This window comes from Balaenoptera borealis (genome assembly GCF_965194805.1).
Source record: "Balaenoptera borealis genome assembly, chromosome: 17".
In the NCBI taxonomy this organism is placed as follows: domain Eukaryota; kingdom Metazoa; phylum Chordata; class Mammalia; order Artiodactyla; family Balaenopteridae; genus Balaenoptera; species Balaenoptera borealis.
In genome coordinates this window covers 22,070,559-22,142,647 of record NC_138876.1, presented here as the reverse complement: position 1 = coordinate 22,142,647, position 72,089 = coordinate 22,070,559, and the positions used below count along the sequence as shown (strand labels likewise).

Below are 72,089 nucleotides of genomic sequence, written 5' to 3'. Positions count from 1 at the left end.
TCAAACTATACCACAAAGCTACAGTAATCAAGACAGTATGGTACTGGCACAAAAACAGAAATACAGATCAATGGTACAGGATAGAAAGCCCAGAGATAAACCCATGCACACATGGGCACCTAATTTATGACAAAGGAGGCAAGAACATACAATGGAGAAAAGACAGCCTCTTCAATAAGTGGTGCTGGGAAAACTGGACAGCTACATGTAAAAGAATGAAATTAGAACACTCCCTAACACCATACACAAAAATAAACTCCAAATGGATTAAAGACTTAAATGTAAGACCGGACATTATAAAACTCTTAGAGGAAAACCTAGGAAAAACACTCTTTGACATAAGCCACAGCAAGATCTTTTTTGACCTACCTCCTAGAGTAATGGAATTAAAAACAAAAATAAACAAATGGGACTTAAAAGCTTTTGCACAGCAAAGGAAACCATAAACAAGACAAAAAGACAACCCTTAGAATGGGAGAAAATATTTGCAAATGAAACAACGAAGGATTAATCTCTAAAATATACAAACAGCTCATGGAGCTCAATATCAAAAAAAACAAACAATCCAGTTAAAAAATGGGCAGAAGACCTAAATAGACATTTCACCAAAGAAGACATACAGATGGCCAAGAGGGACATGAAAAGATGATCAACATCACTAATTACTAGAGAAATGCAAATCAAAACTACAGTGAGGTACGCCTCACACCGGTCAGAATGGCCATTAACAAAAAATCTAGAAACAATAAATGCTGGAGAGGGTGTGGTGAAAAGGGAACCCTCCTGCACTGTTGGTAGGAATGTAAATTGATACAACCACTATGGAAAACAGTATGGAGGTCCCTTAAAAAACTAAAAATAGAACTACCATATGACCCAGCAATCCCACTACTCGGCATATACCCTGAGAAAACCATAATTCAAAAAGAGACATGTACCACAATGTTCATTGCAGCACTATTTACAATAGCCAGGACACGGAACCAACCTAAATGTCCTTTGACAGATGAATGGATAAAGAAGATGTGGCACATATATACAATGGAATATTACTCAGCCATAAAAAGAAACAAAATTGAGTTATTTGTTTTGAGGTGGATGGACCTAGAGTCTGTCATACAGAGTGAAGTAAGTCAGAAAGAGAAAAACAAATACTGTATGCTAACACATATATATGGAATCAAAAAAAAAATGATACTGATGAAACTAGTTGCAGGGCAGGAATAAAGAGGTAGACATAGAGAATGGACTTGAGGACATGGGGTGGGAGGGCGAAGCTGGGCGAAGTGAGAGTAGCATCGACATATATACACTACTGAATGTAAAGTCGTTGGCTGGTAGGAAGCAGCAGCATAGCACAGGGAGATCAGCTTGGTGCTTTGCGATGACCTAGTCGGGTGGGATAGGGAGGGTGGGAAGGAGGCTCAAAAGGGAAGGGATATGGGGACATGTGTATGCATAAGGCTGATTCACTGTGTTGTGCAACAGAAACTAACACAGTATTGTGAAGCAATTATACTCCAATAAAGATCTATTAAAAATAAAAATCTATGGGAATTCTCTGTACTTTCTTTTCAATTTTTTTGTAAACCTAAAACTGCTCTAAAAATTAAAGTCTGTTACATTTTTTTAAATCTACCATTAGATTGACATAGTATTTATGAATATCCTAAACTGTATCTTGAAATTTTATCTAATATGAATTGCTTAATTTTATGTGTATAGACATGCTGCTCTTGAATCAAAATTTGCCAGGAAAAATTATTTGCAAAAGCTGGCAGCCATTTAAATAAAGTAGGTCTTTACTGGGTTGACAAGTGCTATAGAACTACATGAATGGAAACAAAAGGGGAAGGGAAATTCTTATTTATTTCATTCCCAGGCATATGGAACGAGGAAGAAAGCACTCTTATACATGAGAGCACTATTAAACTGAGAAGGCTGTCAGAAAACAGAAAGGTCAGACACATGATACAATTCCTTTAAGGCTTCTGGAAATTCTGGCCAAAAAATGATTCAATGAGTGGTGACCTGGAAAAGTTTGAAGTATCAGTATAAAGCACACATAAATAATAGTAGCAGGAAGCTGGGAGATGATTATCCCTGGAGAGACTTTGAGATATAAGTTGAGGAAAAGATAAGTAATATAGTATTTATTTTTTCATTCACCTGCCAAATGTTTACTAAGCACCCGTTGTTTAGGGCTGTGGTCCTCAAACTTTGCCACACATTAGAATCGCCTGGGGAGTTTTAAAAAATTCTGATGGCCTGCTCACATCCCATACCAATTAACTCAGAGTGCCTGGGGGTGGGGGCCAGGCTTAGGACTTTCTAAAGATCATTGGGTAACTCCAATGTGCAGCCAAGGTTGAAGACACTTATCCATCCAAGAAAAGTCAATTGTGCATGTTTTTTTCTCTCAAGGAACTTGAAATCTAGGTAAGGAGATTAGTCATGTAGACAAGCAAATAGAAAGCAGAATTCAACAACACATGCTTTAAACGTACCATCTCATTTTGAGGTTGGCTCAACGCTCTATCATTTCTCCAACCAAGCAGCTCTGGGACTGCAGAGAGCTCTGCGGAGAATATATTTGTAGTGATGCAGTCATTTTGGGAGCCTCAGTTCCAGAGAGGCAGACAAACTGGAAAGGTTTCAAAGAAGAGTAACAAAATGATTACAGGCCTGGGGGAGGGGGGTTGGACTTACGGGGAAAGACGAAAAGAACTAAATATGTAAAACCTGGCTAAGTGACGATTAAAGGGGGGTCGTGATAACAGTTCACTAATACCTGAAGGGTGCGAACATCAAGGAAAGAAGTGAATTACTTTGGATAACGCAGAGGGTGTTAGCTACAGGTAGCAGGATGGCATTACGAAAGAGGACATGAAGGCACAGCATCGGGTACTCCTTGCTGACTGAGCAAGCTGCTGGGCCTCGGAGCTGGCTCCCAAAGGAGGGGCAGCAGCCTCATCGTCTGAGTTCCCATAAAACAAGTTGGGACAAAGACTTAGGAAACAGAAGAGCAATTCTGTATGACCTGGACCGTGGCAGGCGGTGGGGACAATTGAAGGGAAGAGACAGAATAACTCAAAGATTTTTCGACTCTAATACCAAAATGATATTATTAAAATTTCAGAGAAAAACAGAAACTGGGAAGAATCTTTCCCTTTAAATGTCATTACAAATGAGGTTGCTCCATTAGGTCTTATTAATGTATTCATTATATACTCAGAAATTACATCCTGAGCCACATGCTGCATATGCTTTATGTGATACCTTGTCAGCTTTTTCATTCATTTTACTTTAAATATAGTCGTTACAGTATGAAATGCTGCTTCAAAGACATTTAAGTATAGAAATTTCTGCTATAGTTTTATGACGTTCCTAAACTGGGACATCTTGTTCCCTTAAACCAAGGACAGAACACTTTGTTTTTTACGCAGTGCTCCTAAATGTTACAAAATTGAGGATGATAATTATAGCTAATATTTTTGGAGCATTTTCTATGTGCCAGACACTGTTACAATAATTTCTACCCATTATTTAATCTAAATTAGTGATCACCACAACTCTGTGGGTAAGCACTGATTTTTTTCCCATTATTTACATGAAGGAAACAATTTTTAAGGAGGTTAGGTCAAGGTCACACAGCTAGTGAGTGATGGTGTCAGAAGAAATGAGAACCCAATCCTGCGTGGCTCCAGAGCCCACACCCTCTCTCTCTTATTTTTATGAAGTGTTTTTAAATAACATAAAACTGGAAACCAAACAAAAATTGCCAACTTACAAATTCCCCTCATAAACCTTATCAGAATATTAATACCTAATTTATAGGATTATTGTGATGAGTAAATAACATAATTTTTAAAAATAACTATCAGAAACTGGCACATAGTAAGTTCTTAAGAAAAGATAATTTAAAAGAAATAAAACAAATTAAAACCTAAAACACACAAATCATCCATTTTTGACACCAATTTCTTCTCATATCATTTATATAAATCTAGCCATCATTCTTTTCTCTGCCTCCTATTCCCTGGGTTTGTATTATTCTCATACAACCAGGAGGAAAACAGACTGATAAATTAATTTTTAGTAGGCTTTCATGTCTTAAGAGTTGTGCCTTGATGTTTAAAAGAAGAATCATGAACTCATAGAAAAAGAGGAGATTGGTGGTTGCCAGGGGCTGGTGGGTGGGGGACATGGGGAGATGGTAGTCAAAGGTTACAAACTTCTAGTTATAAGATGAAAGAGTTCTGGGGATCATGTACAGCATGACTACAGTTAATAATGTTGCATTATATACTCGAAAGTTGCTAAGAAGTAAATCTTACGTGTTCTCACCACACACACACAAAAAATGGTAATTATGTGAGGTGGTGGATGTGTTAACCAACCTCATTGTGGTAATCACTTCACTGTATATACCTATATCAAAGCATCATGTTGTATATCTTAAACTTAATGTTAAATGTCAATCATATCTCAATAGAGCTGAAAAGAAGAAGAATCATAAGAAAAGACATGGTCTGTCTAAATAATTCATTTATCCAGGAAATACTCCCCAAGGCAGGTGACTGCCAGACCTCCTGGAGTTTACAGTCATGCAGAAAACACACCATAAACAATGAACTAACAGTGACTGGACAACCAACCATCAATACAATATTATAATATAAATAACTTGATGTTACATATGGTGTGGAGGGGGGAGAGGGAGCCTGTGGCTAGAGAGGGTGACAGGGAAGTCCTCTTTAAAGAGATGATTGTTCAGCCCACACCTAAGGGACAAGAAGAAATTCAGATGTACACAAAATCTAGAAAAAAACTTTCACATAGAAGTTACCAGCAACTGCCGAGTTCCTGAGGAACTGAGTTTAGAATATTCTAGAAACTCAAAAAAGCTGTGAAGCATAGTGAGTGAGGGTGAAGATGGCATGAAATGAAGTCAGAAAGCTAGAGTGTCGTCATATCCTGCAGGAATTCCAGCCCATGGTCAGGAAGTAGGCTTCATTCTGAGCATGTCTGAAATCTCACAACTCCAAAGACTTTTAAGGAAGGGAGTGATATGCTCTGCTTAATATTTTTAAAAGTTTACTCTGGCATGTGACTGGATAATAGATTATTCCTATGCTGCAGGACAGTGATGGTGGGGGACTGAGAAAAATGGAAAAATAGAAAAGTAGAGTACAGTATGTATAGTTTACAGCTTTTACATTTACTTGTTGATTTTTTTGGTTCTTTAATGAATTGTGGGGTTTTTTTGGTTGTCTGTTGTGTCTTCTCCATATTGAGATCAGATAAGTATTGATTTAGACTAGCATGGTAGCAGTGGCTATGAGGAGAGGTGTATAAATATAAGACATATTGTAGAGCTAGAACTGAAAGAAGTGGCAGATGGATTGAACATGGGAATCAAGGGGAAAAAAAGGTGCTGTCCAAGTTTCTAGCTTTATTTCTGGAGGTAGTATTTACTGAGATGGTGAAGACTGGGAGGGCCAGGTTTAGAGATAGATTGGTACTTCATTTTAGGCAGGTTAATTCTGAAATGCCCTAAGGCATCTAAGTGATGACGCCAAGTAGCAGCTGGATAGATGAATATGCACGAAAGGGAGGTCTGGGCAGCAGATCCCAATGTGGGGGATTGTGTACATTAACTGTGTTTTCTTATTTTCTGTATTCTTGACGCGCTGCCATCTGAGGCCTCAGTGACCAGGGAAAGACTGCCCTCCCAGGGCTAGGTAATTCCTACAGACAGCAAATGTCTCCCCTGTGAGCACGCCTTTCATATGCAAACCAACTAATCCTGAGCTCACAACCCCAACTACCTCCTTTACCAGGCTCTCATGCATCAAACCACTATCCTCTGCTCTAATCTCCCACAGTCAGGTACCAGACAACTAGAGACCACTCCTATAGCCCAGAGCCCACCTAAATTATTCAAACTATCCAATCTTAAGCCCGCTCAACTTACTTACCCTGCCTTGTCCAGTCCTTCCTATGAAAACCACAATAAAGCCCACTGCCCATGCTTTCCCTTGCTCCTTCTGCCTCCTGCTGACCTGGTGCTTCCTCTGTAACATGACATGCCACTTCTCCTGGGAACTATGAGTGACAAACTATTTTCCAATGGCCATCATCTCCTGATCTATTTGCCTGACCATATATGTAATAAAAACAAAATACTGGGTACATTTTAAAACAGGTTGTCAGCATAACTATGTTATTTAAAGCCTTCAGAATGATGGAGATGTCTTAAGGGGAGAGTGTAGATAGAGAAGAGGAGACAAGAGGGACCCCCAGGGAGTCGAAAAGAATAAACATACATGTTTTTGGGTTTCACGCTGTGTAGCAACTGAGTGGAAGAATTATTTCCAAGCTTTCTCAGCATCCCACAAATCATGCCACATCAGCCGCTGCCTACTCCATGTAAGTGTAAGGCTGCTCCTGTTTCACAATGAGTAATCTTCACTAAGCCCACAGGCACAGCTGAGTTATCTGCCCAGAGAAACAACATGAAGCTAAAAGTCACCTACAGGAGTCCATACCCATGAGGCAAAACTCTTGAGATAGAAAGCAACCATCCCTACGTGCTGATAAAAAGGGAAAAACACATAATCTAAACTCCTACACTGACACGCACCTGTGATCTGTATTGTCAAAATATCAGGCATCCAGACAAAAGCTGAGCTACATCCCAAAATCAGGTCTCAGACAGGCTCAGATAGAAGACAGTGTTCTCACAGGTCTGGTGTGAAATGAGAAAAATAGGCAGTGTGTTTTCTACAAAGCTGAATGGATACATTTAAAAGAACTCTCTTTTAATCTGAGAGATGATCCTCTTTTTGGTATATACACATCCTCTCATTTATAAAATGGCTCCAAAAGTAAGCAGAGTTTGTTCCTTTTCTTAACTGACAAAAGTAAAAGTAGGCAGTCCTACAGAAGCCACCCACATTTTTTTACTCATTTATTTTTACTGGACCATGAATTTGAGAATTGGGGGACTACTAATCTAAGAGATGTCAATATCCAGATATTTGAAAAAAGTCTCATCATTTATAATCATCCAGATTTTCACTTTCCATTTGCATCTTCACTGGAGTCACAGGGAAGCAACTTCAGTGAGATTTCCCAATCCCAATGTTTCCATTCTGCCAGGTTGGCCGTGAATAAGGAAACTCTTATCACAGTGATGGAGAGAATGAGGAGACATCATGAGCTGAAGTGCATATTTTCTCAGATACTGACAAGTAAGGACAAAGGTTCAACAGTGACTAATGAATAAAATGTTAAGGTGGAGACAGCACTTAATTGTTTAAAAGCAGTCACAGGAGTCATGTAGCTGCATTTACTTTGAAACCAAATCAAGCTACTGATGATGTGGCAAGGAAATATTTATTTATTTGTTCATTTAAACAAAAAAAAGCTTAATGCTTAATCAAAGGCCACTCACTGCTTCTACCTTGAACAGCTGCTGCAAGAGGGTGTAGGATAAACAAGTTTGATAATTCTTGGAGTAATTACAGCATCAAATTTCTGGGCATGTTCTTCAATAAATAGGTCAGACTCAAAAATGTTTGGAAGGAGAAGCTAGTCCTGAGGAGGTTGCTAGGAGGGGGAAGAGGGAGACAGAGCCAAAAGCACAAATAAATGATGAGGTTATGCAATAATCAAGCCATTCCTTCCTCTTCCTATTGGGGTTAGGAGATTAAAATACTAATCTCGCACTAGGCATTTTATCAGATGAGAAGCAGTGAGAAAGGAAACTTCCACTGTTTTCTATGGAGGAAGTGATGCAAAGTTTGAGAAATTGACTCCAGGATTCCCTACTGTTGCTTCCACACTCACCTAAAGTGATCACCCTGAACCAAGACTATCAGAATAAAAGGGAAGCCATTTGTCATTGGGATCTAGATAGACCTCTGACCTCCCTAATGTCCTTATGGACCAGAATGGAGGCTGCAGGCAGAGCTAGCAGAGGGTCTGCTCATTCTGTGTAAAGAAAGACATCATTCCCTGACCCTGTTGGGGTTTTCATTCAGTTGTAGCTGCAAAATACGGACATCACACCAAAGAAAAAAAGTCACATATTTCAAGTAAATATAAGCATATTTGTAAAGGCATGTATAAATGATGTTTACATAGATATGTGTGCATGTGTGTGTATACATTTTTAGAGGGGGCATGGGAAGAAAAAAAAAAACTAATCTCATTAGAAATCTGAAGTAAGAATTATTCTTTTCACTTACAAAAAATAAAAGGCTCATACTAAGATTGGTTCATAAACTAAATGGTACTTCAGCCTAAAGACAGCAGTTAACCATTTAATTCCTAAGATAACTTGCTTGCTTACAATAAAATTTGGATGAGAAATATTTAATTCTTAAGGCTATAAAATCATGTCATTTGATCTCATCATATATTTTTTTGCCTTCAAATCTGTTGTTGATTCTATTTATTTTTATTTTATTTTACTTTTATATAATTTTTAAAGGTTACTTTCCACTTACAGTCATTACAAAATATTGGCTATATTCCCTGTGTTGTACAATACATCCTTGAGCCTATTTTATACCCAATAGTTTGTGCCTCCCACCCCCCGACCCCTGTACTGCCCCTCCCCCACCCCACTGGTAACCCCATTTGTTCTCTACATCTGTGAGTCTGCTTCTCTTTTGTTATACTCTTTAGTTTGCTGTATTTTTTAAGATTCCAAATAGAAAACAGTATGGAGGTTTCCTGAAAAACTAAAAATAGAACTACCATAACCCAGCAATTCCACTCTTGGGTATACATCCGAAGAAAACCCCCCAAAAAACCCCAGTAATTCAAAAAGATACATGCACCTCAATGTTCATAGTGGCATTATTTACAATCGTCAAGATATGGAAGCAACCTAAGTGTCCATCAACAGATGACTGGATAAAGAAGATGTGGTACACACACACACACACACACACACAATGGAATACTGCTCAGCCATAAAAAAAGAACAAAATTTTGCCATTTGTAGCAACATGGATGGACTTGGAGGGCATCATCATCATATATTTTAAACAGAATTATACAAAAAGGAGAAACTTGATTTTGCCCAAAAAATCTTAATCCTGACTGAATCCTTTTTTAGTTTTGAATCATCTCTCTTTTCTTTCAGTCTTCCTCTCTCTTCCTCTGACCCATCTCTTATACAATTTCAAGTGCCACACTCAGAAGACCCAGAAAGAAGAAGTCACGGTTGGTTTACACTACCACCCAGAGATGAACTGAAGCTCTGGTAGTGGAATGTGGATCTGCTAAAGAAAAAAAGTTGTCCCACTCTTTGAGGAGGAGGTGGAGAAGGAGTAATGAAGGTGCAGAATTCAAATTAAAACTAAAATCTCCATCAGGCACATGCTAATTCAGAAGTCCAAATAAGCAGAACACCAGCAAATGAAAGAACAAAACAAGAGTAACTGCTATCTCTTCTGGCAAACTACTGAGAGCTCACAGGATTTATTATGAGCAATTAAGGGTGTGGTGGCCTGGGAGAACAGAAGCTGTAGTCTTTGCTACGTGGACATGGAATGGAACATAACAAAACACCTCATGTTTAGAGCTCTTATTTGCCCCCAGAAAAAACAGTTTGTGCATGCATCTAAGCATGTACCTGAATATCCAAAAGCCTTCCAACCTCTCATCTCAGAATTAGAAATAAAAATTTCTTTATAAAGGGGGGGCTAGGATAAAGCAGGAACTAATTATGATTAACACTTAGAAAATAAAAACATTAATGCAATCTTAGTTCCCAAAGAGATAAAAGTCATTATTCCCAGTTAACTGTGACAAGATAAGTTTTACAGAAGTAATTGAGAAGTCCAGAGGGATCTTAAAAGAGCTGTCAGGCATTGAAACAAGTTTCAATAAAAAATCATTTCAAGAATGCTCCTGCTGTGTAGAATCTTTGAAAACTAGACCCATCCCACCTCATTTGTCAGCTTAAATCTGCCTAAATTAATCTAAACTAGATAGATCAGAATCACTCTGGAGTCCTAAGGGTTTACTCTGTTCTTGCATCTTTAGGAAACGTGTGATTCTCTTCTCCCACCTCTGAAAAATTTGAAGGTTCCACCAACACCCCCCACTGAAGCATGTACAGTTTCTGTCTCACGCCCAGGTTTCCCCAAGCACTTAGCCACTGATGTTCCATAGACCAGTCAGACAAAGGACCCCGCTGTTTATGAGTATCCACTCCTAGCACTGGGTGCTGGCTAGCTGACAAGTGATCAGTAGGGAGCAATGAAGAGGGATTCCCTTATCCCCTGAAAAAATCAGAAACCTACAGGCAAAATGCGCTGACTCATTCAGAGACATTGGCAAGTGGACAGAAAAGTAAATGCCTCCTAATTTTAAAAAATGCATGTCTAAAAAATAAACCTTATATCATCTTAATAATAGCAACACAAAAGCACACCCAACAATATGACAGATACCACGGGAAGCATTTTGTTAGTATCATCTAATTGAATCCTCAAAATCCACCTAAGAAAATTGAAGATTCAAATATGATAATGAACACAAGCATTTGAGCCTAACACCTAGATTCAAACCCTAGTTAGCCAGATCCAAGTTGTTTAGAGGAGTTACCTTATTTCTCAGTTGTAACTCATTCACCCCTCAATAAGACAATCTTATAAGCATTCATTCTGCCTCCAAAACCTAAATATCTCCACTTTTCTCCATCTTCACAGCCACCATCTAAGTCAAAGAGACAAACTCAGGTTTTATGGGGCTCGAGGCTTATCCAATTTGGCAAGCCATATTTAAAGAAAAGGCATACAGAGCTATTAATACAAAATTAGGGGGAAAACAAACATATATTTAGAATGAGCAAATAAATCTCATATGAAAAAATTTTAATGCTGAAAAATACTACAAACTTTATAAAAACCCAGAAAATGACATATTATTTTTACTAATTAATATGTTCACGCACCTCTACAATTTTCCTACATGTTTTTAGCTGCATGCTCTTTGATCACCTCTTCATATGACAACAGTTTTGTAAACTACTTTTTGATAAAAACAATAGATAATTCAATCTTTCTTCCATCAAGTTGAGGATTGTTACTGAGAGCTTAAAACTTTTATTTCAACATCACTACACTTTATTGTAGTACTACGTAAATGTTTAAGACTTTCGTCAAACTTGGAAAGACTACTTTCTACTTTCTTCTGTAGGTGAGCTATAAGATTTCAGAGCATTTCAAGTTTTTATATGTAGTGACTAATCTTCAACACTCTTTGAATCAGCAAAACTCACTAAGCAGTTTGTTGTTGATGCTCTAATTGAGAATGGTGTAGTATGAGTTTTATGTTATCTTCACCTTGTCAAAACAGCAAGAAATTTAAATCTTTTACTAATATGTTCATATGACTCATTCCTCTTCATTAATTGGGTTATCAAACAATCAACAAACTCTCAATTCTACTCAAAATTTGTCTTTTCTTCTTAATGAATTCATGAAATTTGAAAATGTGAGGGTTATACAATTCACTTCTGGATGTCAGAAAAATTTCTAGTGAATTTATTGTTAACCTTTATCACTTCTGTCTCATATCTCATTAGTTTTTAATCTGTATTTCTTTAGTTCTCCAATAAGTGTAAAGATTGTGAAAGTAGTATGCTTCATTTGTGTAATGGAACCATTGCAAATTGTAGTTTAAATGATGTACACCCACATCAGCTTCCCCCAATAGATCCTAAAAATGCCCATAGCCAGTCCAATATATCACTCCATCCAAGTGGAAATATGGTAGAAGGAAGGCCGGAGTGGAAAGAAACAGCTGTCGTAACAGTTAACAGTTAAAATATCTTATTTTTGCAAATATCACAAAGACATATGATATCACGAATGCATTTGCACAGGCTCTTTCCCAGCTGAAAAGGGGGCTACTGTGAGCAAGGGACACTGAAGCTTAAGCTTCATTAGCTTCAAGGTGAATCCACCCCCAGGCCACCACCACCTATCAGCCAAGCAACTTTAGTAACTCTCTGACCGGTCTTTGTGCATTCACCCTATCCTCCTAGAATCCATTTCCATGTGGCAGCCTAGGAAACTTTTAAAAATGTAAATGAATTCATGTCACTCTCTTGTTTAAAACCTTTCAGATGTTTCCCTTTGCATGTATGATAAAGGCCAAACTCCTTATCACCAAATACTTGCCCTATGATCTACATGCCGTTCAGCTCACAGACTCAACTCATACCTCCCCTGACCATTACTCACATGCTGTTGTTACCCTGGCCTTGTTCCCACAGTGAGCTGCCCCACGATCCCAGTGGAAATTATGCAACAGTGTTTCATAAACTCAAAGCACCATATCCATGTTAACTATAACTATTAGCAGAGTCAGGGGTAGAAGGCATGTGATTAGGATGGTTGAGGAAGAAAATTTGCAGATTTTGATTCTTGCCAAAGCCATTCCTGCTCTTCTCTTTCTTACTCCTATAAACACTGTTCTGAACCTCCACAAATGGAACTGCTACAAATACAGATCCAAGTTTTACAGCCACATAGCGAGTCACCATATGTGTGCATATGGTACACACGTATACATACAATATGTATAAGCAAATGGCAAGAGTATTTAGCTATACTAGCTTGCCTACATTACAGATATTTTATCAAATTACTGTCTACATTTAGAAACCTAGCTAGTAATTAAAACACAACTTATGGCACAGTGTTGCTTAAATTAAAATGGCAATGGAAAGTTTTAAGATTTTAGTCAATGATTTCTAACAATCCTCCTTTATCAGAAAGAGTCACTGTTTTTTTAACATTATCTAGCGGTAATGTGGCTGCTCTCCTCAGGTCAGAGATGAAAAGACTGAGGAATAAAGAGCTGATTCAGGTCATGTGTAATCAATAGAGCAGCCAAAAAAATAAAGGTCTTGTTATTCCAGGTCTTGAGAGTGTTTGTTCCCTCACCACACTGGATTTATTTCCTGCGTACAGCAACATCAAGCATTTTTCAGCAACATAAAACAACTCAAAGACACACATAAAAATTTGGTGACCAGATGAATATAAAGAGAATTGATAAAAAGAAGAGGAAAAAAAAAACATTGCAGAAGACAATACAGGCAGGAGATCATTATAACTGTCCGGTTATCTGCCTGAAGATGAAGGCTATGGGGTTCACAGGATACAACCAACATGAAGTTTGAAAACATCTGTAACATCTGTCATTTCATATATCATACGTGACAGGCTTATCACCTTTCAAATGTGTCTACAACATTAAACTGCTTTGTATTGTCTGATGATTATTTCTTTAGATGATTCACCATTTGTACAGCACCGGATTTTGCACAAGTTCTGGTTTCCCTCTCTCAATTTTGAGGCTCATCTCGTATTTATAGTCAAGGACTTCCATAGTCTCATCCAAATTTAGGTGCTGCCTGACTCACACTTCCCCTACATACATTTATAAATCAAATAAGTTTCATCATGGCCCCCTTTATAGGTCATGATAATCCTTTTTCTTATTGCCCAAATGTCCACTGAAACACCCTTCTACTACCTCTCTGTTAATTCAAAATCCACTCTTCTTCCAAGATGAGCCCAAATCCTTTTCCTCCATGGGTTGTCCCCAAACAGCTTGTTCCAAAATGTCATTGCCTAGAAATTCCTAAATCTCTGAAGCATAATTTTGCTCTATAATATATACATTTCTCATGTGCCTAAGACTTTTTATTCCCACAAGACTGTAAATACCACAAGAATGGAGCCTTTTAAAATTCTCTCTGTCATCACCATATGATCCAGCAGTCCCACTCTGGGGCATATACCCGGACAAAACTATAATTCAAAAAGATACATGCACCCCTGTGTTCACAGCAGCACTATTCACAATAGCCAAAACGTGGAAACAAACTAAATGTCCATTGACAGATGAATGGATAAAGAAGATTTAGTACATATATACAATGGAATACTACTCAGCCGTAGAAAGAGCAAAATAATGCCATTTGCAGCAACATGGATGCAACCAGAGATTATCATACTAAGTGAAGTAAGTCAGAATGAGAAAGACAAATACAATATGATATCAGTTTTATGTGGAATCTAAAACACAGCACAAATGAACCTATCTACAAAACAGAAACAGACACACAGACATAGAAAACAGACTTGTGGTTGCCAAGGGGGCAGGGAGAGGGAGGAACTGGGAGTTTGGGGTTAGTAGATGCAAATTATTACATTTAGAATGGATAAATAACAAGGTGCTACTAATGTATATTACAGGGAACTATATCCAATCTCCTGGGATAAACCATAATGGAAAAGATTACTTTAAAAAAGAATATATATATATGGCAAAAAATAAAATAAAATTCTATCAAGTCTTGAGCTAAGCATATACTAGGGACCCATTAGATATTAGTGTATTTATCCCCTTAGGAAAGTTACCCTCGACCCCTACATTTTTATTTTCTAATTTTACACAACATTTTATTCCACTGCAGTCTCTGGTGTCAGACTGCAAGGTTTAGAATCATACCTCCATCATTCCCTAACTTTGTTACTTTAGACAATGGTACTTTACTTTTGTGCACCTCAATTTTCTTAACTACAAAAAAGAATGGGGACTTCCCTGGTGGCACAGTGGTTAAGAATCTGCCTGCCGACGCAGGGGACATGGGTTTGAGCCCTAGTCTGGGAAGATGCCACATGCCACGGAGCAACTAAGCCCATGAGTCAAAACTACAGAGCCTGCGCTCTACAGCCTGTGAGCCACAACTACTGAGGCCACGTGCCACAACTTCTGAAGCCCGTGCACCTAGAGCCCACGCTCCACAACAAGAGAAGCCACTGCAATGAGAAGCCCACGCACCGCAAAGAAGAGTAGGCCCTGCTCGCCACAACTAGAGAAAGCCCGCGCAGCAACGAAGACCCAACGTAGCCAAAAATAATTAATTAACTAATTTAAAAAAAATGATGCTAAGAGTAGTTATGTTACAAGTTTAGCAATAATTAAATGATAATGGTTAGCATAGTACTTGACACACTGTAGTATTCAATAAATAGCATCTATTATTATTACCATTATTATTGTTACTACCTGCTCCTCATGAAATCCAGGCTCATATATACTCCATCAATTAAACATCATTGTTTTAATTATATCCATGCAAGATTTATTTGAATGTATGTATTTTATTACTTTATTCCTACTAACATGACTTTTTTTCCTCATATCTCCCTCTAGTATCATGTTCCTTCTGGCAGGACATTTTTTTTTTTAATTTAATTTTATTTATTTATTTATTTTTTACAGCAGGTTCTTATTGGTTATCCATTTTATACATATTAGTGTATACATGTCAATCCCAATCTCCCAATTCATCACACCACCACCCCCACCCTGCTTTCCCCCCTTGATGTCCATACGTTTGTTCTCTACATCTGTGTCTCTATCTCTGCCTTGCAAACTGGTTCATCTGTACCATTTTTATAGATTCCACATATATGCATTAATATACGATATTTGTTTTTCTCTTTCTGGCTTATTTCACTCTGTATGACAGTCTCTAGGTCCATCCACGTCTCTACAAATGTCCCAATCTCGTTCCTTTTTATGGCTGAGTAATACTCCATTGTATATATGTATCACATCTTCTTTATCCATTCGTCTGTTGATGGGCATTTAGGTTGCTTCCGTGACCTGCCTATTGTAAATAGTGCTGCAATGAACATTGGAGAGCATGTGTCTTTTTGAATTATGGTTTTCTCTGGGTATATGCCCAGTAGTGGGATTGCTGGGTCATATGATAATTCTATTTTTAGTTTTTTAAGGAACCTCCATACTGTTCTCCATAGTGGCTGTATCAATCTACATTCCCACCAACAGTGCAAGAGGGTTCCCTTTTCTCCACACCCTCTCCAGCATTTGTTGTTTGTAGATTTTCTGATGATGCCCATTCTAACCAGTGTGAGGTAATACCTCATTGTAGTTTTGATTTGCATTTCTCTACTAATTAGTGATGTGGAGCAGCTTTTCATGTGCTTCTTGGCCATCTGTATGTCTTCTTTGGAGAAATGTCTATTTAAGTCTTCTGCCCATTTTTTGATTGTGTTGTTTGTTTTTTTACTATTGAGCTGCATGAGCTGTTTATATATTTTGGAGATTAATCCTTTGTCCATTGATTCCTTTGCAAACATTTTCTCTCCTTCTGAGGGTTGGCTTTTCACCTTGTTTATAGCTTCCTTTGCTGTGCAAAAGCTTTTAAGTTTCATTAGGTCCCATTTGTTTATTTTTGTTTTTATTTCCATTACTCTAGGAAGTGGGTCAAAAAAGATCTTGCTGTGATTTATGTCACAGAGTGTTCTTCCTATGTTTTCTTCTAAGAGTTTTTCTTTATTCTGTTCCATGGCAGTGAATTCCACCATTCTGTCTTCCAGGTCACTTATCCATTCTTCTGCCTCAGTTATTCTGCTATTGATTCCTTCTAGTGTATTTTTCATTTCAGTTATTGTATTGTTCATCTCTGTTTGTTTGTTCTTTCACTCTTCTAGGCGTTTGTTCTTTAATTTTTCTAGGTCTTTGTTAAACATTTCTTGCATCTTTTCAATCATTGCCTCCATTCTTTTTCCAAGGTCCTGGATCATCTTCACTATCATTATTCTGAATTCTTTTTCTGGAAGATTGACTATCTCCACTTTATTTAGTTGTTTTTCTGGGGTTTTATCTTGTTCCTTCATCTGGTACATGGTCCTCTGCCTTTTCATTTTGTCTTTCTGTGAATGTGGTTTTCGTTCCACAGGCTGCAGGACTGTAGTTCTTCTTGCTTCTACTGTCTGCCCTCTGGTGAATGAGGCTACCTAAGAGGGTTGTGCAAGCTTCCTGATGGAAGGGACTGGTGGTGGGTAGAGCTCGGTGTTGCTCTGGTGGGCAGAGCTCAGTAAAACTTTAATCTGCTTGTGTGCTGATGGGTGGGGCTGACTTCCCTCCCTGTTGGTTGTTTGGCCTGAGGCGACCCAGCACTGGAGCCTACAGGCCCTTTGCTGGGGCTAATGTCGGACTCTGGGAAGGCTCACGCCAAGGAGTACTTCCCAGAACTTCTGCTGTCAGTGTCCTTGCCCCCATGGTGAGCCACAGCCTCCCCCCTGCCTCTGCAGGAGACCCTCTAACACTAGCAGGTTGGTCTGGTTCAGTGTCCTATGAGGTTACTGCTCCTTCCCCCAGGTCCTGATGTACACACTACTTTGTGTGTGACCTCCAAGAGTGGAGTCTCTGTTTCCCTCAATCCTGTCAAAGTCCTGCAATCAAATCCTGCTAACCTTCAAGGTCTGATTCTCTGGGAATTCCTCCTCCTGTTGCCAGACCCCCAGCTTGGGAAGACTGACATGGAGCTCAGAACCTTCACTCCAGTGGGTGGACTTCTGTGGTATAATTTTTCTCCAGTTTGTGAGTCACCCACCCAGTGGTTATGGAATTTGATTTTATTGTGATTGCGCCCCTCCTACCGGCTCACTGCGGCTTCTCCTTTGTCTTTGGATTTGGGGTATCTTTTTTGGTGAGTTCCAGTGTCTTCCTGTTGATGATTGTTCAGCAGTTAGTTGTGACTCTGGTGCTCTCACAAGAGGGAGTAAGTGCACGTCCTTCTACTTTGCCATCTTGAACCAATCTCTGGGGACATATTTTAGATATAGCAGCTCTCAAAAAAGTGTGGGATGGAGACCTCTATGTCTGGCCCAGACCGTACCAAGGGATCTGTGAGCTCAAAATTATTTTCATAAGAACACTAGAAATTTTTGCCTTTTTTAGTCTCACTCTCTTAGTGGAGTCTTCCAGAAGCTCCATGGCATAGAATATCAAAAGAGACTGAGTGAGAAGAAGATATGACGGGACTTCCCTGGTGGCATAGTGGTTGAGAATCCGCCTGCCAATGCAGGGGACATGGGTCTGAGCCCTGCTCTGGGAAGATCCCACATGCCGCAGAGCAACTAAGCCTGTGTACTACAACTACTGAGCCTGTGCTCTGGAGCCCGTGAGCCACAACTACTGAGCCCACGTGCCACAACTACTGAAGCCTGCACACCTACAGCCCATGCTCTGCAACAAGAGAAGCCACCGCAATGAGAAACCTGCGCACCACAACAAAGAGTAACCCCCGCTCGCTGCAACTAGAGAAAGCCCGCAGGCAGCAACGAAGACCCAATGCAACCAAACATACATACATACATACATACATACATACATACATACATGAATGAAAGAAAGAAAGAAAGAAAGATATGAGATTCCAACTGTCTACTATTAAGCCAGATATTAAAGAAAGTTGCAAAAATGTAAAACAATGTCATTACCATTTCAGTTTAACTGTTCTTTCTCTCTGGTTGATTTAAAAATCTTTTTTGGCTTTGATGTTCTGCAATTTCCCAATGTGTCAAATCATGAATTTCTTTTTATTTATCCTGCTTAGGGTACATGGTGATTCCAAAACCCTAGGATTCATGGTTTATCATCAGTTCTGGAAAATTCACATTCACTATCTCTTTTTTTTAACTTTCCATTTCTTTCTTTTTTTTTTTTAATTTACTTATTTTACTTATTTATTTTTGGCTGTGTTGGGTCTTTGTTGCTGCACGAGGGCTTTCTCTAGTTGCGGTGAGTGGGGGCTACTCTTCGTTGCAGTGCGCTGGCTTCTCATTGTGGTGGCTTCTCTTGTTGCGGAGCATGGGCTCTAGGTGCACGGGCTTCAGTAGTTGTGGCGCGTGGGCTCTAGAGCTCCGGCTCAGTAGTTGTGGCACTTGGGTTTAGTTGCTCTGCGGCATGTGGGATCTTCCCAGACCAGGGCTTGAACCCGTGTCCCCTGCATTGGCAGGCAGATTCTTAACCACTGCACTACCAAGGAGGTCCCATTATCTCTTTAGATAGTACCCCTCTTCCATTCTCTGTGTTAGACCTTTACTTTCTAGCCTTGGTTCTAATATGCTACCTAACAATCTTTTGAGTTTCATTTCATCATCATCTCAACAATGTTTTTCATATTTAGAATTTTTCCTTTTTCATTTTTACTTGTTCTTTCCTAATACATTTTTTAATTGGTAAACTTTTTGTACCCTTTACATCTTTAATCATTACAGGTAGAGTTGCCACATGTAACATTTTATATAATATTCTGTATGTATATTCTATATCTGAAAAGTGCAAATATCTCAAGGTTCTAACTCTATCATCTGTTGGTCCTAGAACTCTAAGTCAGAGTGGCTAGTTCCTCATACATTTAAGGATCTTTGTGAGATTACTGCTTGATCTTAATTGCAGGAGTCCTATAGTCCTTAACTGAGAATTGGGGAAACTTTTCTGGAGAGAAGATTTGCTCCTGCAGATAGACAGGGGATGCAACTAAACTGGGTTCACTTCAGGTCCCCTGAGCATTTCAGCTCATCATGGGAGATCCAAGCTCTCTCACTACATAACACGATGCCTGGAAATTCACCATCAGAAAGTTATACCTAAGGATTCTGAAGACATTTATATTTTTAGTAAGTTTGTTAAAATGCAAATACTTCTGTGGGGGACAATACCTTTGAGTTATGATGTGCCTTTCAAAAAAAAGGACCAGTTGAAAGATTAAGAGAGCAACGTCCTACAAGGCTTCTTAAAGCTGGTTTTCAAAGGACTTCTCTCATGACAGTAGAAACAAAGATATTTTATGACTATATATTGATAGAATAAAGATGACAAACTAATTTCACCTCACATGCTGCTCCAATCTGGTGATAGGGGCTGTCTGGAGTGCTATATCGAGAAGGAATCTGATGCCTTTTTGGGCCCCAGCAGAAGTAAATGCCATAAAAACCTGGTAATGTAATAATGGCACTGCCTGTGTGCCAGGCACTGTTCTAATTGCTTTGCATGTGTTAATTAATTAAATCCATCCAATAATCTTATTATCAGGTGTTGTTATTTTATATTTACAGCTAAGGAAATGGACATTGGTTTAATAACTTGCCTGAAGTCACACAGCTAGTAAGTGATGGAGCTAAGTGCTGAACATGGAGCACCTAGCTTCAAGGCTGTCTGCATAATCATTAAGCAATAATGCCCTATAAATTAGAGCAGATAAATGGAATGAAAGGGACAAAGCAACTTATCTCCCCTCTGTGCATACAGTGATGCAAAACTAGGACTTCTAAATGCTTTATCTTTAGATACCATGTGAAATGGTTTCTAAGCACTTCTAACACTATCTGGTGCTACTTCCAGTCTAATATCTCATCAGAAAAAAAGGCTCTTCAACTGACACAGATGTCACTTGGGACAAGAGACCCCCCTGGCATGACTCTTGATTGATTCATGAAGAGTGGCCAAAACTGAGGTATGAGCCATAAAGCCCCATGGCTGGTGCTACCTGCTTTTAACACATAAAGAGTCCTCACACACTCAACCAAGAATTGTACGATACACAGTGATCAGTACTAAGTGGTTCTTCTTGGGCAAATGCTTCAGGTAAACCCTTCACCTAGAATCTAAGGTTAAAATAGCACCAGATCTGCAAACAGAATACTTCTTGGAATATTTGTTTGTGATTTTTTTTCATTTACAATATGCCTATCCCACCAGACTATGAAGTCTCCAAGACCAAGTCTAGGGCACATTCTCATCTGCACCCACAGCCTGGCAATATGCATGACAAGTAGTTGGTTCTCAATTTTTTGTGCGTGGGGTGAATGAGTGGTGGATGGGTGATGTTCCATCTAAAACCAGAAGATAGTCTATAGGAATGCAGAATGTCGGTGTTCAGATCCCAAGCCTTCCATGGAGATACCAACTGCTTTTGATTCTTAAGTAAGAAAGGGCAAAGTGAGATACACTTACACATACACACACACACACTCACAGTTTGACTGACTTGGTTTAACAAAGTTACTAAAATGCACTCCCAGGCTAAAAGGAAGGGGAAATTTTCAAGGACAAGATGACCTCTTCCCCCCCCAGTAAATTTTTCACCATATCAGAAGTATTTTACATTTCCAATTTATATTTAATTTTGAGAAATTTAAAACAGCATAATTTCTTGTTTAAAAATGTAGAAATAGGTGGAGGGACATAGTCATCTTGTATACACTTTTTAAGGAGCTTGGGATAACTGAAGTATGTACACACACACACACACACACACACACAAACACACACAACTTAAAAATGGAGAAATGCACACACATCTCTGGGTTTCCAGAACCACAAAAAGTGACCACGTGTTTCTCTGATGTTTCACATTGTCTCCAGGGACATACGTGATATGTTTCCCACACTTACAGCACCTCTCTTAAAGTTATCCATACGGTTTTTCTACCTGTAGGATACATGTCATCTTCTCACATCCATTTATATCATTTATTCATACATATCTTGAAAAATAAATTGGCAAGTATTTTGTTTTTCTCATTCATATGGTGCTTGCATTATGGCATGTTCCCCTTTGGCAGAAGTTTCACAATTACAGGCCCTCAAAGATAGAAACAAAAAAAATGATATATTTATAAAATATACATCATATATATGTATTAAAACAAATGTATATTTATATATAAATACATATATATATATGTATACATAGTTTTTTCCATTCTTATGTCACTTGAGGACATACAGTAAAATGATTCAGTTATCCAATCACAAGAAGATTAGTGACCTTGATAAAAATTGTCTGGACAAGTAATGAAAATTTTAGTTAATAAAAAAAAAAAATTATTTCTAAAAGTACTAGGTTACTTCCTGCCCTCTAAAACTGATTCCAATAGACATAACTTAATCTTTTGTCGGTAACTTTAGGATGAAGATTGCTTACTCCTCGATTTTATAGGACACCTATGACCAAATTTACTTATTCAATAAATGTCTATTGATTGTCTCCTGTGTTCAATGACAAAGTTAGACTCTGTGCTACCAACATTACAAAGCATCCCTGCCTCAACTGTCTCACAATCTGGCAGGGAATAGAGCTATACCTCCCTAGTTATTTGCAATACGAATACAGTAAAATAACTTTTTCATACATTAAAAAAAAATTTTAGAAGGTATTTCACCATTTCACCTGATCCTTAAAAAGAAAAGACTCCCAACAGGTATAAAAGAGAGTTAAGACATTCTAGACAAGGAGAATGGCATATGGCTGCAGCATAGATTTGAAGAGGTGACAAGAGGGGGGGAAATCAAGGGGAAAAGATAGTAAAGAGGCTAAATGAATAGTGGTTAATATCATGAGTTTGGAATCAGACCACCTCATTTCAAGTCCCAAATCCCCCACTTATTAACTTTACACCTGGGTAGGTTTTACCCTTTCTGAGCCTGTTTATGTATCTGCAGTTGTTGTGAGAATTAAATGACATAACGAATGTGAAGACTGTTGTTGAGGTCCCAGAACCCAGTGAAGAATATTTGGAACTATTGTTATTGATTCATTATTTATGTCGCTATTATTAGAAGTGACCCGTAGTAGTGTCTCCAGGGACAGGTCTCTAAAGACAGTGTCCCAAAGAGACAGCTCTCCTGCTCCAAAGGCAACTTTTTCCACTTTTACCCACTCCCACCACTACAATGGGCTCCCTTACCAATGCCCATTAGGCCTAAACATTGCTGATTTCTTACCTGGATCAACTATTGTCCTAACTTCTATTTTGTCAAGGCTCTACGTTCTAAAAAAAAGTGGCAAAATTAGAAAATAAGAAAAGCCTATCTATGTTAAACTAAAAATAGGCTTCAACTGAATTCAGTGTTCCTACCCTCGCAGGATATTTCTATGCATTTTACAGGTGCTCTTACTGAAATGATCTCTTAGACAAAGAATTCACTCTAATGGTGAGAATTTCAGATATAATGGCAGGCCTGAGGGAGAAATTTCCACACAGGTATTTCCAGACCCCTCTAATGAATGATGAGTAGGTGGCTTCCTCCACCTACATGAAGAGCCATCTCTGCAGACAGCATTGCAGCTGGGTTCCAGTTTTTCATGCCATGCATTTCCAGTTACATGGGTAGAAGATTCCATGGCTCCATTCAGTTTATTCTTAGCATGTGTGGGTCATGCGTTATTCAGCATGATGAGACATCTCTTTGAATAATAAGGTGAAGATTATTTTTAAGGCCACAGATAGCAAAACTGTAAATATTATTCAAAAGACAGAGCAGATGAAGCCATGAACACTCACAAGGCACAAGCAATAAAGTCAAGAAATTTTTACAAGGGAGCTAAGAAGAACCAAACTGGTTCCTCCAATCTGGGAAACTCCAAATCTCATTGCACCTGAAGGCCTCGCAGGGCCCATTTATTGCCAACACATCCTTCTGCAGAATCCCTGGGCATCCCAGCTGCCAACATTTGATTCTTCATTAGCAACATTTCCAAACAACCTAGGAGTTTTCTAGGGTCAGATAAATGAAGAATGCATAAATAAGAACTGCTTAATATGATTATGGGTCTTGCTTTGGAGGGAGGAAGGGACGCAATAGAGTGATCCTTAGCCTGCTCATTAAAATAAGTCAGCTGCAGGTTGCTTAGGACCCTGCTCCCCAACAACTTCTCCAAAGGAAGACTAGGCAGCCAGAGATGGTGGCTGATTAATAACATGACAGGTGTGGCTGGTTGTCTCCAGGTGCCTTGACAAAAATATGTTTGTGCTGAAGCCACTATTCATTATAAGTTAACACAAGGGTGTGGTGTCTCAATGTTTCCATGTTTAGCAATTATAAGCTGAAACTATTAAGCGTTTTGAAAACGAGCCAGAAAGCAGGAACACTGAAAAGTCCTGACTACACCTCTCTTTACGGACATCCTTTTTTCTGATCTTGTGTTACAGCAAAAATAACTTCAATCCCTCTCACCACTGACACGTTATAATCTTAACTTGTAAACCCTAAGCAAAAATAAATACTAAATTTGATAACCTCTATTTCAAATAGAAAAGAGTGGTGTTAAGGTTTAAAAAAAAGCAAACTGTTGTAAGTAAAATTAAATCTCTCCAGGAACCTTTATTTTAGAAAGGTTGGTATTCAAAGTTTGATTCCTCATGTTGAAACAGATGGGCAGAGCAGGAATAATCCTTACTGTATATCACTTAAAAATTCACTATTTATGTGAAGGATTTATGTTTCTAAAGTACCAGTAATATGTCTTTACTCTTCTTTTCCCACATGTCTTTGAACATTTCAACTACTTTTGCGGTCTGAACCATCACTCCAAGGTGAATTACTTCTATTTCCACATTTCCTCTCCCACTCACTTCAGTTTAACAACGTTTCTGCCTACTGGTTCCGCCAGCTGTGTCTCTCACATGAACCTCAAGCTCAAGTTGGTTGAAATGATTCATCCCCTTATCCAATAATTCAGCAAAACTTCTGGGCTTCTAATTGCTCTCGATGACATCTTCATGTCTGTAGTCACAGAGACTCAGAATCGCCAAGTCACCTTTGTCTCCCTTTTCCCTTCTTTCTTTACAGCAGGGTTTCTTCAACCTCTGCACTGTTGGCATTTTGAGCATGAAAATTCTTTGTCCAGAGAGGGAGGTTAGAATTGTTCTGTGCATTTTACAACGTTTGGCAGTATCCCCAGCCCCTTCCTACTAGTTGCCAGTAGCAGTGCCCACTCCTCAATCTGTAACAACCAAAAGTGTCTCCAGACTTTACCAAATATCCGCTGAGAGGAGAGAGGCAAAATCACTCGCCCTCCCCCAGCCAATTATAGTTGACACAGCCAATTTGTTCTACCTATTCTCTTGCAGGTTCCTTGCATTATTTCTTTCTATCTCACTTCCATTTCAAGCCCTCACGTGACAATCAGAATGTGTGCTGTCTTTTTACAGTAATTTTTTGAGATGCACTGGATGGTGTCCCAAGACATGTCAAACTCAACAACCAACAACCAATCCAGGGGGGAAGAAAATCTAAAGAAAAGAAATCTGAGAAATAGTTCTGGTGACTCCAAAAAAGGTTGGAGTCTGAGGGCTTCAATGTTGATTTCATCTCTCACAGTTTAAGTCACACGATTATTTAGAAGCCATCATTTAACTATTTAGACAATCTTGAACTGCAGTGTTGTGAACAAGGACACTGGCTATAGCAAAGAATGTAAGTATGTACAGTGGAAAGAACATGGGTTGGGGGTGTTAGGGGGGCCTGGTGTGAGTCCTGCCTTTGATAATCTGATGTTGGGAGATAAGAATACCTAACTCAGCAGATGTGTCATAAGGACTAGAATGATTAGTTGTTAATTGTTATTTCTATAGTATATCTTTTACCAGAAGGGGGTTGAGATAATAAGAAATGTGAAATACATGGCACATAGCAGGTGCTCAATAAATGTAAGCTGATAATAACATGAATACTTCATACTGATGCTGTTACAATCGCTTTAGATGAAATTAGGGTGATCCTGTGATGGTTCCATGAAGAATCCCATTAAGACAAAAACAACAGTGCTGAGGATACATTCAGAATTTCCTGGGAAAAAAGAGGGACAAGAGTAGACTTGGAGTCAAGTGATGGACCCTCCTAGGTCCACCACTATAAAGTAATGGTAGTAATAAGATAGCTTTAAAATTGATAATCAAAAGTTTACTAGCATCCCATAGATATGCACTAATAATATTTCAACCTTTTATTATGAAAACAAAATTAAAACAATTACACTGGATCTTTGAGAATCAGCCTGAATTACTTTTCTAAATGCAACAAAGACCGTGAAGGATGGGTTTCTTGAGAGAGTCAGAAAACACCAGCAAAAGTGTGGTGTCACAGACACCAAGGGAAGAATTACCTCAGATGGAGCAAACAGTCAATAAGATTAAGTGGTGCTGAATGATCAAATAAGAATTTAAAGTGCCTGGCTGGATTGGGGGTCACCCCAAACTCATTAGGAAGAGCAATTTCAGTCTTATGGTCATGGTGGACACCAGACTCCAGTGCGCTGAGGACAGAATGGGAAGTGAAGTAGTCAAAATGGCAGGTATAAGCATTCCAATGAGTTTGACAGTGAACTGAAGGGCACAGTGGAATTGAGAGAGGTTTTCCTAAAAGTTGAGAAAGGCTCAATCACATTTAAATACTGAAGGGAAGAAGTTCGTTGAAATTTCAAGAAGAGGAATCGTGCAGTAGAACATGGTTCCTGAAGAGGCAAAAGTGTACGTGATCTTGAAGAAAGGTGGAGGGATTAGGCTTAGATGATGGAAGGAAGAGAGTAGATTCATCTTTCATAGCAGCAAGTGGGAAGGGGGAAAGGGTGGCTCCTTGGGCACTGAGTCAGTCACAGGAAGTTGAAAAAGTTTCCCTCTGATGACTTCCATTTTAATAAATAAAAGAAGTTGCTATGTCACCCATGCCTCTGACTCTCATAAATTAGATAGTATTTTTTTCTTTTATCCATTTTTCATTTGCAAGAATAGAGGGACAAGAATGGTCAATAGTTAAATAATTATTTAAGATGGTCAACGGTTACATAATATTATTGGTGTATTCTTTTGATAATCCATGGTTCTTTTTTTTAAATCCATGAACCCACTATCTCACACACACACACACCAATTTGTACACAAAACAAGGTCGAAGCTGTCCTGTGACTCATTAGTATGTTCTCAAATTGATAACATTTATACTTAAGTTACAAATCGGTACAGAATCCACTCAAATAATATGTGATCTTCGAGTTGAAGTGTTGAAGTAAATGTCTCCTGCAAAGATGTAGGGCTTTCTCATCAGGACACAGGGTACTGGAAAATCACCTGCTAAGAATGTGGGCATTATGTAGGTTTTGTGTGCAGAACAAAGGCAGATGAGACTGTACCTTGGCGGAGCTGCCTGACATGCCTCTGTCGCTGCCCAGGTGTTTCCCATGCCCTTGGCGGACTCGGGAGGTGGAGGAGCCTGCCAGACCAGTTGCAAAGTGCAGAACATGCCTCAGGGCCTTCATTCACAATCCAATTTGCCTCACTGACTGTGCCCAGCCTTCGCACCACAAAGCTGACCTTTCAACACAGGTAAGTTCAGCAACAATCACTTGGCCTCAGTCATCGATTCTGCCTCATGCCAGAAATTCTGCAATCTCTTGGTGGCGGTGGCCACTTGGCAGCAATTTTCAGGAGGTTTGCTCTGGCATAGAATAAGGTTCTGTGTGTGTGTGTGCGTGTGTGTGTGTGTGTGTGTGTGTGTGTGTGTGTGTGTGTGTCTTCTCCATAGTTAACAGGTGATGCTTGCAGGAAGGGAGGATGAGAAAAGATAGAGAAGGTTTGAATAGAAACAGCACCTCTGTTGTCTCTTTCTGGCCATTGTCACAGCACCCTAGCTATGTCCTGACTTCAACAGGGGTTTCTAAATACAAGGAAAAGGAAGGAAGGAGGGGGAAAGAAAAAAGGAAAAAAGAAGAGAGAGAATGCAAAAACTGGGAGGCAAGGGAGGGCTGAGAGGCTGAGTTAAAAATCACCCTGGAGGGGACTTCCCTGGCAGTCCAGTGGTTAGGACTGCACATTTCCACTGCAGGGAGCCCGGCTTCGATCACTGGTCAGAGAACTAAGACTACACAAGCTGCACGGTGCGGCCAAAAAAATAAATGAATAAAATCATCCTGGAATGTGCCTTTGGTTGGAATATCATTTCATCTTTTCTGCCTTTACTTTCTTCAATTCAAACTTTGAACTCACTGAAGTGGTTACAAAGAAACCTCTTTTTCTTATAACTTTCAAACCTTCCATATTTATGATATTTACAGTCTTATAATAAATTTCCCTATATCAATGGAATAGCAAGGACTCTTTGTGGCATTTTTGAAAATATTTTTTTACTCAGGTCAACACAACACAAGGATAACTCCTTGTTTAATATTACCAGTGTGGACAGATAACTGGATAACTTGGGCCAAAATCTTCCTTTGTCAGATGACCAAAAGTTCACTTAACACTGAGCTGGGAAAGAAACAGAGACAAATGCTTCAAACAGTCAAAAGCATCTCCTTTGTAAAGACGCTCCTTCCTCATATAATTTCCAAATGTGGTTCTACAGTAAAGAGTATATCCACTGTACTTAATTGAAACGACTTTCTTTTTGAAAACAAGCTCCTCTGTTCTTTTTTCACCTTAGGGAACTATACCTGCAATTGATTTCAAGAAGGAAGTGAATCAAGGTAACTCCCCCGACCCCTTGCTCTAACTTCAGCTGGGAGAGAACTCAAAAGTAGCATCTAATGATGCTTTTAGTGCAGTCTCTGGCACAGAGTAAATGGTCACTAGCTGTTAGCTATTTTTATCCAACTGGAAGAAAAAGTCAACTGGTACTAAACAAAGCCAAAGGCTTGTGAATGTAGGGGAAAAAAGTAAAGGAACAAAGGAAAGGCCAGTGGCTATTTGTAAGTAATGGATATTTTTAAAAACACTGATGAAGCAGGGAAAATGGAATCCAAATTCCAGGGAATTAAAGAGCAGTTAACAGCAAGTGTACGGTAAGAAAATGGAGGCAAGGATAAGACTACTTTTGAGTTTGCCAGTACAGAGACATGAAAAGCCAGTATAATACAATAAAACACTCATACTATCTGGGCACGGAGTTCATCAGATGACCAAATGATTCCCCTTCAGAATGCAACATTTATTCTTATATCAACTGACCTTTTCTATATCAACTGACCTTTTCAACAAACATATCCCTCTATATGCATATGTAAATACATGTGTATTACTTATTAATAATATGTGGATACATGTGACAGATAAATGAAAGCTTAAAACCCCAGACCAACTAAAACATGATATGAATTCTCAAAAACCACAAGTTTTATTGCAATCATTGTTCTGTTTCCTGCCAAGGTCAACCCAAAGTTATCTGGCAATTTTTTGGATACTATTCCTCTCTCAAAGTTAGAATGGTGTAATATGAATGTTCCTTTCACAAGTGGCCACCAATTCAGCTCAGCATTTTACAGCTTGCTTAAATAGCCTTCTATCTTCAATTCTTTGAATAGGCTCCTGCTCAGCCAAGTTCCCTTGGGACAATTTCTGGCTTTAATCCAAGTCCTTAGTGTCGATAACCCTCCTCGCTACTCAGCACTCACCAAAATTCATAGATGATGTTGTGAGATTGTTCAAGCAGCTGAATGCAACTCAGGTAATTTGTTGTCCCTCATCTCTCCATTTGCCATGTTGCTGATTTTTTTTTTGCACATCATGCTTCCACCATATATTTTAGCTGCTTTTTTTTTTTTAATTTCCCCATTTAACTGATCACCAGATTTCAGTTATCTGCAGTGAATTTCAAAGCCATCTAGGTACCTGTTCATATTTGTCTAACATCCCACCAAAATGCTCTCCTCATCCTTATGTATTTCTTCATCCACCACTTTGTCATTAACTTTCAACTTGACCTTCTTTAATTTTCTTCTTCTCATAGCTCTATAATTTCCTCTATCTAAGTTTCTCCCTATGGATTGGGAGTGAAGTTATTATATGCAGTAGGATTTATTTTTTAATTATAATTTGTATTATAAAGGTAATTAAAACACATTACAAATGATAAAAATTGGACAATCACCCCCAAACACACAATTACGTGTTTCCTTCAGATTTGTTTTCTTGTGCATAAATTTAACTTAGTTGTAACTCTGTTTCAAATATTTTAAACAATGTAAATAATAAGCATATAAAATTTATAATAATAGTATGTATGTAGTTTTCTATAAATTTTTTCACTTAACATTATGACATAAGCATTTTTTATTGAAGTATAGTTGAGTTATAATATTGTGTTAGTTTCACGTATATAGCAAAGTGATTCAGTTATATTTTTTCACATTATTTTCCATTACAGGTTATTACAATACATTAAATATTGGTCCCTGTGCTATACAGTAAGTCCTTGTTGCTTACCTATTTTATATATCGTAGGGTATATCTGCTAATCCCATACTCCTCATTTATCCCTTCCCTACCTCCCTTTTCCCTTTGGTAACCATAAGTTTGTCTTCTATGTCTGTGAGTCTGTTTCTGTTTTGTAAATAGCTTCATTTGTATTATTTATTAGATTCCACATATAAGTGATATAATATTTGTCTTTCTCTGCCTTAACTTCACTTAGTATGATAGTCTCTAGGTGCATCCATGTTGTTGCATATGGCATTATTTCATTCTTTTTTATGGCTAATATCCCATCACACACACACACACACACACACACACACACACACACACACACACACATATATAAATACATCTTCTTTATCCATTCATCTGTTGATGGACACATAGGTTGTTTCCATGTCTTGCCTATTGTAAATAGTGCTGCCATGAACATTGGGGTGCATGTATCTTTTCAAATTAGAGTTTTCATCTTTTCCAGATATATGCCCGGGAGCAGGGTTGCTGAATCATATGGTAGCTCTATTTTTAGCTTTTAAGGAACCTCCATACTGTTTTCCATAGTGGCTGTACCAATTTACACTTCTGCCAACAGTGTAGTAGAGTTTCCTTTTCTCCACACCCTCTCCAGCATTTATTATTTGCAGACTTTTTGATGATAGCCATTCTGACCAGTGTGAGGTGACCTCGTGGTTTTGATTTGCATTTCTCTGATAATTAGCAATGCTGTGCATCTTTTCATGTGCCTGTTGGCCATCTCTATGTCTTTTTTGAGAAAATGACATAAGCATTTTTCATGTTGATAAATAGACTCCATAATTATGACTTTAATAGCTAGGTAACATGCTGTAATATCAGCTACCTTATTGTTGGACATTTAATTTATTTCCAATTACTTACTAGTATATAATAATGATGCTATGCATATATTAGTAGGTACAGCTTTTTCTCGCATATTTTGAACTATTTTCTTAAGATAATATCCCAGCAGTGGAATTAGTTGGGTGCAAACACATATTTCCAAGTTACCTTCCAAAAGTCATACCATCTTGCTACCATTATGTGAGGATACTAGTTTTGTTATATCCACATGAGCATAGACTGAATTAATGTCTAATGATGGTCTAATATATTCATATTGTACTCCATAGTTGTTTGAGCTAAATTTATCAATCTGATGCAATTTCAAAATTTTTCCATGTTAATTTCTTCACCTCACAAACCCATGTTCAGGATGTTGCCCTAACCAAGTAATGATGCCAGAGAAAAGAGATAAAGTCAAGTAAAGTGTTGTTGCTCTATTAAAAGTTTTAAAAACTTAAAGATGTGGTCTTGCTTATCATCTATCTATAGAACAGGGAACTTGTTATTCATATTTTTCTCTTCTACGTGGCTATTATCAGGCGTAAAGCTCCATTAGGTCATTATTTCACATTTAAATAACCTGAGTAATTAGCTTTATCAGTTAGAGATGACAGATGTGGTATGTTTAGTATAAAGACACTATAAAATCCAATACCCCTAAGTCTATCATAATGTTTTATTACATGAAACACCTCAAGAGATGGACCAGATCTCTTAATTGTTCTTCAGGTACTTAAAGGTGATTAAATCACATAAATGTGATATTTCAAATTGCAGCTATTCATTAACCCTTCCAGTGGCCACTCACATGCCAGCAAAATGGCCAGTATTAGAAGGAACTAGCCCTCAGTGGCATTCATGTTGTATCTGTAATCTCACAGCAATATCTGAATCAATGTACAGAAACCCATTTTCTGTATCTCCTTATGTATCTTCCCCCTCTTGAAAAAGGGGAAATGTGGACAAGTGACTTAATAGAAGTATATTAATGAGGTTTCCTTAAAAGTGACTGAGATGTTATGCAATTTTATCATGTACACTAACAAATCTGTTGAATTTCCTTGGATTGTGTCAAAGATGCTTCAGGGGAGAAGTCAAAGTTCTCTTTTGCTTGCAGTGTTGACAAATTATTGAGAACAAGTTGATGATGTTTACTGGCTCAGCAAAGAGTAACGATTTGTCTGAATTATGAAAGGTACAAATAATTGACAAAATTTGACTATAGGTCAAAGGCTGCCTCCACACAAGAAAGAGGACCCAAAGAATATACAACCCCTGTTCTGTGCAAGAGAGTCTACAAAATCTTTTCAGTTTTTCATAGATATTTTTTCTTTTTGTGGCTAATATTATACTTTTTGCTACGACTTCATAACCAACAAATTTATTCAAACTTTTTATGCATTTTCACTAATTGGTCTAATTATGGCCAAATTTTGAACTTTGGCAAAATAACAAACCTATGCATGATAAACAAAGATAGACTTCTAAGTAATTAGCTCCAGAACAACTATGAAACATGATCATGAAATAAATGCACATAGACTTATGGGTCCTTTGCCAATGAGGTACAAGAAGCCATACTTCTTGTAGAGGTTCAGCTATACTTCCTGTGTGGCAGTTTCTCCAGATGACATTTTCAACCTTGTCTATTTTCTGGTCCGATTCCTAAGTACAGTGATGGAGATTCTCTGAAGATGTGTGGAGATAAAAAAAAAAAAAATTGTCACAAAACCACAGTGTCCCATGTCCACTCATCATCTCTGGTGTTTTTCCTCTGGGTTTCACAGAAATACAAAGGCCCAGGAAAGCTAAAAGTGTATTAACTCTCTTTCTTCTAGACATGATCCTACTTAAAATCATTCTAGAAAGGGTTATCCCATTCTCCAGGGGAATGAATTTCACACTGTACTTAGAAGAATATGACCTTCATATAAGTAACAAGATGAATTGACATAGGCCACTTTGGAGAGTATGAAATCCCTGACATTTCTTAAAGTTGAATCATTCTAGGGAAACAATTTGAATGAATTCATTGGCATTACCACTTTGAAGCACCTACACAATTTCAGTATTTGAATGACAACTACAATAGTTTAAGATTCCTGTAGTTTCCAGAGAGAAATAACATTTTTTGCACCTCATCAGTCTCTTGATTTGTTTACACATGTCAGAGTCCTCAATTTAGCCAATACATTGCTTGGCAATCTCAACCAAGCATTGCTCCACTTCTTATGAAAGACTAAGGCTTTTTTTTTTTTTTTTTAGTTTTTGGAAGGAGAAGATTTCTTGACAACACATAATACCTATTGGATAGTTCACTTGGTCAACTGGGCTGATACCAGAGGTTCTTCCAGACCCAATTCTCTTTCATAGGCCTCAGTGTTAGGCAGAGAATATATAGCTCTTCTCTGGTGTTTTGTTCTCTAGAGAAAGAGTTACATAGAAATGCATAAATAAATAGAATTCTTACTCCCAATTTGACTGATACCTTCATTCTTACCCTGTCATTGGCTCTGCCATATTTCTTAGTAGTGTGTTTTGTGGTCAAGTGAGTGTAGTCTAAGACAAGTCCATAGGAATAGGAGAGCAAATACAGGAAACACTGACTTTTGATGGCCAATTTGTTTCTGCAGCAAGGCCATCATCCAAGACTTTTAAAGTCCTCAAAACATGTTCATAAATAGACCAGTGCATGAAATGAAAAGAGGCAAAATCCCTAACTTTGTGAACAGTGTCAGATCAGTTGATTTAATATTCCTTGGTAGTCAGGAAAGGGGAAAACTCCAAAAGAGCTCCTTCTCCTGGTAGAGAGATTTAGTTATCATATGCATATTTATTATATTCTCAAATCTTAGTAATAGAGCCAAGGATATCCCCATTTAAAGAGCTATAAACTGAAACTCAAAGAGATAGAGCCTCATATCCCATAGAAAGCCATCCGAGGGAACACATGGACCATGATTTCTTATTTTGCAACTCACTAGATTATTTTCCTTCCCATATGGCTGACTTGGTTGCTATCCAAATGAAGCAGGATCTTTTACCTAAAAAACAGCCTTTTCCAATTAACCAAATACGTAATAGAGAGAAGAGATTCTTTTAAAGAGTCAAGGACTGATCTCTCCTGGAGGCAAGCTACTGGATTTGAGGGACCAGAGGCCAAATGGGTAATGACAAATTCCAGGTTTTCATGTTTTGGTTCCTTGAGCGCCTGAAAGCATATGGAATGAGATTCTTTTCTGAGATGCTGCAGTGATGACAGAGAGAACAGAAATGTTCAAACTCACAGGATTTTAAGGAATGAAATGTATAGGGAGTTTTTGGGAGAACAATGGTAGAAAAAAAGTAATATAAGATCTGTCAGAAAATATCCTCAACTCTTACTATACAATTTGCCTTCTAAGAAAAACAGTCTTGACTCATGAAAGATGGTGTCATGGAAAAGAATAACTGGCGTGCAGTACCGATAAAGGAAAAATTGTAAACAAGTAAGCTAAAATGGAGGGGGAAATCAAGAGAAATAAAGAAGACAAGGCTTAAAAGAAGTTTATGGGTTTCCAAAATAGATTTGCTCTGTTTTCTGTGCATGGATTTTGGACAAATCACTTAATTTTCATTAGTCTCCTTCTACCCAATGTGAAAATTAGGTTATTTGGGGAGACAATAGGAGGTGATTTTGACAATCACTTAGCACAATGCTTACCATATAATGGCCAACAGATGTTAATTTCTCCAATGATGTGAATCTAATCTATAATCTCATTTAATGAAACATAGCTTATCTTATACACATTGTCCATTGAAGCATGTAGCTGAAATTTAAAATGCACTAAGAAAGATGAGACAATATTTGAATAATTATGAGATCCACTAAATAGAGGATAAATTAATTCCAGGTTCTAGTTCTTACACTGAAAGCCTTGAAACATTGTAATATACTTATTTTAAATGAGAAAACATCTTCGGATACAATTCTGAATATCTCAGCACATTCTTTTCTTACATTACTGTAGGTATAGGAATGTGCCTACCTCAAAAGTAATCTTTGAAAAGTAATCAAACTGGACTTCCCTGCTGGCACAGTGGTTAAGAATCTGCCTGCCAATGCAGGGGACATGGGTTCAAGCACTGGTGCAGGAAGATACCACATGCCACGGAGGAACTAAGCCCGTGTGCCACAACTACTGAGCCTGCACTCTAGAGCCCACAAGCCACAACTACTGAAGCCCGCATGCCTAGAGCACACGCTCCGCAACAAGAGAAGCCGCGTCAATGAGAAGCCCGCACACCGCAACGAAGAGTAGACCCCGCTCACCGCAACTAGAGAAAGCCCGCGCACAGCAACAAAGACTCAATGCAGCCAAAAATAAATAAATAAATTTATTTTTTAAAAAGAAAAGTACTCACATTAATTCATTCGTTTAGAACTGACAGGTAACACAAATGAGACTAGCTGGAATTAGTCAGATGTCAATTCAAAACTACCTTTGGCCAAGGGAATGTGGATCAATCATTTCTAGATTACTCAATTTTTTCGGAATAAGACAAAAATCATTGTTATTATGTAAAATCCACTGATTTAAATGTATTCTCAAAGATTTTTAACATTCCATGGTATGAAATACTCCTAACAGAGCCCTGAATGTAGTTGATAGGTCACTGCTTTGAAATCTATGATGTAATCGATTCAAGGAAGTTGTCGGGTATCACAGGGAAAATCTAAGATTCTGAATCATTACTATAGACAGGACATGAAGTAGTAGCAGCCTTTGAAAATGAAAGGTCACAAATGGTTTGGTTACTCTTGAAAGGAAATCTCAGTAACTTAGTTTCCTTTAGTAACTCAGCATTAATTAATTATGTAAACCCTTCTTATTCCCAAGGATCCACCTAAGAACCTATGGTTTGTCTTAATCAGTTACACTTAAAACTGTTAAATTATTAAACTGTAGTTATTGCTCACAAAGAGATACTTGGTGTATTTTAATATGAATCATATATTCATATGGGATATTTAAGAAAGTATTTTTAAACAAGAAATTGCTATAAAAATATTAAGTGTTCTTACCATGCTTTTCTTTTTTGAATTTTATTTTATTTTTTTATACAGCAGGTTCTTATTAGTTATCTATTTTATACATATTAATGTATATATGTCAATCCCAATCTCCCAATTCATCCCACCACCAACAACCCCCCACCATGCTTTCCCTGCTTGGTGTCTATACGTTTGTTCTCTACATCTGTGTCTCTATTTCTGCCTTGCAAACCAGTTCATCTGTACCATTTTCTAGATTCCACATATATGCGTTAATATACGATATTTGTTTTTCTCTTTCTGGCTTACTTCACTCTGTATGACACTCCCTAGGTCCATCCACATCTCTACAAATGACCCAATTTCGTTCTTTTTTATGGCTGAGTAATATTCCACTGTATATATGGACTATATTTTCTTTATCCATTCGTCTCTCGATGGGCATTTAGGTTGCTTCCATGACCTGCCTATTATAAATAGTGCTGCAATGAACACTGGGGTGCATGTGTCTTTTTGAATTATGGTTTTCTCTGGGTATATGCCCAGTAGTGGGATTGCTGGGTCATATGATAATTCTATTTTTAGTTTTTTAAGGAACCTCCATACTGTTCTCCATAGTGGCTGTACCAATTTACATTCCCACCAACAGTGCAAGACGGTTCCCTTTTCTCCACACCCTCTCCAGCATTTGTTGTTTGTAGATTTTCTGATGATGCCCATCCTAACCAGAGTGAGGGGATACCTCATTGTAGTTTTGATTTACATTTCTCTAATAATTAGTGATGTGGAGCAGCTTTTCATGTGCCTCTTGGCCATCTGTATGTCTTTTTGGAGAAATGTCTATTTAGGTCTTCCGTGCATTTTTGGATTGGGTTATTTGTTTTTTTTATATTGAGCTGTATGAGTTGTTTATATATTTTGGAGATTAATCCTTTGTCTGTTGATTCGTTTGCAGATATCTTCTCCCATTCTGAGGGTTGTCTTTTCATCTTGTTTATGGTTTCCTTTGCTGTGTAAAAGCTTTGAAGTTTCATTAGGTCCCATTTGTTTATTTTTGTTTTTATTTCCATTACTCTAGGAGGTGGGTCAAAAAAGATCTTGCTGTGATTTATGTCCAAGAGTGTTCTTCCTATGTTTTCCTCTAAGAGTTTTATAGTGTCTGGTCTTACAGTTAGTTCTTTAATCCATTTTGAGTTTATTTTTGTGTACGGTGTTAGGGAGTGTTCTAATTTGATTCTTTTACATGTAGCTGTCCGGTTTTCCCAGCACCACTTATCGAAGACACTGTCTTTTCTCCATTGTATATCCTTGCCTCCTTTGTCATAGATTAGTTGACCATAGGTGCGTGGGTTTATCTCTGGGCTTTCTATCCTGTTCCATTGATCTGTATTTCTGTTTTTGTGCCAGTCCCATAATGTCTTGATTACTGTAGCTTTGTAGTGTAGTCTGAAGTCAGGGAGTCTGATTCCTCCAGCTCTGTTTTTTTTCCCTCAAGATAGCTTTGGCTATTCGGGGTCTTGTGTGTCTCCATACAAATTTTAAGATTTTTTGTTCTAGCTCTGTAAAAAATGCCATTGGTAATTTGATAGGAATTGCACTGAATCTGTAAATTGCTTTGGGTAGTATAGTTATTTTCACAATGTTGATTCTACCAATCCAAGAACATGGTATATCTCTCCATCTGTTAGTGTCAGCTTTGATTTCTTTCATCAGTGTCTTATAGTTTTCTGAGTACAGGTCTTTTACCTCCTTAGGTAGATATATTCCTAGGTATTTTATTCTTTTTGTTGCAATGGTGAATGGGATTGTTTCCTTAAATTTTCTTTCTGATCTTTCGTTGTTAGTGTATAGGAACACCAGAGATTTCTGTGCGTTAATTTTGTATCCTGCAATTTTACCAAATTCAATGATTAGCTCTAGTAGTTTTCTGGTGGCATCTTTAGGATTCTCTATGCATAATATCATGTCATCTGCAAACAGTGACTGTTTTACTTCTTCTTTTCCAATTTGTATTCGTTTTATTTCCTTTTCTTCTCTGAATGCCATGGCTAGGACTTCCAAAACTATGTTGAATAAGAGTGGTGAGAGTGGCTATCCTTGCCTTCTTCCTGACTTAGAGAAAATGCTTTCAGTTTTTCACCATTGAGAATGATGTTTGCTGTGGGTTTGTCGTACATGGCCTTTATTATGTTGAGGTAGGTTCCCTCTATGCCCACTTTCTGGAGCGTTTTTATCATAAATGGGTGTTGAATTTTGTCAAAAGCTTTTTCTGCATCTATTGAGATGATCATATGGTTTTTATTCTTCAGTTTGTTAATATGGTGTATCACAATGATTGATTTGCATATATTGAAGAATCCTTGCATCCCTGAGATAAATCCCACTTGATCATGGTGTATGATGCTTTTAATGTGTTGTTGATTCTGTCTGCTAGTATTTTGTTGAGGACTTTTTAAAATAAATTTATTTATTTATTCATTCAGTCATTCATCTATTTTTGGCCGTGTTGGGTCTTCGTTGCTGCATGCGGGCTTTCTCTAGTTGCGGTAGGCAGGGGCTACTCTTTGTTGCGTTGTGCAGGCTTCTCATTGTGGTGGCTTCTCTTGTTGTGGAGCACGAATTCTAGGCATGTGGACTTCAGTAGTTGTGGCATGTAGGCCTAGTAGTTGTGGCTCGCGAGTGCTAGAGGGCAGGCTCAGTAGTTGGCGTGCACGGGCTTAGTTGCTCCGCGGCATGTGGGATCTTCCCGGACCAGGGATTGAACCCCTGTCCCCTGCATTGGCAGGTGGATTCTTAACCACTGTGCCACCAGGGAAGTCCCTTGTTGAGGATTTTTGCATCTATATTCATCAGTGATATTGGTCTTTAATTTTCTTTTTTTGTGGTATCTTTGTCTGGTTTTGGTATCAGGGTAATGGTGGCCTCACAGAATGAGTTTGGGAGTGCTGCTTCCTCTGCAATTTTTTGGAAGAGCTTGAGAAGGATGGGTGTTAGCTCTTCTGTAAATGTTTGATAGAATTCACCTGTGAAGCCACCTGGCCCTGGACTTCGGTTTGTTGGAAGATTTTTAATCACAGTTTCATTTTCATTACTTGTGATTGGTCTGTTCAGATTTTCTATTTCCTTCTGGTTCAGTCTTGGAAGATTGTACATTTCTAAGAATTTTCCATTTCTTCCAGTTTGTCCATTTTATTGGCATAGAGATGCTTGTAGTATTCTCTTATGATGCTTTGTATTTCTGCAGTGTCCACTGTAACTTCTTTTTATTGATTTGAGTCCTCTCCCTCTTTTTCTTAATGAGTCTGGTTAAAGGTTTATCAATTTTGTTAATCTTCTCAAAGAACCAGCTTTTAGTTTTATTGATCTTTGCTATTGTTTTCTTTGTTCCTATTTCATTTATTTCTGTGCTGATCTTTCTGATTTCTTTCCTTCTACTAACTTTGGGTTTTCTTTGTTCTTCTTTCCCTAGGTCCTTTAGGTGTACAGTTAGATTGTTTATTTGAGACTTTTCTTGTTTCTTGAGGTAGGACTGTATTGCTATAGATGTTCCTTTTAGAAATGCTTTTGCTGTATCCCGTAGGTTTTGCATGGTCGTGTTTTCATTGTCATTTGTCTCTAGGTATTTTTTGATTTCCTCTTTGATTTCTTCAGTGATCTCTTGGTTATTTAGTAACATATTGTTTAACCTCCATGTGTCTGTGTTTTTTACATTTTTTCCCCTATAATTGATTTCTAATCTCATAGTGTTGTGATTGGAAAAGATGCTTGATATGATTTCAATTTTCTTAAATTTACTGAGGCTTGATTTGTGACCTAAGATGTGATCTATCCTGGAGAATGTTCCATGTGCACTTGAGAAGAAAGTGAAGTCTGCTGTTTTTGGATGGAATGTCCTATAAATATCAATTAAATCTATCTGGTCTATTGTGTCATTTAAAGCTTGTGTTTCCTTATTAATTTTCTGTCTGGATGATCTGTCCATTGGTGTAAGTGAGGTGTTAAAGTCCCCCACTCTTATTGTGTTACTGTCGATTTCCTCCTTTATAGCTGTTAGCATTTGCCTTATGTATTGAAGTGCTCCTATGTTGGGTGCATATATATTTATAATTGTTATATCTTCTTCTTGGATTGATCCCTTGATCATTAAGTAGTGTCCCTCCTTGTCTCTTGTAATATTCTTTATTTTAAAGTCTAATTTATGAGTATTGCTACTCCAGCTTTCTTTTGATTTCCGTTTGCATGGAATATCTTTTTCCACCCCCTCACTTTCAGTCTGTATGTGTCCCTAGGTCTGAAGTGGGTCTCTTGTAGACAGCATATAGATGGGTCTTCTTTTTGTATCCATTCAGCAAGCCTATGTCTTTTGGTTGGAGCATTTAATCCATTCATATTTAAGGTAATTATCAATACGTATGTTCCTATTACCATTTTCTTAATTGTTTTGTGTTTGTTTTTGTACGTCCTTTTCTTCTCTTGTGTTTCCCACTTAGAGAAGTTCCTTTAGCATTTGTGTAGAACTGGTTTGGTGGTGCTGAATTCTCTTAGCTTTTGCTTGTCTGTAAAGTTTTTGATTTCCCTGTTGAATCTGAATGAGATCCTTGCTCGATAGAGCAATGTTGGCTGTAGGTTCTTCCCTTTCAACACTTTAAATATATCAAGCCACTCCCTTCTGGCTTGTAAAGTTTCTGCTGAGAAATCAGCTGTTAACCTTATGGGAGTTCCCTTGTGTGTTGTCATTTTTCCCTTGTTGCTTTTAATAATTTTTCTTTCTCTTTAATTTTTGTCAATTTGATTACTATGTGTCTTGGCATGTTTCTCCTTGGGTTTATCCTGCCTGGGACTCTGTGCACTTCCTGGACTTAGGTGGTTATTTCCTTTCCCACGTTAGGGAAGTTTTTGACTATAATCTCTTCAAATATTTTCTCAGGTCTTTTCTCTTTCTCTTCTCCTTCTTGGACCCCTATAATGCGAATGTTGGTTCCTTTAAAGTCGTCCCAGAGGTCTCTGAGATTGTCTTCAATTCTTTTCATGCTTTTTTCTATCTGCGGCAGTGAATTCGACCATTCTTTCTTCCAGGTCACTTATCCGTTCTTCTCCCTCAATTATTCCGCTATTGATTCCTTCTAGTGTATTTTTCATTTCAGTTATTGTATTGTTCATCTCTGTTTGTTTGTTCTTTCATTCTTCTAGGTGTTTGTTCTTTAATTCTTCTAGGTCTTTGTTAAACATTTCTTGCATCTTCTCAATCTTTGCCTCCATTCTTTTTCCAAGGTCCTGGATCATCTTCACTATCATTATTCTGAATTCTTTTTCTGGAAGGCTGCCTATCTCCACTTCATTTAGTTGTTTTTCTGGGGTTTTATCTTGTTCCTTCATCTGGTACATAGTCCTCTGCCTTTTCATTTTGTCTATCTTTCTGTGAATGTGGTTTTCATTCCACAGGCTGCAGGACTGTAGTTCTTCTTGCTTGTGCTGGCCGCTCTCTGGTGGATGAGGCTATCTAAGAGGCTTGTGCAAGCTTCCTGATGAAAGGGACTGGTGGTGGATAGAGCTGGGTGTTGCTCTTTTGGGCAGAGCTCAGTAAAACTTTAATCCGCTTGCGTGCTGATGGGTGGGGCTGACTTCCTTCCCTGTTGGTTGTTTGGCCTGAGGTGACCCAGCACTGGAGCCTACAGGCCCTTTGCTGGGGCTAATGTCGGACTCTGGGAGGGCTCACGCCAAGGAGTACTTCCCAGAACTTCTGCTGTCAGTGTCCTTGTCCCCGCGGTGAGCCACAGCCACCCCCCCCACCCCGGCCTCTGCAGGAGATCCTCCAACACTAGCAGGTAGGTCTGGTTCAGTCTCCTATGGGGTCACTGCTCCTTCCCCCTGGTTCCTGATGCACACATACTTCGTGTGTGCCCTCCAAGAGTGGAGTCTCTGTTTCCCCCAGACCTGTTGAAGTCCTGCAGTCAAATCCTGCTAGCCTTCTTCAAAGTCTGATTCTCTGGGAATTCCTCCTCCCGTTGGCAAACCCCCAGCTTGGGAAGCCTGACGTGGGGCTCAGAACCTTCACTCCAGTAGGTGGACTTGTGTGGTATAATTTTTCTCCAGTTTGTGAGTCACCCACCCAGCAGTTATGGGATTTGATTTTATTGTGATTGCGCCCCTCCTACCGTCTCACTGTGGCTTCTCCTTTGTCTTTGGATATGGGGTATCTTTTTTGGTGAGTTCCAGTGTCTTCCTGTTGATGATTGTTCAGCAGTTAGCTGTGATTCCAGTGCTCTCGCAAAAGGGAGTGCAACTATGCTTTTATAGTTTCCTATGGCCACTCAAGAAGAATTATCCAAAGGATATCAGAGCACAGCTCCAATATGCTTACAAACTTTTCCATCCAGTTTTCCCTGGTAGAGCTTCATATATATTGATATAACAGTCCTAGGGCCACTCAGCAAACATCAATCAGCCAAAAGCCCATTCACCAAAGATCAATGGGTTGAATGAACAATTTGCTAAATTTTTTATCTAGAGTAGGCATATTTTCCCCAATCCTCCTGTGAATATGAATAACAACCATAGAACATTATACATAAAAATAACTTAGTAAGACAGTGAAAGACAGAAGTAGGCAGAGTAGCTAGGGGCTTTGGAATTACATAGTAGTGAGCTCCCTATGCTTTCTTTTTGCCTCACATATCCAGATTTGCAACTGAAGAAGCTAACAATCCAGAAATACCAACAAGTGCAGAAAATTTATAAAAAAAAAAGCAAGCAAGTCTCAACAAAGCCAGTTGTCTCTCTAGGCAAAGGACCAGAAAGGGGCTGCCTAGAAAAAACATGTAACTTTTAGACAATAGTCTCTCTACTTCTGCCGAACACCACAGGGGGTAAAAAGAAAACTGTGCCCACATCCCCACCCAAGCCAGCAAAGGCCTAGCAGAGAGTCTCAGCTTCCACCCCCACCTGAGAGCAAGGAGGCACCCTGCCCCTTCCGCATTGGAGTGATGTCACAGGACAACTAGTAGAATCAGGACTTTCACCACCACCCAGTGGTAATGAGGGCACTGCCTGCCCCCTGCCCAGTGGTGTCAGTGGAAACCATGTGGCAAGTAATCATGAAGTACTCTGACTTTTGCCAGCCAGGGAGTTATCATGGAGGTCTAGTGTGCAGCAGGAACTCCCAATCCCTTTCAGTAGTACCCAGGAGATTCCCTGTCCCTGCTCAAGTGTCAATGGAGGCCAGTGGAGAACCTGGACTTCTACCCTCACATTGCAGGAAAGAGGTGGCACCTCCTCCCTCTTCCCCTGCTGAGCAGAGTCAAAATAAGCCAGTTAAAACAGAAGGTTTAAATAAGATTCAGAGTCGTATAATACCCAAAACGTCCAGATTTCAACCAAGGATCACACATCGTATTAATAATCAGGAATATCTCAAATGGAACGAAAAAAGACAATCAATAGATGCCAACACTGAGGTAATAGGGATGTTAGAATTATCTGGAAAAGATTTTTAAAGGAGCCATCATAGAAAGGCTTCAATGCACAATTATGAATACAGGCATACCTCAAAGATATTGTGTGTTAATCTTCAGACAACTGCAACGAAGTGAGTCATATGAATTTTTTGGTTTCCCAGTGCATATAAAAGTTCTACTCACACTATACTGTAGTCTATTAAGTGTGCAATAGTGTTGTGTCTAAAAAATGTATATACCTTAATTTAAAAAATTTTCTTGCTAAAAAATGCTAACACTCATCCAAGCCTTCAGCAAGTCGTAGTAGTAACATCAAAAATTACTGACTACAGATCACCATAACAAATATAATAATAACAAAAATGTTTGAAACATTGTGAAGATCACAAAAATGTGACACAGAGACACAAAGTGAGCAAATGTTGTTGGAAAAATGGCACTGATAGACTTTCTTAACCCAGGGTTGCCACAAACCTTCAATTTGTAAAAAACACAATATCTGAAAAGCACAATAAAGCAAAGCACATTAAAACGAGTTATACTCGTAAACTTGAAACAGATAAAAACTGGAAGATCTCAGCAAAGAAACAGTTGATATGAATAAAACCAAATGGAAGTTTAAGTACTGAAAATTATAAGAACCAAAATCAAAAACTGAATAGATGAACTCAAGAGCAGAATGGAAGAGATAAAGATAATAATCACTGAATTAGAAGACAGAAATTACCCAATCTGAAAAACAGAGAAGATAGACTGAAAAAAATTAACAGAGTCTGAAGGAACTGTGGGACTATAACAAAAGATGTAACATTTACGTCATCAGAGACCCAGAAGAAAATGAGAAAGAGGGCAGGGCTAAAAACAACTCAAAGAAATAATGGCTGAAAACTCCCCAAATATGGCAAAAAGACACAAATCTACAAATTCAAGAAGCTAAGTGAATCTTAAACAGGATAAATCCCAATAAATTCACATCAAGACACATCATAGTCAAATTTATGAAAACTAAAAACAAAGAATAAATCTTAAAAGCAAGGAAAGAGAAATACCTTACCAATAATTGGAGGGGGAGAGGAATCTAACAACAGCAAATTTCTCATTAGAAGCCCTGGAGACCAAAAGGAAGTCACCAAAAAATTTTCAACTGATGAATTAAAAGAACTATTGTCCCAGAATCCTATACTCAGTGAAAAAGCTACTCTGGAAAATAGTTTCTTTTTTTTTTTTAAACCAAATGTCTTAGATGTATTATTTATTTATTTATTTATTTATTTTTGGCTGCGTTGGGTCTTCGTTTCTGTGCGAGGACTTTGTCTAGTTGCGGCGAGCGGGGGCCACTCTTCATCGCGGTGCACAGGCCTCTCACTATCGTGGCCTCTCTTGTTGTGGAGCACAGGCTCCAGATGCGCAGGCTCAGTAGTTGTGGCTCATGGGCCCAGTTGCTCCGTGGCATGTGGGATCTTCCCAGACCAGGGCTCGAACCCATGTCCCCTGCATTGGCAGGTGGATTCTCAACCACTGCACCACCAGGGAAGCCCTGGAAAATAGTTTCTTAAAGAATAAAACATGTAACTATAATATAACCCAGCTGTTGTGCTCCTTAGCACTTATCCCAAAACAATGAAAACTATGTACACACAAAAACCTGTACACAAATTTCACAGCAGCCTTATCTGTACTAGCTCAGATTTAGAAACAACCCAGATATTCTTCAATGGTGAACAGTTAAACCATAGTATATTCATGCCATGGAATACTATACAGCAATAAAAAGGAACAAAATATTGACACATACAACAACCTGGATGTATCTCCTGAGAAGTGTACTGAGTGAAAAAGGCCAGTCTCAAAAGGTTATGTACTAAATGTTTCCATTTATATGTCATTCATGATATGAAAAAAAATTACAGAAATGGACAGCAGATTAATGGTTGCTAGGAGTTCAGAAGCTGGTGGGGACAGGAGGGAGTGAATGTGGTTATAAAAGGGCAACATAGGAGATATCGGTGGTGACAGAAATGTTCTCTGTTTTGACTGTATCACTATCAATATCTTGGTTGTGATAATGTACTATAGTTTTGCAAGATGTTACCACTGAGGGGAACTAGGTGAAGGGTACACAAGACCTCACTGAATTATTTCTTAGAAATACATGCGAATCATATTAAAATAGTTTAATTAAAAAAAATAAATCTGATAGGTTAAGACTCTCATTCTTCTTCAGATGACTTTTCCTGGTTTTTCCTAATACATTTTACTGTCGCCAAGTCCATGACACTTCACACAAGGGCTTGGCAGACAGTGGTTGTAGATAAATACAAGTTAGAGCAGGAGGGAAAATAAAAAATAAGCAGGAACCAAGTGATAACTACAGCTGACAGACTGGTTTACGAGGACATATGGGCCAACCCTATGGGGACCCCTAAAAATAACTGGGAAACACTCTGACCACAGACTCTTTGGACTAGTAAGGACTCACTTGATCATTAAAAGTAATTGTGACTTTGTTTTAAAACCATAGGCTAGTAAAAATTGAAACATTTATGTTTTAACAATTCCCCCCAAACTTGACCAGCAGATTCATCTAGTGCTTATTTCATTTTTCTAGTTAAATAAATAAAATACTTCAAGGAGAACATTTCCCAGAGAAGGCTAATATTGTAAATTCTCCCCAAGGTACAGATTAGCAATTTCATTATGATCCCCACAAGCATTCACCAGTTCTTCTCTGCATGTGGTATAAAGCCAGGTGTTATACAAAGGAAGTAAAGAAAGGGGGTTGGAGCCTTTGAGAATTACAACGAAAAACTGAAAAGACACAGGAAAGAAACAGTCAACCACCTGAACACTAAACTGTGCTCTTACATGCACACAGCACTACCAACGCCACCAGTAGCCTGTGAAACTATACCCCCCATCTCTCCACGTTTATGTTGGGCTTAGTTGTTTCCATTCCTCCCCAAGCCACCTGGGCCTCACACCTATCTGGACTGCATACCTGAAGCAGCAGTAAGGGGTAGTCATTTGTCCACACAACAAAGATTTACTCAGGGCTTACCATGTGTCATATTCCATGGTAATTATTAGGGTTATAAAGAAGCATGAAATACGGCCTTAGCTCTCAAGCCTTGGTGTAAAGTAGACATGTCAACAAATAATGCAAATCAGAGTGATTAGTACAACCGTACACATATGGACAGGGTTGACTAGAAGCATGAAATAGAGAGGGAGCGATTCTGCCACACAAGGAACATCCAGTGTATGAGCATTATCACCTGTACTTAGGCCAATCTCTTTCCTTGAAGCAATGAGGCAAAATGGGGCTGTCACTGGTATGACATCAGGGCACCTGCCTATTTCCTGGGGAGGTTATGAAGTTCAAGTGTATAATCTATACAGGGGCTGAGATATATGTCCAATTGGCACAAATTTATCTGTAATGTTAAGCAAGTCCCATAGCTTTTCTGAATCTCATTTCCCTCATATGTAAAACAAGAGAGTGTACTAGGCTCTAAAAGACAATCTCAGCTAGAAGTCACTGCTTAATCACCATCTAGTATTTATAAAGGGCAATCAGAACAATCCCCGCTCCTCTAATTTCTAGCTATGTGAACTTGGGTAAGTCACTATCTCTCAATGCCTCAGTTTTCTCATCTCCAAAGTGGGCACAATAATAAGACATCTCATAGGACTGTCAGAAAGATTCAATGTGTTCATATATGTAAAGTGCTTAGAAGAGCACCTAGCTCATACTAAGTGTTATATAAATATTACCTATTGCTATTATAATAGTTTTTTATTATAGATTGCCAATGATATTTAATTATTACATTTAAAGCATTGAAATACTTGATTGTAAATGTACAAACTGTTTGCATATTCTTTCCAACAGTCACCATTAGGAATTCATAAATTAATACATTAACGAGTCAGATTCTGCCAAAAGCACACTTAAAAAATACAACAGGTTTTTTGGGAAACCACATAACTTAGAGGGTGTTACTATATTATTTAATCATATTTAAAATAATTCCCTCCTAACCACAAAAAAAAAAAAAAAAATGCATACATACTTCCAAAGCTGTCTAACCGCAAAATGCCCTGAACACTTAATTTAGGATCCACTAGGTCCTTGCTAGTCACGTGTAGTCGGCAGGCCAGCAGCACTGCAGCTGATGCAGTCAGTCTTATTTGGGGCTTAGGATTCTGCATTTGTACTAAAAGCTTCAAGGGCTGCCAGCGCTGCTGGTCCACAAACAATACTTGGAGTAGCAAGACACTAAGCTGGGGCAATCAGAAACAGACTCCAAAATGACTGAAATGATTGAATTAGGTTCGCCAAAGTCCCGTTAATTGACCAAATCTGGAAAATGTCTTACTCGACACATTGTACAATCACAACCATGTTTATAAAGTATCTCAGAACTTACATGGAACTCTGACAGGAGTACATATATAAACATAAGAGGTTCCATATTGGCAGACATGTTGCTTGTGATTTAATTTTTATAATAAAATTTTCACAGTTACAGAAATGAGCTGACATAGTCTTCATAAGTGGGCACACATGACAGGGGGAAATATACCAATATTAATTTGGATATCTGTCAGAAGATCTTTATTGAAAGACATATCACAATTATTGTGAAAGTGGGATTTCAATATAAGCATGGTGTTAAAAAGAGATTGTGGTATAATTTCTGCTTTTAAGATTATTAGTAAGGCTTGTGTTTTTCCTATGAACAGAGTGAATCTGACCCTCAGAGCTGAGTCTGTCAGAATCTCAATAGTTAGCTATACAGTGTCTAGAGATTTAAATTAAAATTATATGTATCTCGTCAAAAAGAGTGGCCAGATTCCCAGCAGCTGGAACAGAGTACTGAAGAGGCCTTACTTTTTGGGCGGACTTGAAATGAGAACTAAGACTTTTTCGTAAAACACATGAAAATAGAATTTTGTTGAAGACAGACTGCGATGGTACAAAAGGGGGGTTAGGAAGATGTGAAAAGCAAACTATTTGATAGCTGCAGCTCTTTACAAACAGCTCAGAGAAAGAGACCAAATAGTTATCTGCTTACTACAAAAGATGCAGCAAAGTTACTGCTCTCCAAGTTGCTGAGTACAGACGGTGCTTGGATGAATGCTCCTCCGAACCTTGGAAGATGTATGACTTTGGGATTTCAGGGGTTTCCAAAAATACACGAAATGCAGAAAAACTTCCCTCCTTTGCCAAAACACATCAGCCCTTTGTTTACATTACATTTTCCCCTTCTATATGTTGGAAATAATAAGACCCCTCATAGCATTGATAAGATTGAACATAGGGGAAGGCAAGTGGGAGGTAGCTCAGTCGATTCTGTCTTGAAATCTTCTTTCACACCTCTCTCTGAAATGTAAATATGGACTCGGTCCAGCTCTCCCAGTCCCAATGACTTTGGCTGAGGGCGGTCGGTATGGAAGTCATTTCCCTTCTAGGTGCAGTAGCTGCTTTCCACAGACTCAACAAAGACACAAAATATCATTAACATCTGATTCTGAAAAGGTTGACAACCACTTCTTTGTTGTACCCAGCAGTCTGGGGAAAGCTGCTGCGTATTACTCTATCTTGAGCAAAATTATACCTATTAGGCTCTGATATGAGTATCGGAATATTTCTCCCATTCGTGCACAGCGTTGCAGCTTGAATATGCCTATTGTTTTCACAGTATCCATTACATATTTTAAATGGCATGGAATGATCATATATGTAAACATTACTTCAGCTGAGGCTGAGTGATGCTTGGCAAAGCAAAAGAGGCTGTCTGACCTCCTTGGGCCTTGGTTTCAAGGAAAGAGGTGCCAAGGGACTTTGGGGGGTGGTCAGTGGTTACTGAAAGGAGTGAAGTGGATTGACCAATGGGTGCTGCCATATTAAAGAAGTCTGGATCCCTTCCTTTGACACACACAAAAAGCTGCAGGCCTCCAACTAGCTTGTCTATTTCGTGGCATACAGAAGGAGGATGAAAGGCTTGCCTGAGGGTCTGAAATAGCAAGAGGGAAGAGTCTGGAAGAAAGGGGAGAAGATTTACTGGGTGCAGCTTCAGGATACATGAATAAGAAAAGAGGGGAAAAATGCCTCCAAATATAAAAGCACTTCTAAAAGAGCCATTAATAATCACAGTCTCTAAGATAAAAGCAAGAATCCTAAGCTGTTTTTTTAAGCACTGATGTTTTTCTTTCGGTCTTCAGAATAGGAAATGGAATTAGCCTAAAAACATGAAATCAACTGATTAAGAATTCTTGAAACTTCCTAGGGTCGGGAGGCACACTGGATTGTAGCAGTCGCTTCACTGCAGGCAGACTAGTGAGCAGAAGTATTTCTGCACACAGGACATTAATGCTTAGAACAACCTGTAATCTTCATCATTTATAGAGCTGAGTGCAAGCTTTCACCCCAAGATCTAAGTCCTGGAGCCCTGGATTCACGTTGGAATGTTTATTGATATTTTTCTAAGAGACACTCTCAAAATTATCCTTGCATTTTACTCACCATTAGTCTACATTTAGAGTACATTTTTCTGCCTTTTTAGATTAGATTTAGATTTCCTTGATAACCAGGAACATAAACACAGGGAATAAGGAATAAGTCATTATTTGAAGAATTTGGGCCATACAAATAGACAAAAAATGTCCTCCAGGCCAAATGTACACCCAAATGTTTATTGTGCTCAATACTTCTGTTTCCTTGATAGATGGCTCACACTCACTTTTAGGCTGAAAACTGGGCCTTAGGCAACCTTACAATTACAAACTAATGGCTGTTTACTGCTGTGGAAAGGAGCAAAATTGCTTCTATAACTACTGAAGTTATTCACCAGTAGTGAAGTCAACAAACATTTTTTTAGCACCTACCCTGTTTAAGTTACTATGCTAAGCAAACACAGATGCATGAGAGTCTTATCCCCAACTAGATTGTGAGTTACTTACCATCAAAGACAAAGTCAAACTGTGACAAAAAATTTAAATGATGAGCAAAAATCAAATCAAAATGAGAAAAAAAAAAAAAAAAAGATGAGATTCACTGACAAGTGAGAGATACAGACAATAGAGGCCCCTGGACATCAGCAAGAGAAGAGATCCCATCAAGGAGACAGGGGAGGCTTTATCAAGGAAGTGAGATTTGCCCACCAATGAAATCACTGCTACTTATCAGAATTAAAAGATTAGCAAAAGGTAGTGATGTTCTCCAAAATAATATTTTAAATCGTTTTCTTTCAGTCTGTCTGGCTTCTTTCCCTGTTTCAATTTTTTAAAAAAATACCCATTCTGCTTGTCAGTAGGCTGTCTCTTTTTAAAAAGAGAGGCATCTTAATGATCGATCAATCCAGTGACACTGAAAAAGATAGGCCACAGGACTAGCCATTTGGGGAAACTCAGCTATGCTGTCTCCTGCCTATTATGTTGAAATGAGCTGGAGACAAGCTGTCCTCACTACAACCAAATACACCCCCATGCACATCTGCACCTCCAGGTTCCAGACCTTCCATGCTTTGTTTTCTCTTTACAGAACTACATGCTCATTCACATCCATACACGTGTGCACACATACATACACACAAGAACACACACTGCATAATCCTGCTCAAGAGGTATTGTAGCTATAGCCCTTAAGCGTAAATAGATGCTTTCTTCTATTAGCAATAGAAGAAAGTTTCCATTTCTTTTTTTGTGTGTGTGACACCTTCTATTTATTTTTTATTTACTTGTTTGTTTGTTTGTTTGTTTTTGGCTGCATTGGGTCTTCATAGCTGCATGCAGTCTTTCTCTAGTTGCGGCGAGCTGGGGCTACTCTTCGTTGCAGTGCGCGGGCTTCTCCCTGTGGTGGCTTCTCTTGTTGCAGAGCACGGGCTCTAGGTGCGCGGGCTTCAGTAGTTGTGGCATGCAGGCTAAATAGTTGTGGCTCGCGGGCTCTAGAACGCAGGCTCAGTAGTTGTGGCACACGGGCTTAGTTGCTCCGCGGCATGTGGGATCTTGCCGGACCAGGGCTCGAACCCATGTCCCCTGCATTGGCAGGCGATTCTTAACCACTGTGCCACCAGGGGAGTCATTTCTCTCCTTTTTAAATGCAGACATTATTGAGTATATGCAAGAGTCCAATGGGCAAGCATCATACTTTCTAAAGATGTTATGAATTTATTAGTCTCAAATTAAGGGGTATTGCACAGTAACTCTACCATTAGCTCAAACCACCCAAAGGACAATGGTGGCAGTGTTTCCCAAGAACTGATGAGAATTCCAGCTGTTTTGAACTCGGGTGATTATTCTCACAACTCTAGCAACTAGTCAAGTGTAAAGAATTTGTAATGTCCAAGGCAGGGCAGTATCTAAATTATTTGAAAAGTGTTTTTCAAAGAAAATAGCTGCAATTTGTTAACTCTTAACAGGTGTGAAACAGAGCAGTGCAAAATCACCAATTTATTATTCAACCCAGCATGCCCTAAACTGGAAGAACTGTACAAAAATCTACTGAAGTTCAGAGGAAATAACTCAAGGAGTTTGTAAATCTTCACTAGTTCTTAAGCAATCTAGTCACATTTAGGAGATCATAACACTCACTGATTTCTTTTCCATGAAATGAAATCTGAGCTAAATTCCATTAACACCTCTTCCCTAAGTCGACATTTCTCTGCCCCTTGGCCCTCCCCTCTTTGGAGCTCTTTCTCAAACTTCGGGTAGGAAGAACACAACTGGGGAGCAAAGATGATACAAGATTCAACTAGGAAGAGGATTTCGCCCAGCTTTGCTCCTCAGAAAAAGCTGCTTTCACAAGTCCAGTTGAGTTATTTCTTTGTCACTCTGGATGAAAAGATCTCTTAGAATCTCTGCGATGCTAACATTATGTGTCTCCATACTTCTCTGAAAAGTATTCTATCTCCTCTCATCAACCTTTTCCCCATTCTTCTTGTAATCTCCAGACATCAGAATGGAGCTATCTTAGATATCATCTATGGCACCTGGGAAGCCAAACTGAACTTTTCTCAATCTCCCACCTTCACTAGGTGCTCAAGGCTGAAATAAAATGCACAGATTCAAAAGGTCAAGCTAGTACCAAAATTATAAACTCACCCAGTGCAATTAGTATACAGAAGAGCAATAATTAAAGATAAAGGGTAGTTTGTAATGTTTTAAACTGACTAAAGAGGAAATGCATGTGAACTTCTGAAGACAAGTTATAACAAGGATTTGATATATTACATTAGGATCAAGTAGAGTCTCATGTATTTAGCAGCCAGTAGTTATATACCAGAAAGGAAGTTAGAACCCAAAGCCCTGTAATGCAGGAGGAGGGTACATACTTAGTTTATTTTCTCAGATTAAATATCCAGCCCTAGAGTGATGCAATCATAATTGACATTTTCATAACAATCCAGACAGAATACCTTTTGCACGTTGGATAATATACAGTTATTTGATACCATGGGTAATAAAATTGTATTTAAAATACCATAGACGCCAAAGAAAAAGAATGCTTCTCCTTAAAAGTAAACCTCAACCAGGGTAAAAGAACCTCTAATTTTTTCCATAAGAGGCTCTCATATTTTAAACCCAGTGAAGGGATGATAAGACACTTTCTTATCTAATTACAATGCAATTTTCTATTTGCCTTATATTGATTTAGGTACAAGCTTTCTAGAACTTTCCATATATAATAGAGGAAGGCACATACACACATAAAAAGCCATGATTACCCATCCCAGAAGCTTTGGAAAAGGGAAAGAAAATGGTCTCATACAGAGAGAGAAGAGAAGAAAAAATTATCATCAACATCTTTTACTCAAATACCTAATATGTATGAAGCACCTTCACTGAATGTCTGTAGAATTCAGATTCAAATGCAGTGGTGATGGTTATAATAGTGGTAATAATTTACAACTGCAAGATGGTCACAGTTTATGAAATATTCTCACCTGATGAGCAAAACAGAGAAGGCAATCTTCTCCCCATTTTAAAGATGATTAAAAGGCTCAGGTAGCCTAGCAATTTCTCAGGCCTCCGTGAATAGTCAATGATGCAGCTGAGACTGTCATCCTGACCTCCTAACTCCTGGTCCAGTGCTCTCTCCACCACACCTTGCTGTACCCTCTCCATAAAAATGAAAAATGCATTCCAGGATTCCCAGTCTCTGCCATTACAGCAGCTCCTAAGAAGCTTTTAAAGAACTGGGCAATTCCCACCCTATGTCATTTTACTTCTCACCTGTCCAGAGCCTGTCAAGGGTCCGCTCTGCAGGAGTTATTGCTCTGTGGAGCTCTACCCTAGGCAAGCTCAAGTTCCCCTTGAAGCCCATTTCCCAAAATAAGAGTAAGTAATATACAGCTCTTAGTTTTTCCTGCATGCCAGGACACCATAGCCACCCTCCCCTCCAAAAAAATAATAAGTCCACATGACATTTGGAACTTTGGCTCCTTTTGCCTACTATTTGTATTTTCCTGTCCTACTATTTGTGCAATGGCAGATGATGCAAAAAAGCAGTCACTTCTCAGAGAACCCTATGGTATCTTCAGGTATAGTCAATTTATACAAACCAACCTCTAAACATTTAACTTGTGCCTTGTATCGGCACCCCTGATCCACCACCACCATCACAAAAAAAAAAAAAAATTCCTCCTCTCTTACCCCCCACCTACCACTAGATCCATCCAATCAGGAACCTCAGTCACACCTAAGCCTCCCTCAGCCTCACTCCCCAACCTCTGTCTGCCCCATCTAATCAGCTTCCAGGGTTTTGTTTTGTTTTTTTATTGACAATTCTCCATAAATTTCATTGATTCAGCCCTTCCTCTCCATTTCCGTGTGGAGAAACAATCCTGCATGGATTTCCCACGTTCGTACACCGTAGGTCTTCTGAGCAAAGGACATGTTTAAATAGCTGACAGCCTAGGAAGCTAGAGATAGTGCATCCCTCTGGAGAGACTTAGAGATGTATCTCTCCAGAGGCATTTATTTACATCCCAGGGTATAAACCTAGAGATGCCTTTCCTCTCTCTCCTGATAATGAATAATCTCTCTCTCTGGAGGGGAGATGAGAAGATTTGCTAGGGACCTTATAAAAGTTCAGAGTGTACCCAAAGGTGGGGTCCTCTCCTGTGGTGCACCCCATTACGCACATAGGTAACACCTCCTGGTCTAGTCACCCAGTGGGGATTGGGGCGTGGGGAGCTCATGCAGGCTGCTCTGGCTGCTGTTTTTGCTGTAATAAAGCATTTGTCACTAATCCTGGGTCTTCTCTGTTCTGTCGGTATTTGTATGTGAAACTGTGGCAGACGAACTTGTTAGCTTGCAAATGAAATACAATTCAGATCCTTCACATTTTTTGACTTAACACCTATTGCTAATGCCTTAGCTTAGGTCACTATCTCCTTTCCTGATTTCCTCTAATTCTCCTCAATGGTCTCCCATCTTCACTCACTCTCCTCTGTTGAATATGTCCTCCTTTCAGTCATCAGAGTGATCTTCTAAAACTCTCCTCTAATGCTGACTCTTCCCTGCTTCCCTCCCTTTTGGAGGATCACTCACTTTGGGAGAAAAAATAATAAATAAACTTCTTAGCACGGCCTTGTACCACCTGAGCCCTCTCTGACGTTTTCATCAGTGCTCTCCCAAGCTCCCTCCTCCTCTCTACCTGGAATGCCCTCCACCACCAGTCTCCCCAACCCATCACCATTTCTACACCATGAATGCCTACTCATATCTCAATACCCAACTCAAACACTACCTGCCCTGGAAAGCTTTCCCAAACTCCCCAGGGTATGAGCATCTCTCTTTTCTCGGCTCGTCTGGAACACTGCGTGTATGGTTCATGTGACACACCAATTAATACTCTTTGTTCACAGGTCTGTCTGATCCACTGAATTGTGACCTCTCTCATTTAAACACGTATCCCATCCCCACTCCCGCCGTAACACAAAATATGCCTTCAGTTAACATTTGTTGAATAAATGAATAAGCGAAAGAATAATTGTTGAAATGTTTTCAAAGACCTTAGTTCTCATCCTTTTCCTCATCTACATGGGCTTCCATCCCCCTCCAAAATCTTGTGATGATTTCCAGTGAAGCCACACACATTGTCTTCACAGGCTCTGTGGACACGTGGAGAAGAATGACAAGAGAGGCTATCGTGCTTTTCATTACAAAGTGCACTTCACATTACATACTTTTGCCACCACTTCAACCACAGGTATCCCTCTATCACCAAAATTAAAGCGATCTCAGAGATTTGGAAAACAGCTCCCGGAATAACTGTTAAGTTAGATAACTGAGTCATGTCTGAAACATTTAAGGCTTTTGTTTATTAACATTTTATTTACAAAGACATAATGACTTCCTCTTTCATTCAGTCAAGAAAATGAAGCTATTTCATCCAGAAATTAATCCGATCTTCTAGACTTCAAATCTGAAGTGTCAGTGAGTTTGATGAACCTGATTTTTAAGCAAGAAGATCAGCCTGTTTGGTTTTGTTCCTGGCTGCCAAAGGAAGAATAATTTTCACTGGGAAAATGAGGAATGAGGCCACCAATCACGAAGGTAAAAACAGAGCAAAGACTGAAAAACTGAAAATAAGCGGAGGGTATCAGGTAACATTTTCATTGGGACTGAAACTTTAATTGGGAGGATAAGTGTTCATTACAGACTTTGTCCCTGGAATACTTTGGCTAAGAGATTCCAGTGAGTGTTAAAATCATTACGGAATGGCCTCAATCTAAACAAACACCCACCTTTTCCATTTCACACTGAGATGAAATTACTTCGCTGTGTACAAGTGAAAAAAACCTGGGGTTGTCAGCTTCTCCTTTCCCAGAGGGGTTGTGAAAGCTTTTTCTCTTTCTCCTTATCCCTCTGCTTTTCAAATTTAGATGTCAGTCTCCTGAAAAAGTTTTCTATCAAGCACTTAGACTAGTACCTGACTTAAGTGACACCAGCATTTCTGCCCAGTGCAGAGCTGATTTTCCATATGAGCACACACAGGGCCATGCCATCTGAGCAGAGGAAGCTCTGACAAGCACCTTACTGGGGGAAACACAAGCACAGGGCTTTCTATAACATGAGTCATCATGGAGGAGCAGCCAGTTTAGCTGGAGGGGACAAAGCAGCAGGAATTGACAAAGAGGATGATACCCAAAATGCAGGAAAGGAGTGATTACATGGGGAGAGATGTCCCCCCTATATTTCCAATCACTCTGGTTGTCTGTGGCTCGTTCCTAATTAACAGATCAGGAAATGCAAAGGCTTTCTCCAGTCAGCCAGGATCATTAGCATGCAGGAACCTGAGGCTTTGTGCCTAGAGCAACTGTTTATTATAAAGAAGATAAAAATGATGTATTATATATTATATTCCATCAGCAGAGATCATGAAGATCATAATACATGAAATACAGCCTTGCCTCACCCCACCTATCAATAGATAGATTGCGCGGTGCAGTTCAAAGGTTACAGCTTGCCTTCCTTTTGATTTTATTTTTCAAGAAATGCACATAATGAAACCTGTAAAGCAAATCACTCAAAAGAGTGATGGAAACAAATTAAAATGAGTAGTGTTTAAATAACACCTGCCAAATGAAGAAGAAGGGCCTTATTGCTGATATTAAATCACATCCTTTCACGTCTGAAACAGATGACAGTAAGTAATTCCAAACAGTCAAGACAGGATGCTAATTTTTAGTTCTTGGAAAGTGGAATGAGTTTCAATAAAGCTGACCCAAAAACGCCCAAAATTTAAAAAGTCTCATTTTGATTTAGTTAATTCTACTGCAGAAAGCTGGGCTTACATTAAACTTTTTTGGAGGGGTTTAATATACTATAAATGAACAGCTTTAAGTCCTGGTTTAAAATATATTCATTATTCAGTGAGCTAATGATGTATGTTCCACCTGGTTGCTGTGGAGTCTTGTACGTAAAAAATTGAGGGTAAAATCTTGTTACCAAGAAAAAATATTAGCCTTGCCAAGTTTCCAGTCGATAAATATAACTCACAATAGCGCTGCCAGATAGGCAAATAAGGATGCCCCCTGCCTGCCTGCCCACCCACCAGCAGGAGGATACCGAAAGAGGAGTATTATTCCAGTTTGGACCAAAACTAAAAATTTTAGCACTGAGCAAATAATCCTTAACTCTATTCATGCATGAAGAAGAAAAAGACATAACATGGTGGGGTTTAAAGAGTAACTACTGAAAACTCCAGCAGCTTGAGTGACAGTCTTCACAGCCAAGGGCTCCTTTCCAACTCAGCCCCTTGGGATGCAAGAGTTGGGGTTTGCAGTGAACTCCTCAGCTCAGAATTTCACCACTTTGCCTAACCCTGCCTCCAAACTAGGCAACGGTGAGACTGTGGTCATGTCTCATTTCTCATTCTGCTTTGTGGAGGGCGAGGAGGGAAACAGAAGATGGTGGTCATGTTTACTCCCCTTCATATTAATGGTATCATTTATTTTAATTAGAGTTAATGTTGCAACCACCTGCCTGTAAATCAACGAAGTTCTCTGACAACTCAGATGCTTCATATTAAAACACGTTTGAAACATAACCCTTCTGCACCTTCTATGGTCCACTTCAAGTATCTCAGCTATTTGACAGGTTTGTTTGCTTGTTTGTTTCTCCCCAAGCTATACTGGGACATTGTCTCCAACAAGACTTACCTGCTTATAGAAATCTCAGCCTTGTAAGGATCAAGACAATGACATGAGAAGACATGAGCTTGTTTTGCTGCTCTTCTCCCAAACACAGCTTCATTACTAGAACGTTAGAACATCTTTTGAGAAAAGTTATCTTCTGATCTAAAAGCATGTTCCCCAGAAAATGAGTTGGTGCCGGCTATCATATGATCAGAAGTGTTTGGTAATCTAATTGCTCTGGGAAAAAAAATATGACAAGAGCGCCCTCCTTTTTTTCTTCTTCTTTTGTAAAACCAAAGCTCTTTAAACAGTAACGTTTAACCATTTAGAGATGGTGTTCTTGGCACGCAGACCACAGAACCCAAGGAAACGCTTCTAGCTGAAGGTTCCTGGTTGACCACAGAGTCTGAAGAGTTTACTTAACCCCCCAAGAAACCCAAGCATGCCTTTTTTCGTCCTATCAAGACAGGTTCACAAACACTATAAACATTGCTAGTATCACCTACTGGCAAAAACAAACAAACAAAACAAAACAAAACAATGAACCAACCTAACGATTCTTACTCAAGAGTAAGCAGGAAATGGTACCTAAAGATAGGCACCCTCGATGCATGGTTCATCTAATCCCACAAAAATATGTTTTTTAATATAATCCTATCTTTATGAAAGGCTCCTAAAACCCTAGTACTCCCAAGCTAGCCTTCATTTTCTTTCACTTTCACTTTAATAAATGCATCATTATTCATCATACACTGTAAATCGATACCCATAGTCGAACCTGAGATTTTACTTTGGGACTTTTATCAAAAAGCACAAGGTATTTGAAGTTATGAAATATGGGTTTTCCATCCTCACCACAAAATTCACAAATTACATAATGTCTGCAATGACTTAGTTTTTCTCACGTGTAAAGTGGGTACAATTATGTCTGTGTTATCCACATCAACGTTATAAGGTTACAATCACAAACTTGGAAATAGAAAAATAAATTTTAAAAGTAAGAGAGAAAGAAGGATGGGGGAGAGGGAAAGAGAAGGAAAGGGAAAAGAGGAGGGTAGGTAAGGGAAAGAAAAAGAGAGGGAACGGAGGGAGGGGAGAGACCTCTCCACACATCCATCCAGTACACTGTATCTGAACAGCATGCTTCAGCAAATTAGAAATGGTGGCAATTTGGATTAAATGAAACCAATTAAAACTAGCATGAGGGTCATTCTCATATTGATATAATTTCAGTTTCCAATATGGAAATTTGTAATTTTCAAGTTTCATGTTTGCGATTCCAAAGACGGCAAGCTCTAGAGTAGACAGGATGCAATGAGATGCCATCCCACTTAATTTATTGTATTGCTGACTAATTATTCCATGAGAGTTAGTCCTGCCAGTCTGCTCTTTTAGAGGGCAGAGAGTTGGCATTGTTACAGTTTTCTATTTAGCCCCAGAAAGTCTAAGACAAGTTCAGCCATGAGGAGAGAAGACCTGCTACTTCTGCTTTCTTTATTAATAGCTTCAGATGAGTTGCTTCTTCCACGCTGCTCTTCTTATGTTCAACTTTCATATTCCATCTTTTCCCCTCATTCCATCCAGGTTAACTCATGGTGCAGAACAGTAGTTAAAGCTTTGCAATCACACAGACTGGATTCAAATACCAGTTTTGTCACTTGTTAGCTGTATGACTTACAGAAATTACTCCATTCCTTCACTAGACAAATATTTATTGTGTATCTACTGTGACCAAGCATTGCTCCAGGAAAATTCAAGGGTGAAAAGAGATAAAATTGCTGCCCTTGTGGAGCTCACAGACTAGTATATTCCGATCACTACCAAAAACAAAAATGAGTTTTTAAAACTCTGGGTCATTTACTTAGCTAGGTGTTGGAACATAGCAAGAGCTCAATCAATGGCAGCTTAAAAAATTATGTCACCATGGATGACAGGGAAGCTCTGTTTCTTTCCTCTTCTCTCTCTGAAGAGCATCAAGAGTTATATAACCATGACTTTCATTTAAGTGACTGAGTCAGTCATACATCCAAAAGAACAACCTCAGCTGGTCAGTTCAAACAAAAGGCCCAGCCTGGGGTATAATATAGTAGCTTTGCCATCACATAAACCACAGCTCTTGTCATCAAGCATATATGGACACAGGTCTTTTCAGATAACAATCCTCCAGAGACATCTAGTAAGAGAGATTACAGCGTAGTGGAACCAGCCAAGCATATTTAGGCTTCATTATTAGCTTTATGAGTTTAGCCAAATTTCTTATTTTCCTTTAAACACACCAATTGCATGCCATTTTCTGTTTACTCTGCCTGAAATCTCTTTCCCCAAATATCTGTTTGCCTTTCTCCTACACTGTTGACATGCCTGCTCATCTTAGAGAACTTCCTTGATCAACTATATAAACCAGCAGCCCCTCACGTCCCACTCATCCTCTATCCCCTTATCACCTTTCATTTATCTTCACAGCACGAAATCTCACATGCTGATATAGACTTGTGTTTTTGTCTGCTGCTGCTTGCCTCTCCACTCTAGAAGGTTAGCAAAGATTTTGTCTTTCCAGTCACTGCTAAAACCCCAGCATCTAGAACAGGTCTTGACACAAAGTGCTGCTCTGTAAATATTGGTATTTGTTCAAAAAGTGAATAAATATACTAAAAATTGCCTACAATGTTACTGGGATCATAGAGCTATTGAATTCTACCTATTGGATGTCTTGGTGGTTAGGGGAGTCCCTTGAACCCAAATTACAAATCTCTGCCTGAATTCTGGCTTGTCTGTCTAACATCCCAAATGGTAGACAATTCACTCTAGCATAACAAATATTGCTTTTGGGTTTTTTGGTGGAGATCCTTCCAAATATGGAAAGGCCTATAGCCCCCAATACCTTAATTAAGAGACTCTAGAAATACAAGAAAGCCAGTGTTGAAATCTTTCCTTTGTTCTCTAAACCAGTAGGTCTCCAACTTTAGCCGCATCAGGACCACCTGGTGGAAATGCAGATGGTTGGGTCCCCACTTCCAGAGTTTCTGGCTCAGTAGCTCTAGGGTGAGGTCCACGAATTAGCATTTCTAACAAGTTCCCAACTAATGCTGACGCTGCTGCTCAGGAGCTCCTTTTGGAGAATCGCAGCTGATGCAAAAAACAAAAACAAAAAACTCTGGTATAGCCCTTCACACTTTCACCCTAACTTTGCCTCAGTTGATTTTATCAGAAAAGTAATAATTGCATTTACTCCCTGATTTTACAAACTTGAAAATTATGTTCTGGGAGTGTGGGCAAGTTTTATGTTTTAGTTCCATAACGAAATCTAGGCTTCAGCATCATTAACCAATCTCCTTCATGATGAAAATTAATTATTATGGTCATTAGACTAAATGGCTTCTGTCATCTGCAAAGACATAATTGGTATAGAAAATTGTTTCACAAGTATGAAATAATCAATCAGCAAAGGCTGGCTGTACCCATGATGTTTTTTTCTCTGCTAGTTTCAAATGGACCTGCCCACCCTGGTGATCCAGTGGTAAAGAATCTGCCTTCCAATTCAGGGGACACAGGTTCGATCCCTGGTCGGGAAACTAAGCCCGCATGCCACAACTACTGAGCCCATGCGCCCTGGAGCCTGCAGGCCACAACTAGAGAGAAGCCCGTACACCGCAACAAAGAGCCCACGAGCCGCAATGAAAGATCCCGCATGCTTCAATGAAGATCCTGCGTCTCGCAACTAAGACCCAAAGCAGCCAAAAATAAATTAAATAAATAAATAAATAAATAATAAATCTTTGAAAAAATAAAGTTATTATAAAATACTGGAAAAAAATGGACCTGCCCAGAAGTCACTTAGAATGGGAAAGGGGTGGGGAGATGGCGTGGGTTACTCCAACAAGGAATGGAAGATGTGTGGCCTATGCATTCTAAACTATACAAATTCACGTTTAGAGTGCACTTTTCATAATTCCAGGGGGAAGACAAAACCATAGGGAGACCTCTGAGACGGGGCTGGAGGAAAACGCTTTCTCACCAAGGCACAATCTACAAAAATGACACCCTTTCCACAGATGTAAAGTAATATGAGAATGTGACCAGTAGAAAAGATAGTGATGAAAAGTCAACAGAAGACGCAATGCTTAATTGAAAAATGCATAATTGAAATGTCAGAAGTAAAACCATGAGATGCTTAGGAGAAAGAGTCTTGGGAGAACACCTATTCTATGGACTCACCAAGGGAGGTCCCACCTCCTCCACTCATGCTGCTAAACTTGCTTCTTCTGATGACTACACCTCTGCTAGAAACAGTCATCAATCCTGGGGAATACCAGAGGAACCTTGCTTGGCAACCAAAATCCTTCAAAGGTTCACTTTTATTGGTTTCTAAAACTCAACCTATTTGGAACTAGGCTATACCTCTAAGGCTATTTACCTACTTGTCTAAATATACAAATCTACCAAGTCATCTAACAAACATTTATTTAGCACCTATTTCTGCAGGGTGCAAAATTTTAAAAGCATTTACTGATGACTGGGATAGGGAAAAGAGGCAAGGTTATAAAAAAATAGAAATTTTGTTCTCTACCCTTAAGTCTTCAAAATCTGGTTGGAGAGACAAAAATAAACAAAAGTAATTACATAAGAACAATACAAATTAACATATCTCCCAGTAAGAATATAAAAGCAATTTAATTAGAGAGAACATTTTTCTTTATGGATTAGCATGAGGCGATATCAACTGCACACTCAGATGCATCTGTGGGTACAGATAAATATTCCTATGAATGAGAAGCTGATTTTGACCCCAATATATTCATAAAACAAATGGATGTTGACATATGCAAAGATGACTGGGATCATTTAAGCTGATAAATAAATTACTAAATTAAGCAGCCTCAATCAAGCATTATTTGTGGGGGTACCATGCTACCAAAGTTTATCATGTTTGCTTTGAAGAAAAGTTCTTCATGCATAAATGTGGCTAATTGTACATTGTTCTAAATAATATCAGATGTAGAAGGTAGCAATTTAGGGAAGATTGCTCCTAGGATAACAATATTGAACAAACATGTAATAATAATGGCCCAGCAGGAATCCAAAAATAGGGTCAGCCATTCTACACATGCTTCCCTCCCTCCCATGAGGGACTAAGGGAGGAGGTACTGAACCCAAGACAAACTGAGCCATGCGCTTTCCATTTTGAGCCCACTTCTTGCCCTGCTTGCAGTGTAAGCATTTGACTTTTTATGAGTTGCTTCATCAGTACCAACCAGAAAAGGACTTTAATATAGAGAGCCCTGCGAACATGCAAAGTCAAATAGTCTTCATTAAAATGAAGAAACTGATGCATCCATCTATCTCAGTGGGAGTTAGTTGCTTACACATATCTGAGAGATTTGGCTGAGTACAACTTTCTTTTTTCCAATTCCCATTGTTTATAACAAGCCTTTTATCATCTTGAAGTCTTAATTCTGTCTCTACCAGTTCAGTTGCTTTTCCATTTGGCAAACTCTAGGTTTCTCCTGTTGTCTTCCCTTTGGGGCATGAATTAGCATAGTTGTGCAATGTTTATTGTTTGTTATTCCTTTATTTTTTGATGTCATCCTTGAAGATGTCAAATCTTCTTCCCTGAGTTGTACTGGAAAAGCCAAAGATTTCCATGAAGGGGGAGTTTGGGAACATGGAATATTCAATAGGAGCCTGGGGTTCTGCTGGTAAAGCTGTTTTATTTTAAGCATATTCAGCAGGCTGTACTCTCAGGGGCTATTTCAGTAGACTCCCCTCCAACCCCCGACCTGCCACACATACACACACTCCATTGTTCCAACTGTAGAGTCAGTATAGCAGGTGCAGATCAGGGAGTTCCACGTTAGGGAGGCAGTAAGCAATGTAGTTAGAAGGTCCATCTCTGGAATGAAACATCTCTGGAATGAAACATCCCCTGGACTCAAATCCCAGCACTGTCTCTTACCAGCTGAGAACTTGGACCTCTTACTCAACCACTCAAACGGAGTCTGAGTTTTTCACTCTCTGAAATAAGGGGAAAAAATACCACCCAGAAATATCATGAGGAATAAATAAAATAGTATATATAAAATGTTAGCAGAATACCTGCTGAGCACACTGCTAAGATACACAAAGATCAATAATAGCTTCTTAATGATTACAATAAGACTTTAGGACTCAGTATCAATGTTTGACAATCAAGGCGTAGATTTTTCTGTTTGTAGATTATTCAGTAGGCAGATTCCTTATCCATACAACCCCGCATTGCTCTATTCATACAAACCATCTCATTTCTTATTCTGACAGCCTTCCCTAGACTGTCAAAGGGACAGGAAGGAAAATCATTTCTATTAGTATTTCATAGCTCTAATACAAGTGGATTGGGGAAGCAGTTGAATCAAAAAATGGGACATTAGCTATTAAAGATTCAATTACCTCTATTCTTCCTTCACCCACTTGAGGAAAAGTCAGAAGTAAGGGGAAAAAAGACTGCATTATAGTGCTTTAGGTATGTCTTGGGGAAATCTAAATGCAAGGTATCATTATATTATTATCACTCTGCATTTATTTAATAAGAGATTAAAGTGTTCCACTTCACAGCAACTAAACTTGCTTCAAACTTTCCCATGGTTTCTTTGATATTCTTTATTTGAAGGAAGCTCCCATTTAGGACAACTGCTGCAATCTGTTGGTTTTAAACTAAAGCCCTCTTGGAGATTGGAAGTACCTTTAACCCAATCATAAAATTCACTGCTCACTTGTTTTCTCAGATTCATTTCTTCCCAAGCTAAGGTAACCTCACCTCATCCTATTAGGCCAGTAACAATTGGGACATAATTGCAGCTCCTTACTCCACTATATTCTAGGATACATTCCCTGACCCCCTTCTCCTTCTAGAACTCCAGGGGGAAAGAGAGCTTGAGCAATCCCAGAAATGCCGAGAGTTCTGAAAACTCTCCAGGGAAATGTGTTACACGTTGGCTTCTCCAAAAGCATACACTAAGAAGGAGTTTGGGGTACAAGATTTTTCTTAGAAATCACACTTAGGAAGGGAAAAAGAAGAAACAGGATGGGGCAGAGGAGGAAATCAAATTGTATGATAGATCCCACAAAGCCTTGGTCAACCTAGCAGAGCACTCTAGAGCAAGAATTTTTCCACCAGAGTATCTCCCGTGGTGCAAAATGTCTCAATTTTTGTATCCGCATCATGCTCAGTCATTCCAGATGACTGAGGACTGAGGTAGCAAGTCCTTCCTTGAAGGAGATCTGGGTCCCTCATTCCCATGCTCCCCCTCCCAATCCTCACCTCCTTCCCCCAGTGTGTAAGGCTCAAGAGGAAGGAATGTATCACTAGGTGGCCACATGTTTTTATCAGAGTTCAAGGCTGTATCCCTTCTAGTTAAATACTCTGCCAGTAGGAAGAAGAATGACTATGAAGGAGTAGAGATAAAGGAGCAATGACCATTCCTGGAATCATCACCTCTCTTTTTTTCTAAACTTATTCCTTTTCCATTAATCTTTATTTGCCAAACAGGAGGTGGTACACCTCCTGCCCAGTAGTCCAAGGTAGAAATTTCAGAGGCATCCTTCACCTCCTCCTTCTCCATCACCCAACAATCAGTCAGTCATAAGTCTTACAGAGCCTATCTTCCTAATATTTCTCTTATCCTCCTCCCTTCATCTCTTCATCCACTAATACAACCTAAGATCAGGTTGTATCACTTCTAATTACACCTACTTATTCTTCAAAATTCAAAAAGGGCTGCCTCTTCCAAGAAGCCTTCCCTAACTCCCAACCTCTGGAGCTCTCTAGAAGAGCTCTTGCCATCCCTTATACAATTGCTGATTTACTTGCCCATCTCTCTACTGGAGTTTAGATTTGCAGAGACCCAGAGCAACATCTTGTCTGAATTTGTATCCCAGCATCTAACTTGGTGCTTCACAGTCAAAAAAAACCCTAAATATTTGTGTGCTGAATGCATTTATTGTCCACTTGTGCAAACTTGAGCTTTGGGGCCACAAACAGTCTCCATCCTCCAGGACCTTAACTAAATTCAATCACATCAAAGGGAAGAAGGAAAGGAAAGCAAGCCGCAAGACACCAAAAAGGAAATCAAAATGGTACCAAACAATGACATCTTTATCGGAGTATATTGCTTTACATTGTTGTGTTAGTTTCTGCTGTATAACGAAGTGAATCAGCTATACGTATACATATATCCCCATATCCCCTCCCTCTAGTGTCTCCCTATCCCACCCCTCTAGGTGGTCACAAAGCACCGAGCTGATCTCCCTGTGCTATGCGGCTGCTTCCCACTAGCTATCTATTTTACATTTGGTAGTGTATATATGTCAATACCACTCTATTACTTCATGCCAGCTTACCTTTCCCCCTCCCTGTGTCCTTAAGTCCATTCTCTACGTCTGAGTCTTTATTCCTGTCCTGCTCCTAGGTTCTTCAGAACCATTTTTTTTTTTTACATTCCATATTTATGTGTTAGCATACAGTATTTGTTTTTCTCTTTCTGACTTACTTCACTCTGTATAACAGATTCTAGGTCCATCCACCTCACTACAAATAACTCAATTTCGTTTCTTTTTATGGCTGAGTAATATTCCATTGTATATATGTGCCACATCTTCTTTATCCATTCATCTGTCGATGGACACAGGTTGCTTCCATGTCCTAGCTATTGTAAATAGTGCTGCAATGAATATTGTGGTACATGACTCTTTTTGCGTTATGGTTTTCTCAGGGTATATGCCCAGTAGTGGGATATACAAGCAGCTCATGCAGCTCAATACCAAAAAAACAAACAACCCAATCCAAAAATGGGCAGAAGACCTAAATAGACATTTCTCCAAAGAAGATATACAGATTTCCAACAAACACATGAAAGGATGCTCAACATCACTAATCATTAGAGAAATGCAAATCAAAACTACAATGAGGTATCACCTCACACCAGTCAGAATAGCCATAATCAAAAAATCTACAAACAATAAATGCTGGAGAGGGTGTGGAGAAAAGGGAACCCTCTTGCACTGTTGGTGGGAATGTAAATTGATACAGCCACTATGGAGAAGAGTATGGAGGTTCCTTAAAAAACTAAAAATAGAAAAAAATAATAATAATAAAAATAGAACAATTTTTTTAAATGAGACATTTAAAAATGAAACAAATACATGAAAACGGGAAAAACATAAAATTAGAGCTAAATAGATAGAGAAGGGAAGGTAGTGCTGTAAAGACACGTTTCTCAAACTATCAGATGAGTGATGTCAAGCTGATGTGAAAGAAAGCCAGAGAAAACTGTGGCCTAATCTAGCCATATTTAAAATGGACAGAGACAAGAGTAAATGAATGAACAAATATGTTAATTAATTAACTAATGTTAAATAAAAATTTAAACATCCAGAAAACACTAATCAATCATTTTCAAATTTTTACCTCATCTCTTATTATAGTTTGTACTAAGTATGACAGGACATAATAGAGTGAGTGATAAGGACATGCTTCAGTTTGGAAAATAAATTAAAAGTACCATTTAAAATTTAGCAAAAACCTATTCACAGTTCAATTTCGTATTTCATGAGACAAGATCATAAGGCATAATATAAAATTTTACTGGGTAGAAGCAACAATAGAAGAAGGCCTCAGCCCTGCAAGAGCTGACAGCCATATTTTTAACAAAATGAAACTCATACAACTAATTAAGGAAAAAAAAATCATACAACTCATTAAGGAAAAAAATGAAATAGCCTGTGACTCCTTGCTGATATTAGATACAAACAAAACGGACAAGGAAATGAAGTATCATATTTTACATCAGATTGTGACTTTTCTTGATCTTGTTCATCTATATAACCCCACATCAACTCAAAGACAGGCATATAATATGAAGCCAAGTGATGAAAACCTCTTAGGAGAGACAGCTCCTATGGCATATAAAACTGGTATATGCGTACAAGGAGAGGAAAGCTGTTGTATTCCTAGAAGATAAGTGAGATATGGATTATCATATCAAGAACATTAAAAATATAAGGGATATAAGAGCACCTTGAAATGTTTAAACAAAAATAACTATTATCATTAGAATACTCTGTTTCTTCTTCAAACTCCTTATTTCTTCTCCATTTCCTCTGGTATATTTTCCCATCTCGATTCCTAACCTCAGACATTATTCAGTCTCAGGCCTTAGCTCTCCTTTCTCTTTCACCAACCATAAATTAACTTTAAAATAATCCTGAAATTCTTACATTTGCTGCAGTGTAGTTTTTCCAAAAACACAAGAATGTCATATCGAGTCTATTCATATGAAAGTCACATCTAGTGATATCTTTTAAACCCATTTCTCCTTTTTTGTTTCCACAATCATGATCTAAGCCAGATGGATAGCATCTTTCCTATGGATTACCGCAAGTCTGATCCGTCACAGACACCGCTGCTAAGTCACTCTGCTTAAAGGACCCTCTTTCTCAAGGTTGCCCCCTACTCAAATGCTTTTATCCTTCACCCTCATCTACAAACTTAGATTCCAACTTGGACTCTAAAACTGGACCCTAGATGACAAACTTCTCACAGGTACTCAAGATCTTCCAAGATCTGGTTCCACCTACCAGTCCCACATTGTTAGTTGCTCCTTCTGAAACAAAGCCTTCATCCTAACCGCTCACCAAGTCTCTGTCCATCCAGTAGCTATGAAGCACTCAAGTCACACTGCTAACACTGTGAATGGTAAGTACAGACGCTTAAAGATGTTAGGCTGCTTAATCAAGGACATGCTGCGAAAAAAGTGGGATTCAAACTCAAGTTTTTCTCACTCCAAAGTTACCCTCTTAACCACTGTTTACTCAAATCGTTTTCACCCAAAAGCTGGTACTCTTAATCACTCTGGCTGGCTGTCTTATGAACCAAAACAAGTATAAATTTTACACACACACAAAAAAGAGTCTAGCTCTGTTTAATGATGACATTAGCCAAGACTTTTACAATGTGCAAATTTCAAAGTGTATAATAAAAGACTGATGCCTTTCTTAAATATATATGATAAAAAAGATGAAAGTGTATTTGACTGATCCTAGTTCCTTGATATAAAACTAAAAATGTATAAATTGTAGGTCTCTGTGAAATTATAAAGTATTTCTATGAGCTAATGAAGACTTCTTAAAAATAGCTCCTGGGAGAAAAAAAAAAAAAAACTAAATAGATACATAATTCCACATTTCTCTCCTCACTAAGACAATGAACAAGAGTTTGATCTCTCATGCAAATAAATGTACTTCTGAGTTTGTCAGTTTCATTCTGTTTTCATACTAAAATCAAAGCATATGAACAGCAATTTCTCCTTCTTGGTGGCAATGAAGTCCCAAGAGCAGGAATCTATCCAAAGCCTATAATACTATGTTTGTCAGAGGTTGCAAAGTGGTGGCCTGAAGACTCAATCTGGCCTGCACGTGTGTGCCACTGGCCCATGCAATGTTTTTCCTTTAATTGAATTAGTCTCCAGCATTCAAAATTCAAGAAATTTCACATAAAAAATCCAGATTTCCAGATTTTCTTGGAAAAGACAGATCTGGGAACACCAGGCTCACATTCCTCCCAAATCACTGTTGCTTCCTCTAGAGGGGGGTTGGCTCTGGAACTCACCACACTTGGCCTGTCCTCACTCATGGCTTCCGTCTCGTCTTGTAGGCATGTCATTCTACATCCTGAGGATTTAAAGGTGAGTTTTGGAAAGCATTTGTGGAGGGGCAAAGTACAACAAAGAACATGGGAAGAACAGAAATAGGAAATCAGAACATCATTCCAGGTTTTTTGTTTTGTTTGTGTGTGTGTTTGAAATTATTCATTGAAATGCTCTTCTGTGAAGATGAGAAGTGCCTCAAAGTTCCTTCCACACCTCCTGCTCCCTTTTCCATTTCATCTACTACTCCTAAAATACAAACTTTTTTTTAAATAACAAAAACTAAAGAGATAAGAGAACGATTTAAGTTTCTTTCTCCCAAGAGTATATGTGTGTGTGTGTGTGTGTGTGTGTGTGTGTGTGTGTGTGTATATATATATAAAACTGAATCACATTGCTGTACACCAGAAACTAATACAGCATTGTAAATCAACTATGCTTTGATAAAAAAATAATAAAATAAGGTCATTTAATGTTTGGGTGCAATCGTAAATGTGATCTTCTTTAAATTTTTTTTTAATTCTTTTTCCCACAACTCCCACCTCTGCTGCCCTCACCCCCAATCCTCAATTTGGGAGACAATTATAGTTATGAGGTGATCAAATCTTATAGTCATATTTAGAAAAGTTTGATATTTTAAGAGTAACTTACAGAACAAACTAGAAGAAAACGACACAATAGTCTGAGGAAGATACAGATTAGAGACATGAAAAGTAACCAAAAAAAAACCCAAAAAAAAAACACCTGGTAACCAAGCAGAACACTGCAGATTGAGGAGGGGGTTATTTTTAAAACTAAATTACACACTACTATATTTAAAATAGATAACCAATAAGGACCTACTGTATAGCACAGGGAACTCTGCTCAATATTCTGTAATAACCTAAATGGGAAAAGGATTTGAAAAAGAATAGATACATGTATATGTATAACTGAATCCCTTAGCCGTACACCTGAAACTAACGCAACACTGTTAATCAACTATGCGCCAGTATAAAATAAAAAAATTTTTTATTAAAAAAAAAAACTAAATCAAGCAACAGAGTTGAGCTCTTTGGTTTCAAAGATGTCTTTAGGAAGGATATTTTATTTTATACATATATTTTAAAATAAGCAGTCTCAGCAATTTCCAAAGGGTTATTATGTCATTCCTTTCTATACTGCTGAATAAAAGTAACCTGTGATTAAGCAGCAATTCATGATTTAGGGAATAGAAATCACTGAACATTTTATAAGAGCATTTCTAGTGGCTTCTCACCTCTGAGGAGCTAGTTTCGATTTACACACTGTAATTAATCAGATATCCAGAGCCAGAGAGAATTCATCAAAGAAAATGGAAACTTATTTTAGGGATATTAGCTACTCTGGTGATTGATCAGTTAGTTACTTCTTTATTTTTTCTGGTCACTGCCAATTCCAGCTATATATTTTATCTTATTATCTAAGGATCTCCAAGTGAAAAATGTCTAATAATTTCTCAAGCTCTGCTTAAGTGTCAGTGAAAAGGGTAATAGGAGAAGAGCTCTATCTTTGCAGAACAGGTTTTCCACATCTTATGTGTGAGCTCCTTTGAAATATTGGAATTCTATCCTGACATTCCTATGGAAGTGGCTCTGTCCGAAAATGTAAGGATAGAACAGCAGAATAAGTAATGAAGCAAGGACTTATTAGATAATCAGGATATTAAAGAGAAAAGTGGATTTTCTGGCCTGAGGTTAGGACAATCCATTTAAAATCTTCTGGAGAAGAACAAAGAGGAAACTTACTAATTTGAAAATTGCCATTCTTTTTTTTTTTTTTTTCCAGAGCTACTACTAATTCATTAATGCCCCTTTTGAAAATCTCTTAAATTCTTCATTTGGCAAACAGATTTTCTTCATTGCTTCATACTGATGGGGGGTAAGGGGGAGTGGTGTCTTCTTATGTATAAAGTAAACCATATGAATGTGTAAATTTAGACAAATGGGAAAATAAATGGACGGTTATTATGCAAATAGCAAAAGCCAAATGGATCTGTAAAATATTGTAGACCACAGTGGCGCCTTCTCAAAGAAATGTTCTCTTTGCTCTTGCCTTTGAGCTCCACAACCCTTAAGAACCAAAATCAACTCAAGAGATCTAGCTTTCAGCCTTTAGCTTATATTTATGTCTGTTTCTTCTTTGTCTAAACTAGATTGGACAGTCCCACTATATATAGGCAGCTATAGGGAACATAAAAGAATTAAGAAATAGGATTTTGCTATAAAGTTTACCGAACATGGATGAAACCACTGGTAGAAAAGTCCCTTGTACCTTCAGATAACGTTTACACTCAGCACCTCCTAGCATGCAAAGTACTTTTCAGTTATGAAATCATCTTCTCGGAAATTGAGAGGTCTTAACAAGTAAGTTGGAGAAATACTTTTCAATGGACATATTTTACAGGAATTATATCCTTCAGGGCTGGCAACCACTAAGTTTAAATTCTAGAAACTCGGAAGTTTTCTAAAACTCTCATTTCCCTTTTTAAATTGTAA

The 72,089-nt window shown here is 38.6% G+C and overlaps 1 long non-coding RNA gene across 1 annotated transcript; it reads left to right on the top strand.

Annotated features, from left to right (window-relative positions):
* The first annotated feature begins 31,765 nt into the window (after nt 1–31,765).
* Nucleotides 31,766–62,510, top strand: LOC309615184. The gene is made up of 2 exons (XR_014236602.1): nt 31,766–41,621; nt 55,628–62,510. It is a non-coding gene; the product is annotated as an uncharacterized lncRNA (long non-coding RNA).
* The last annotated feature ends 9,579 nt before the right edge of the window (nt 62,511–72,089 follow it).